The following is a 52,615-nucleotide window of genomic DNA, read 5'->3' as shown; positions in this document are numbered from 1 at the left end:
TTTAAACCTTTTTAAACCTCCCTAGGAGGTTCTAATAAGATCAGGACTGAGAACCGTGACTTAGCATGTAATTCACATTTTCTTGTGAATTATACGAAACATTTAAATAGCTTGCAGGACCTTATTTCCCCCACCAGGGATCGAACCCACACCCCCTGCAGTGGAAGCCAAGGAGTCCCAATCACTGGACTGCCAGGGAAGTCCCAGTAGTTTTTGATCACTGGAGATGTAGCATACTTCCCTTAACTACCTCTCTAGTATTAGGCATGTTTAAATATTTTAAATAACACTTAAGAGGACTTACATGTAAGTAAGTAAGAGGACTTAACATATCTCTGAGCCAACATTTGTTCATATTTCAGACATTTTCTAAGGACAGATTCCAAGAAATGGAATTACTACCAAGTCAAAGGGAATTAATTATTTAAAATAATCTCTGGTTTTACACTGCCCTTCCCCTCAAGAAAGACTGTACCAATTTACAGTCCCAATTTACAGTACTAATATGATAATTACTGTTTTAATTTTTTTCCTAATTTGGTAGGTGAAAAATGTTATGTTTTAAGTTGCATTTCTTTGGTTTTCCTAAAATTTACCCTGATTTACTGAGATTGAGCACATCCTTGATGGCCTAAGTGGACTCTTTACGTATTAAAGGATATTTATTTGTAGCATATTGTCTGTCGTAAATGATGGAAATTTGCTATAATCCCAACTTGCTATTAACCTTTCAATTTTGTTCATATTCCTAAACTCTTAATGTTTAAATAACTACTGACATTTTCTGTTCGGATTTCTTCCATGCCTTCCCTGCTGTTCAGAAATTAGTTAGATATCCATTTATATTCTCTTATACTTTATGTTCTGTTTTGTTATACACAGTGCTTTAATCCACTTGGACTGTATTTTGATATACAAAAAGAAGTTTAGTTGCTACTTTAATTATTTTTCCCAAACGGCCAATTAAACTCTCCTAGCTTGATTTATGTAAATAACCTTTCCTTTCCCGTCTGAACTCCTGACTGCTCTATCTCGGAGCAGTAAAACGCCGTGGTTAAGTGTGTGGTTAAGTAAGCCCCGACAGCTTATTTCGCATCCTGCCCCCTCGGGTTCCTCCGCTGTGCCCCTGGGGTAGCAATCACAGCCCCTCTCGGAGGGTTGTGGACGTCCTCACCGCTCGGGAGGCACTCGTGATGATCTCTTATTACGTGGGTACATATACTATGGTGTTTTCCCGGGTCTGGCTGCCTTGCGCTGTTTTAGTAGATGTTCTAATATTTACAATGGAAAAGTCCTCCAGTGTCGCTTCTGTTACTTTCGCAGTTTTCTTAGCTACCGTCACCTATTTCATTTTTGGAAATAAATGGTTCACCTTTTATTTACTAGGCCTGGTCTTCCGTTTACCTCTCAAGGAAGGAGCTTGAAAAGGACACTGCTTGATGCAGCTGGCGGACTAGCCAAGGTCTGCGCGGTTAGGGGAGGAGAGCCCCGAGAGGCATCAGAGCGGTGGGAGGGGAGGGAGAGGCGGCGAAGACGAGGAGGAGGAGGACGCGACCAAAGGCCGGAAAAGGGCAGATAGAGCAGAAGCAACGAGTTGGCCCGGGCTCAGACAGAAGCTTGGCGCGCTGAGAGGCCTCCGTCCGGCGGCCTGGGTTTTCTCCAGGCAACAAGAGGGGTCCTGAACCTCTGCCACCTCCGGCTGTGGGCAGGAGACTGTGACCAAATCAATCGTCCCACCGAACCTGGGGAGGAAAACCGGTTGGAGTTCTGAGCAGCAAGGCCCGTCTGGAGCGGCCTTAGGCAGCGAAACCCAAAGCAGAGGCTACGACAGTCGGCAGGGCCTGGGTGTGGCTGCACGGCTATAAAGGTGTGAGTTGAGAGCATTCACACGTGTCAGGGGGTATAGCTCAGGGGTAGAGCATTTGACTGCAGATCAAGAGGTCCCCGGTTCGAATCCGGGTGCCCCCTGCTCACGTAGTGTTTTGGAATTTCCAGGCTTCAGCAAGCCTGAGGCCCATGGTCTTCCTTTCTTGGGTCCCTGTAGCTCCAGCACCCCTCCACACTGAGAACAACACCCACTGACTCTCTCCCATCTGGAGAGAGATTCCTTCCTGTCTTGGCATTGTTATTTCATCCTCAAAGGAGGCCTGCAAGATCAGGATTTTCATTGATTGTCCCCACTCTGGGGACACAGGCAACCTCTCTGCCCCACCAGCCAGGTTGGCCTTGCTAAGGTCAAGGCCTACACCAGCACTCCCCCCAGAAACAGAATGCAAGCTACAAGTCTGAATTTACACTTGCTAGTAGCCACATTAAATATTTAAAGTAAAAAGGGGTAGATGGGTGAAGGGGGTCAAAAGGTACAAACTTCCAGTTATAAGATAAATAAGTCCTGGGATGTGATGTACACCACGGTGACTCTAGTTAACAATATTTTATTGTATATTTGAAAGTTGCTGAGAGAGTAGATCTTAAAAGGGGGAAAATGTAACTATGTGAGGTGATGGATGTTAACTAGACTTCCTGCAGTGATCATTTCTCCAAACACATATATATCAAATCATTATGTTGTACACATTTAATACAGTATTATGTCAATTATATCTCATTAAAACTGGAAAAATGTTTTAATAAAAATAAAGTAAAAAGATATCAGTGAAACCAATTTCCATATTTTTAAACCCAGTGTATCCAAAACATTTTCATTTCAACATGTGATCGATATAAAAATTTATAAATGAGATATTTACATTTTGTGGGGTTTGGGGGCTAAGCCTTTGAATCTGGTTGCAGTTTCCTCTTAAGGCACCTGCCCACCCGGAACAGCCACCTATGGATTGTGGAGAGGTCCACAGTGTGGGAAGTCTCACTGGCTTCTTGCAGTTTTCAAGGAAATGGGGGGAGCGGGATGCTGTCAGGGCCCCAGGAGGGTCCTGCTGCTCGTCAGGGTGTGGTAGATGGAAGGAGCCCCAGGGAGGAGTAAGAAGTCGGGGTTCTGGTCCCAGCACCGCCATCACCCCACCTTTCTCATCAGCACAAGGGGTGTCAGCCAGGAGCAATGAGGGCTGCTCTGCATAGGAAAGAAGCAAGACTGGGGTCTGCGGACGGCTCTGGGGAGGCGTAGGAGACCCACAGATTTCCAGTCCCTGGGCAACCACTTTCAAGTGACTTTTTTCTGTAGACCAAAATATGTTTAATGAAAATACCTCTGATCCAGGTGCTAAAGTAACTGGTAAGCTTAAAGTGTGCTAATTGAAGGGCACCTTGTGGGATTTCCCTGGTGGCCTAGTGGTTGGGACACTGTAGTTCCCCTGCAGGGGGCATGGGTTTGATCCCTGATGAAGGGACTAAGATGCTGCATATTGTGTGGTGTGGCCATGAAACAAAAGAAAAAGTTTTAAACAACCAAAAAGCATTTTAAAAAAGTATTCTCAGTTGTAATTTTTTTGTATTGCAATATGTAAACATTTTAGGCACAAAATTTTCACATTCTCTTTTTGCTTCCGTTCAAAGTACGTTTCTTCCACAAAAATATTTATAAGACAAAGCTCTTGAAATGAGTATGATTCTTTTGAATATTTCACCAAATTTAGATGCTGCAAAATCATAACCTTTGAAAATTTCATTCCCTTCAGGTACAGAATGTAAATTATCCAATTTAAATGAGGAGCTTCAGCCAAAGACTCCTTAGAGATTTCGCAAATTCAATTTTAGAAATTCAGAATTAAATCTTGTATACCACGTGAAATGTCATTGTTTAATTTGTTCAGTTTCTCTCTTGCTTTTGCAAGAATACATTTCAATATCTTCCTGTTTGCAAATTTTGTTTTCATTTATTGCAACTCTAAAGTTTTCAAAAGCTGAAGTTTTGGGGCACACCATTTGTTGAAAACTCTGATTAAAGATTTCCAACAGGGGCTTCCCTGGTGGCGCAGTGGTTGAGAGTCTGCCGGCAGATGTAGGGGACGTGGGTTCGTGCCCCGGTGTGGGAAGATCCCACATACTGCGGAGCGGCTGGGCCCGTGAGCCATGGCTACTGAGCCTGTGCATGTCCGGAGTGTGTGCTCCGCAACGGGAGAGACCACAACAGTGACAGGTTAGCGTACCGCAAAAAAAAAAAAAAAAAAAAAAAAAAGATTTCCAACAGGTTTATGCAAAACACAACAACAATTTTTTTTTTTTTTTTTTTTTTTTGCTGTACGTGGGCCTCTCACTGTTGTGGCCTCTCCCGTTGCGGAGCACAGGCTCCAGACACGCAGGCTCAGCGGCCATGGCCCACGGGCCCAGCCGCTCCACGGCATGTGGGATCCTCCCGGACCAGGGCACGAACCCGTGTCCCCTGCATCGGCAGGCGGACTCTCAACCACTGCGCCACCAGGGAAGCCTACAACAACAATTTTTGGTGCACATTTTTACAAAAAGAAAAGTTTAATACCAATGCCATTGCAGGACACTTAGGTTAATTCACAAAGTAGTTCTTCAAAGGTTTAAACATTTCTAAAATCTTAGTGGTATTGGGGACAGATGTGTTTAAGAGACTGATTACATTGGTGGACCTACAAAATAATTCTATTCAGTAGCTATTTGTACTTTCTTATACATACTGCCATCATGAAATATTTTCTTGTATTAAATCAGCTGTGTCACAGAAGTAATTTAGTTTTTTAAAAACTTAAAAAAAATACCAATTCAGCTTTTATAGGAATTGGTAGAATACCACAGCCTGTTTGGATGCACTTGTGAATTATGTGTGCACCACAGTGCCAGTGACATTTCCGCTTAATTTGCTTAGAACTTACTGATGGCTTCCTTGCTAAGAACACTGTTTATATTACAATGCTGTGCTCCAAAAATTTCATTCTTGTATTATTACTGCAAAAACAAAGAGTTCTATCTTCTATTGAAGTCTTAAATGGAGTTTATAACAGCCTTTGCAATAAGTCAGGTGTTTCATCTTGGACAAAATGAACTTCCAGGGCCTCCCTGGTGGCGCAGTGGTTGAGAGTCTGCCTGCTAATGCAGGGGACACGGGTTCGAGCCCTGGTCTGGGAGGATCCCACGTGCTGCGGAGCAACTGGGCCCGTGAGCCACAACTGCTGAGCCTGCGCGTCTGGAGCCTGTGCTCCGCAACAAGAGAGGCCGCGATAGTGAGAGGCCCGCGCACCGCGATGAAGAGTGGCCCCCGCTTGCCGCAACTGGAGAAAGCCCTCGCACAGAAACGAAGACCCAACGCAGCAAAAATAAATAAGTTAATTAATAAACTCCTACCCCCAACATCTTCTAAAAAAAAAAAAAATGAACTTCCAAAGCTTCACTTTGATTCCATGAACTGGATGCTGGGACTACAGACCTGAAAGCAGGACCATCCCCAGGGACAGACTTAGGTGACCCTACCTAACAAGACTTTGTAGTTACTCAGCTTACCAATAACATGTGTTCCCCGGGATGGGGGTGCTTCCTCAGAAAGGCTCCTCTCGCTGGCTGGTGGAGAGGTTGGGCAGAGGGGAGGAGAAAATGAAGGGAGGGTGGCTGTGCTCCTGGGGAGGCCTGAGATTTAGATTCTGGAGCAGAAATCAAAACCTTTGAGGCCTGCTCCTGACCCTTGTGGGCAGCCCGAATGTGCCCAGGCATGAAAGGGACAGCAGATCAGTGCTTCTCAGTGGTTCTTGAGTTTGCCTAGGAATCTATTCATACTTTAATAACAATCTTAACCATTTCGATATAGGGACACTGTGGCTGGTTTGCAGGGCCATCTTATAACCTAGAGCCCAGTGCTGGCGTGTGCCCGGGTTTATGACACATTGTCACCACACCGTGCTGTAACACTGTGATGACAGAAGAACAGAGGCAGACTTTGCAAGCAGCTCTTTTGCCCCTTTCCTGTTTGTCCATTTCTGTGCCCCTCCAACCTTGAAAGAACCTAATTATAGGAACGAGATGACTAGGCAATTTAACCTAACTCCTGACTTGAGCTCTCCTGAGTGCACACCACACCTTGTGTAACCTGTTGAGTCTTTTCCTAGATTAAAAGAAGTAAGAAGGAAGAATTAAGTAGTAAAGGAATGACCAGCTCTCTACCCGCAACAGCCCCCTTAGCAATCCTGCAGGCAGATCACACGAGCAAGATAACGTCTGGAGAGAGAGGCAGCCAGCCTGCAAGCAATGGAGAAGGATGCAGAACCCAACCTCCTGCCTCGATGGTTCAATGAAATTCTTCCCCATTTTTCCCTTTAAAAACTGTCATGGCTGAGCAGAATCTTTGGAGTTGGTCTTGGGACATGAGTTCACCTTCTCCCCAGATTGCCGGCTTTTCTGATTAAAGCGTTTTTCGTTTCTACAGACACTTGCCTCTTGATTATTGGCTTTTGAGCAGCGAGTAGCCAACCCTGAGTTTGGTGACAACTTCAGCCTATGAGAGATGGATCTGGGCTGAGAGAGGCCGTCACTGGGTGTGTTAGCAGAGACAGTTAGCAGAGGAGTTGGGGGACAGCTGGGTCTCCAGGCATGAGCAGCTTCACAAGCACATTGCAAAGAGCCTCTTCCAGCAAAATGATTTCATCTGAATTGCTATTAAGTTGAATGTTATTGGGTATGTGATTTTGTTTGCATTGATTTCTAAAATTGTTTTGTCTTAATAGTGTATAAAACTGTGAGTGTGAAGCATTTACATCTAATTTTGTGTACACATTTGTATACAGTACAGTATAAGCAGTACAATAAACTAAAATTAAGTTAGCCCTGGGGCACTAAGAAAAAAATGTTCCCTTTCAAAGGCGTACACACAAGAAACCAGTAAAGTCGTTATGTGGTGGCTGAGAGACAGAGATGGAATGGAGTCTTGATTTTTCTCTGGTTGCTGTTTCGTACATTTTCAATTGTGCCATATGAAAGCATTACTCGCAAAATACCTAATTCATTCAGAAATTTAGGAAATTTCAGTTCAAGCAATCTGACTCCCAGAAGCCTCTGGCGGGTCCTCTCAAGGCACTGGGTTAGGTCCCCTCCCTAACAAACCCATTAGAAAAGGGGGAGAGTTTGCAGGGAGGTGGGGGAGAAGGACTGCTGGGGTCACAGGGCGGGGTGAAGGCTTGGCCCTGAGGCAGCAAAGCCCTGAGACCCACCCTCAAGGGAAGCTGGGTCGAGGCAAGATAAAGTGGTGGTCCTTTAACTCTTGATTCTGTCACTTTGGCTCTGTGATTTAGGGCAATTTGCTTCAATCCCCTGTGTCATTGTCACCCATGATGAGGGTGATGGTGGACATAGCACTACCACAATAATTTTTTAAATTATATACAGTATATGAAAGTCTTAGAACAGTTTATCTAGCACATCATAAGTGCTCAATAAACATCAGGTCTTAAAATTATCACAGGTGTCTTTGGTGTGACTACCAAAGTGAGAAGTTCTGAGGAGACATGATATTCCAGTAGTGGGTGTAGCTCAGGGCTAGAGCATTTGACTACAAATCAAGAGGTTGCTGGTTCAAATCTGGGTGCCCCTTGTAACTATCCCAAGCTTCCCTTTACTGGGAATTATCTCAAATTTCTCTTTGCTGGGCCTCCTGGTATTGCACCCCCTTCTGTGTAACCAGCAAGGATGAGGATGTGGAAACTTTCCCTCATTATTGCCAGGGAATGATCTAACCCCCTTATTTTGGGGGCTGCATTCCTCATAGGACTGGGGGCTGGTTTAAATCCTATAAAGAGAAATGCTTCCAGGTAAGCAATGCCATTATTTATACAAAATTAAATTAGATGAAAAAAGCAACATGCAGTAGCATAGGTATGTTATGTTACCATTTGTGTTTATAAATAAAGTCAGGGAGAGATTGTGTATTCCTTACTGACACGTGCAAACTATCTGTGGAAGAGAACATGAGAAACTGGTAACACGGGTTCCCCAGGGATGCTAACAGAGAGTCTTGTTAGATGAGAGAGGGAGAATTTTCACTGCATTTTTTTTTTTTTTTTTTTTTTTTTTTTTGTGGTACGCGGGCCTCTCACTGTTGTGGCCTCCCCCGTTGCGGAGCACAGGCTCCGGAAGCGCAGGCTCAGCGGCCATGGCTCACGGGCCCAGCCGCTCCGCGGCATGTGGGATCTTCCCAGACCGGGGCACGAACCCATTTCCCCTGCATCGGCAGGCGGACTCCCAACCACTGCGCCACCAGGGAAGCCCTTCACTGCATATTTTTTTCTTCATTTTATTCTTCAAATGTATGTATTTATTCTTAAGATTTTATTTTTTTAGAGTTTCAGGTTCTCAGCAAAATTGAGAGGAAGGTACAGAGATTTCCCACACACACCCTGCCCCACCTAGGCATAACCTCCCCCACCAGAGTGGTACATGGGCTACAATGGATGAACATACAGTGACACATCATAATCACCAAAGTCCGCTGTTTACATTAGGGTTCACTCTTGGTGTTCTACATTCTGTGGGTTTGGACAAATGTATCCATCATTACAGCATCATACAGAGTATTTTCACTGCCCTAAAAATCCTCTGTGCTCTGCCTATATATCTCCCTCTGTCCCCCAAACCTCTGGCAACCGCTGATCTTTTTACTCTCTCCATAGTTTGGCCTTTTCCAGAATGTCATACAGTATGTGGCCTTTCACACTGGCGTCTTTTACTTAGTCATATGCATTTAAGGTTCCTCCATGTCTTTTCTTGGCTTGATAGTTCATTTCTTTTTAGTGTTGAATAATATTCTATTGTCTGATGTACCATGATTCATTTATCCATTCACCTTCTGAAGGACTTCTTGGTTGCTTCCAACTGCATACTTTTTTGTACCTTTTGAACATTGTATCATCTGACTTCTGTGGGTTCCGTATCTATCTTTTTAAAATGCAATTTAGGGCTTCCCTGGTGGCACAGTGGTTGGGAGTCCGCCTGCCGATGCAGGGGACACGGGTTCGTGCCCCGGTCTGGGAGGATCCCACATGCCGTGGAGCGGCTGGGCCCGTGAGCCATGGCCGCTGAGCCTGCGCGTCTGGAGCCTGTGCTCCGCAACGGGAGAGGCCACGGCAGTGAGAAGCCCGCGTACCTCAAAAATAAAAAAAATTAAAAAAAAATTAAAAAAAAATAAAATGCAATTTAAAATTTAAAAATAATCAGATTAAATGAGGTCTCACCCACCAAGGCTGGTGGGGAATCCAGCATGGGTAGTTTGAATGTCCTCCCCCTTCTGCTGTGCTTTGCCAGCATCCAGCGTCTCGGCAGTCTGCTGCTGGGCACGGAGGCCCACTCCTAGCCCAGGTCTGCTCAGGCCATTTTGAGCAAGCAGCTCCCCCAGGGCCCCACTCTCTCAGGGCCGAGCCCAGAACCTTTGCCAGGGCCCTTCCTGTTTCTGCAGGAGTCCTCCCCAAAGACTCTGTGTGCTGTTGCGAGTCAGCCTCCTCCGACTGTCCCTCCCCATCCTGGGAGGCTCCAACCAACCATCCTCCGGCAAGGCCCACCTCCCTGCACTATGTATCAAGCCTTTGACCCCATCCACCCTGCACACAATTACAAGTCACTCTCCACAACTGGACTTGACGTCTATTTAAAGGCGCCTCCTGGGCAGCCCATTCAGCCTGGCAATTTCATTTTGCCTGTGCGTGCGCGTGCACACACACACACACACACACACAGGTTCACACTCACACCATAAAGAAAACGAGGAAATCCTCAAAGACTACTGGAGCCCTCACTGTCAAATTTAGAGGTTGCTAAGGCATCAATTCATTATTCTGAAAACTTGTAAATAAAAGGAAAAAATCAAGCATTTTTTCTACATCTTCTATATGAACTATATTCCAAACAGAATCAAATAGTGGATAAAGAAAAGTCTTCCTTGTAAAAGAAGCTCAAGCTAATAAAGGTGGAGAATTTGAATAAAACCATTTGCAACTCCTAACGAGGAAATGGGCATAAGCCAGTATCACCAATGCCTGCCAAAACGATGAGATGAGTGTTTGACAGGGGCATTTATAATGAGGTTAATAACACCTCAACACACTAGTTAACCTTAATTTCACAAAAAGAGAGCCAAGCAGACATGATGAGCAAGCATCCTTCTATACAAAGGAGGAACACAGTACTTCTGGTGATGTCTTCTTGCCAAAAAAACGGAATGTGAATCTGATCAAGCCTCTAGATCTAACAAGATCGGGCATGTTGAAGTGTTAAATGTGATGGTTAATTTCACATGTCAACTTACTGGGTCATAGGACGTACAGATACTTGGTTAAACATGATTTTGGGGCGTGTTTGTGAGGGTACTTCCAGATGAGATTAGCATCTGAGTCAGTAAAAATCTAAGTAAAGCAGATCCCCCTCCCCAGTGCAGGTGGGCATCATACAACCCACGGAGGGCTGAAGACAGCAAAAAGCTGAGGGAGGGAGGATTGGCTCTGCCCGCCGCTGAGCTGGAACATCGGTCTTCTCCTGCCTCAGACTAGAACTTGTACCATCAGCTCTCCACTTGCAGGACTGGACCTACAGCACCAGCTTTCCTGGGTCTGTAGCTTGCAGGTGGCAGATCACGGGACTTCTCAGCCTCCGTAATTATGGAAACCAATGACTTAAATTAAATCTCTCTCTCTCTTTCTCTCAGATATAGATATATTATAGATATAATTATATATATTATATATAATATATATGTATATATATATATTTGGTTCTGTTTCTCTGGAGAACCCTGACCAATACACTGGATGATAAATTGATAAATACCACTACTATTGTATATATTTAAGATTTACCATAATGAAAGTTTTTAAAAATTCCTTTTTCATAGACACATTTTAAAATCTACAACAGAAGGAAACGATGCCCCCCAAATAAAAAACACAGTTTTCATTTTCTGGTTCTGACTTGGTTGTATATCTTACATTAATAAACGGTGTATTGGTGTGTGCAGGGGAAAACTTCCTTTCCTCTTTCCTCTTAGCACCATGGAGACAGGCTGACGCTTTTAAAGGGAACTTGGCTAAAAAGCAAGGTGAAATGAAGAAGCGCGCTCCCAGAACCGGTCACTATGGTTTCTGGCTCCTTAGCGGCCTCAATGGCATCACCAGCAGCACAGATGAGGTGACAGATGTATGACACCTGGGAGAGCATCCAGCTCCTCTGCTGTTAGGCCAGGTGGGCCCCTGCCTCAGGGGTGGGCTTCATGGCTCATCTTGCCCAGAGATTAGTGGGGGAAATGCTTACCTCCAGCTTCTAGAACGCCCCACTTTTATTTATATTCAGGATGGTGATACCCCTGAAACTTGAAGATAATATCACCCCAGGAAGGGGAAACTAGAGTCAGCAGGCAGTGCGTGGGACCAGCCATCAGCAGGACTGCCCATGAGAGGCGTGTCTATGAGAAAGGGTTCCAGAGTGACTTCTTCAGACTGGGGTATCACTAAAAGTGAGCTCTGACCTAATCAGCCCAAAGCAGTGGTTGATGAGCTCCTACCTCCTGAATAGTCTAGAAGGAAATCAAACAGTAAGGGACGACTGATGTCTTATCTAGCGCTGCCAGGCAGAGACCCAATTCAATCTGTGTTTTAGAAAGAACTCTTGCAATATGGTCACCAGTTTTAGTTCTGGAGTTAGACTATCTGGGTTACTGAATTTCTCTAAGCTTTCGTTTCTTTATTTGTAAATCGGGGATAATAATTATATCTATCTCATAGGGTTGATGTGAAGATGAAACACGATGATTCACAGAAAGCGTTTAGTACCTTGTCTTAGGAAGACCCCTGCAAGAGCCGTCTTGGAAGGATGGAGAGTAATGGGGTCATTGAGGGGAGACGGAGAGACCAGTTAGGAAGCTGGGCCTTAACACACAGCTGGTAACCAGGGTTTCCTGCCCTTGAAGGATGCTCTCCCCCCTCCCCCATCCAGCCGGGGAGGTTTTGTGCCTTTAACAACACAGGGAAGGGATGACCCTGTAGAACGCATGTTGTCAGTACTCAGCTTTCCAATTCCAACAGTGTGGGTGCTGGGGGATTCGGGGAATAAAGATCAGCACCCACTCTGTGCCAGCAGGGGGGCGCGGCATGGGTGTGGCCGGGAGAGCCAGGGAACCCAGGAGGAGACACAGCGGGGACCAGTGTGGGATCAGAAGGTCACAATGTTGTCAAGACGACATGGAGGACCAGATGTGCACCGCACCCCCCAGCACTGTGGTACTCGGAAAGCCCTTTCAGGACTCAGGTGTGACAAGGGTGTGGGGGCGTCGGGGGAGTCCTGAGGTTGACTCATTACATTTCTGTCACTCAGTAGGATGGGACACAAAATAGAGATCCAGTTCTTTTGTAGAGTTATCTTCTATCCCTCAATCTGTGGATTAAGATCCATCCACACTGAGCAGACCGCAGGGCTGAGAGGCTAGATGGAGGAGGGGGACGGGCATGTTCAGGAAGCGGGATGGCAGGGGGGGCAGTGATCTAGGAAGGATGCCTGAGGACACACTGCGCTTCCCAGTTCGGTGTGACTGTGAGTATTCTGGCCTCTAAAGAAGGAACGGGACTTTGGAACAGGAATAATGCATAATAATCTTCTGGGGCCTGAGAAACCCTCAAGAGCATTCAGTTCCCCTTTGCTCTGATTGCAGCCTAAGGAAGCAACCTTCTGATAGCTAATTTGGTTTCCCAGGTAATCTCGAGGGCATTCTGGCTTATTATGCATCCATCTCTCAGAGCCTGATTAGGGAGGTCCTGAGAGCCTGGTCTAACCGGGTTGCATCACAAAGTCAGGGGTCTGGTGCTGCAGGGCTGGGAGCCAGGCTCCATACCTGATGGCCTCACTGAGGTGCTGCCAGGTAAGGGCTCTAGGGCAGGACCATGGGGGTTGGGAAGTGAAGGACAGAGCGCAGGACCCCAGGGGACTGATGACTGCTGATGGCGGCTGTGAGCCGCAGCACCCAGCCAGGCCCTCGGAGCCTTACGTCTTCACTCTTGGGAAACAATCCTAGAGAAGTGGGCCAAGAAGTATGTTCGTGTTCATCCAGTGTTGTTCTATAATCCTGGAAAAAATCATCCACTTGCCAACACTCTTAACTCTTCTTTTCCCAAGAAAGGCAGACTGTCACATTCAGTGCCTCACTGGATGTGCCTGGAGTCTTGGAAGCTTGATGGGCCTACGTTCTCCTACAAGTGGAGAGCTTGTTTGGAGCATCTAGCAGGGGCACAGCTACTCCCATACCCTTGACCAAAGAGCCACCCTCCTCTATCGGGGAAGGGCAATCTCACTTCAGAATAATCTGAATGAAATAGTAGAAAATCGTATCCAATTGTATGGTACAACATAGCCAAGAAAGACTCAGACAGAAATGCAATGATGGCTCAATACTACAAAATGTATGACTGTACAGCAGGGGCTGATTGAGTTCCAGAAGAAGTAAGCCCAAGCCCCATGCCAGGCCCTGTGGCTATGCCAACTTCTGGGCTCACCCCTCCCCACTCTTCCCCTGGAAAGCTGGGGCTGCAGCTTTCTTGGCCACGTGCCTCTCCTGGGGTAAGCCAAGACGCTGACAGCCTCCCATAGGTCCCAGGCCTTGGTTCCCGGGAAAGGAAACCAAAACAGAGAGTGGGAGATGAAGAAAAAGAAAAAAGAAATGAAGCATCTTAGATATTAAGGGGCTGGGTAGAGTTCCTCCTGTATCCAGCAATAATAATAATAATAATAATGAGGGAGGGGGGTGAGACGTGCTCTGGGAAGAGGGATGTTTGGGTGGGCACAGGTACGCAGGCTCTGAGGAAGGGAGCAGTTCTGACAGGTGTGCAGGTGGGTGCCCAGAGAAGCTGCTCAGGAAGCTCCCCAGGGAGACACAGGATGGTGAGAGCACAGCTTAGGAAAGACTGCAACTATGCAAGTGTCTTGTGAAAAAGATGTAGGCAGCTGGGGGTATAGCTCAGGGGTAGAGCATTTGACTGCAGATCAAGAGGTCCCTGGTTCAAATCCAGGTGCCCCCTCTGTCATGATTGTTTTTCACTCCAGTGGAAGTGATACCTCCTTCTTCTGTGGAGGCCCAGCCTCATGGAATCTAAATTTCCAATAAGGGAGAAAGACTTCAGTATTCCTCCTGTGACATTTCTCATGAGCTACATTTTCACCTCCTCAGCCATACTCATTTCCTGGAGGGGCAGAGGAAGTCTGCCCTAAGCTTTCTGTGTGTTTCCCTTGTGCCTAATTATTACCATCCTGATTTTATTTGTTTATACCAAGCTAGCTTCAAAAAAATAGGATCTGAGGCACCTTGCAGTAAAAGATGCAATAAAAGTCCACCAATAGAGCAAGTATTAAAAGGTAAGGGCAGGGCTTCCCTTGTAGCACAGAGGTTCAGAATCTGCCTGCCAAAGCAGGGGACATGGGTTCGAGCCCCAGTCCGGGAAAATCCCACATGCCGTGGAGCAACTAAGCCTGTGCGCCACAACTACTGAGCCTGCACTCTAGAGCCTGTGAGCCGTAACTACTGAAGCCCATGCGCCTAGAGCCCGCAACTGGAGAGAGCCTGCATGCAGCAACAAAGACCCAACGCAGCCAAAAATAAATAAAAATAAAATAAATTTATTATTTTTTTTAAAAAAAGGCAAGGGCTGACTTACATGAGGTAGTCAAAATCATAGAGACAGAAAGAAGGCTGGTGGGTACCAGGGGCTGGTGGAGGGGGGAATGGGGAGTTATTGATTAGTGGGGACAGAGTTTCAGTTTGGCAAATGAAAAAGTTCTGGAGATGGATAGTGGTGACCGTTGTACAACATTATGAATGTGCTTAATACCACTGAACCGTATACTTAAACATGGGTAAGATGATAAGTTGTTGTGGGGTTTTTTTGTTTGTTTGTTTGTTTTGCGGTACGCGGGCCTCTCACTGTTGTGGCCTCTCCCGTTGCGGAGCACAGGCTCCGGACACGCAGGCTCAGCGGCCATGGCTCACGGGCCCAGCCGCTCCGCGGCATGTGGGATCTTCCCGGACTGGGGCACGAACCCGTGTCCCCTGCATCGCAGGCGGACTCTCAACCACTGTGCCACCAGGGAAGCCCAGATGATAAATTTTATGCTATGTGTATTTCACCACAATTTTAAAAATTCAAGGGAAAAAATAAGGCAAGAACTGAACATTTGAGAGAGGATGTAAATTTATTATTCCCGAGAGCCCAGGTTAGGAGAAGCTACTGCTGCTGAATACAAAACTTATCTCTGAGTTTCCTGGTAATCAAACAGAAGTGAAAACACACCAATTCATCAACTGAGCAAAATATTGTACTAGCTCTGAAAAACAGCAGGTTTTATCATATGATAGGTCTTTATAGATGGAAGGTTGGGAAGATGATGGTTATTGCCAGGGCAGCCAAGTACAGTCACAGAGGTTGTATATTACACAACTCCACCAATCACATTGTCCCTGGAATTATGTAACATACAGACCCTAGATATTGTCCATATTTTATCTCCTTTACAAAAGTAAGCATAAACTGTGCTCCACACACATATGTGCATAAATATGTGTGTGTGTGTGTGTGTGTGTGTGTGTGTGTGTGTGTAGGGGGCAGAGCTCACTAGTTAACTACCCAAAATACATTCTTCCCTCTTGCTTAGTAATAGAACTCTGATTTTATACTGAGCATTTATGTTCCCAACTAAAAGACCACATTTCCTGACTTCTCGTTGGCTAGGGGAGGTAAATGAGTGATAAGAAGCAGTCATCAGACAAAAGTTCTGGGAAAACTTAAAAGAAGGACAAACATGGCATGTCCCCTAATTCATGCTTCCTACTTGGAGCATAGATGTGATAGCTGGAGTGCCAGCTGCCAACTTGGACCATGAGTCAACCTTGAGAATGGGACCCACATTTAAGGGAAGGCTGATCAGAGAGATAAAAAGAGCCTGTGTCCCTAAAGACACTCTGGAGTGACCATGCCAGCCCTGGTCTGCTCACCTCCACATACTCTTTTTCAAAAGAAAGATAGACATTTCTAGCTTGTTTATACCTCAGAGAAGACACAAATCCAGATGATTCTGAGACTCATGCCCTTTCCCCATCAACAACTTTTCAAGCACTCGCTCAGTAAATCCTAGTTACTCATTTAAAAAAGGCTCCTCTAACAAGGCCATTTCCTACACCAGGAACCTCCCATTGTTACAGTCAGTGGGAGGTCCTCTCACCTCCCCTGTAACAAGGTAAAGCAGTGCAGGAGAAAAGTCTACGGATGCAAGTTCCATGGTGCACCCAGCTCTGCCTGGTTCAAGCCCACCTCTCTGCAGGTTAAAGAGAGCCCAGGGGACCGTGTGCATTTGGATTCTTCCTTGCCTGGAAGTTCCCCCAAGAACTTCCTTTCTTTCACATCAGAAATGCATGGTACAAGACAACATATAGACTGGGAGAAAATATTTGCAAGTGATGCAACCAACAAGGGCTTAATTCCCAAAATATACAAACAGCTCATACAATTCAATTTTTTTTAAAAAACCCAGTCCAATCGAAAAATAAGCAGAAGACCTAAATAGACATTTCTCCAAAGAAAATATACAGATGGCCAATAGGCACACAGAAAGATGCTCATCCTTGCCAATTATTAGAGAAATGCAAATCAGCACTGCAATGAGGTACCACCTCACACCATCATTAAAAAGTCTACAAATAATGAATGCTGAGAGGGTGTGGGGAAAAGGGAACCCTCTACACTGTTGGTGGGAATGTTAATTGGTGCAGCCACTATGGAAAACACTATGGCCTTTTCTCAAAAAACTAAAAATAGAGTTGCCATTTGATCCAGCAATCCCACTCCTGGGCATATACCCAGACAAAACTATAATTTGAAAAGATACATGCACCCCTATGTTCATAGCAGCACTGTTCACAACAGCCAAGGCATGGAAACAACTTAAATGTCCATCGACAGGTGAATGGATAAAGAAGATGTAGTATATATATATATACATATATATATATATATGTATATGTATGTATATATATTATGGAATATTACTCAGCCATTAAAAAGAATGAAATAATGCCATTTGCAGCAACATGGATGGACCTAGAGATTATCATACTAAGCAAAGTAAGTTCGAAAGAGAAAGACAAATACCATATGATATCACTTATATGTGGAATCTAAAATATGACACAAATGAACATATCTATGAAACAGGACAGACTCACAACATAGAGAACAGACCTGTGGTTGCCCGGGGGTGGGGGGAGGGAGGTAGGGAATGATTGAGAGTTTGGGATTAGCAGATGCAAACTATTACATACAGGATGGATAAACAATGAGATCTTACTGCATAGCACAGGGAACTATATTCAATATCCTCTGATAAACCATAATGGAAAAGAATATATATATGTATAACCGAGTCATTTTTCTGTACAGCAGAAATTAGCACAACACTGCAAATCAACTATGCTTCAATAAAATTAAAAAATAAATTAAAAAAAAGAAATGCATGGTACTATGGTGAATGAGTCTGTACTGAGGAGCACAATAGCCACTCTCATTTCTAATTGGTTATCAGCAGCTGAATGCAGTTCCTAACTGGTGGAGTATGATTCTTCTAGCAGCTGGAAAAGGCAGTTCTACAGAGGTCTTGCATAACTAACTTAGCAGAGTGATAAAGTCATCCCTAGATTTCAGAGGAATTCGTGGTCACCATGGCCCTTAGACTGGTGCTGCTCAAAGTGTGGTCCAGGAACCAGCCCAAGACCTCTTTGTCGATGCTTAGAAATTCTACAATCTGACACTGGCCAACTCTGGCTGTAGTGGGTCTCAAAGTCCGCAAGTCTGATGTACTAGTATTGAGCTGTGACAGCTTTTTTTTTTTTTTTTTTTTTTTTTTCTTTTTGCGGTATGCGGGCCTCTCACTGTTGTGGCCTCTCCCGTTGCGGAGCACAGGCTCCGGATGCGCAGGCCCAGCGGCCATGGCTCACGGGCCCAGCCGCTCCGCGGCATATGGGATCCTCCCAGATCGGGGCACGAACCCGTATCCCCTGCATCGGCAGGCGGACTCTCAACCACTGCGCCACCAGGGAGGCCCTGTGACAGCTTTTTAAGAAACTAAAAATAAAGCTAGTCTTTGACAAAAGATAGTTGGAAACTCACTGCTTGAATTCATGCCCTTGGAGATATGTTTCTCAGCATCCTTGGGCTGGAGCAGTAAAGAACTTTAGGTTTTAGTCTACTGTGGTCATCAGGGCCCTTGGGTGCCTGCCACAGAAGGTAGACTAAGCTGTAAACATTTATTAAAAATATATATCTCAGGGGCTTCCCTGGTGGCGCAGTGGTTGAGAATCTGCCTGCCGATGCAGGGGACATGGGTTCGTGCCCCGGTCTGGGAAGATCCCACATGCCACGGAGTGGCTGGGCCCGTGAGCCATGGCCGCTGAGCCTGCGCGTCCAGAGCCTGTGCTCCGCAACGAGAGAGGCCACAGCAGTGAGAGGCCTGCGTACCACAAAAAAATTAAAAAATAAATAATATGTATCTCAAAAAATATATATATATATATATGTATCTCACTAGGTAGGAGTGCTGGAAAAAGAGTCTGCAGACTAGCCTTCCAGGAACAATGCCCCAAGCTAAGCTGCAGAACTGGCCTGATGAAAAACCACCACCACTGCATTGGTGCTGCCCAGCTGGAGGTACCAGTTTCCTTCCCAGAAACCAGCACGTGCACTACATCTGTACCAAACAAGCCCTGAACACTGGACAACTGGACAATGACACCATCCTTGCGAGCAAAACGGACTCTATACCTCCCTCTTCTCTCTTCAAACCTTACACGAGTACCTCTCATTATCGGAGCCTGGACCTATTCCAGAAACTCAAAGGATCCTGGAGAACAGAGTTTTCTAACTTCTCTTTTGAGGGCCTTGCAAGGAAAGAAATTCCCCATACACAACAAGGGCATTTGAAATGCTCTGCACAGTCAGAAAACATGAAAGCATCCTTTGCAATCACAGCAGATTTTTGAATACTTAGCACCAAAAATAAGAATGCAAATAATTTCATTATTAATTTTGTGTGTTATTTACATGTTGCAGTGATAATATTTTAGATACTTTCGGTTAAATAAATAGATCTTTAAAATTAACTTTAATAATTATTTTTGCTTTTTAATGTGGCTACTAGAAAATATATAATTACATTTGGGGCTTGCATTATATTTATATTGGACAGTGTTGCTCTGGATGAAGCATGACCTCAGAATATAAGACCTAGATAATGTTACCAATGTGGAAAGGGTGGACTATATAATAAATGATGCTGGGATAACTGGCTCCTAAAAAAATCACGTAAGATCCCTACTTCACTGCATTAAAAACAAATTCCAGATGGATTAAAGACCTAAATATAAACTCAAACTTTTAGAAGAATATACAAAATAAAATTGTCTTAGTCCATTGGGGTGCTATAACCAAATACCATAGACCCAGAAATTAGCACCCAGGGCACTAATCCCATTCATGAAGGCTCCACCCTCATGACCTGATCACCCCCCAAAGGCCCCACCTCCAAATATCATGACATTGGGGATTAGGTTTCAATGTATGAATTTGGGTGGGGGCACAAACATTGTTTATAAAATATGTATAACTCAGGGAAGGCTTTCTTAAACACAACTCCAGAATCACAAACTGTAAAAGATAAATTTGATTGTATCAAAATTTAAAGTTTTATATGACAAAGATTCCTTAGCAAGGAATTCTGCAACACATATGGTGGAGAACAGATTTGCACCAGAATATAAGCAAGATGAAAAGTTTCTGGAGATTTGTTGCAAAACATCGTGAATATACTTAACACTATTGAACTGTCCACTTAAAAATGGCTAAGATGGTAAATTTTATGTTATGTGTTTTTTACCACAATTAAACATTTTAATTATTTAAAAATATAAGGGGACTTCCCTGGTGGTGCAGTGGTTAAGAATCCGCCTGCCAATGCAGGGGACACGGGTTCAAGCCCTGGTCCAAGAAGATCCCACATGCCGCGGAGCAGCTAAGCCCGTGTGCCACAACTACTGAAGCCTGCGCGCCTAGAGCCGGTGCTCCGCAACAAGAGAAGCCACCGCATTGAGAAGCCCGTGCGCCCCAATGAAGGCCACAACTAGAGAAAGCCCGTGCGCAGCAACGAAGACCCAATGCAGCCAAAAATAAATAAATAATTAAATAATTAAAAAAAAAAAAAAACATAAGAATTCCTATAGAGCAATCAGAAGAAAAAAAAAAGTTAACCCAACAGAAAAAATGGACAAAGACAGAAAAAGCAATTTACAGAAGAGGTTCTTTTTATGACAAATAAACATATGAAGAGATGCTCAGCTTTGCTAGAAATCAAATACATGAAAATTAATTAAAATAATAGAGGCACCATTTTCACCCCCCTGTCAAAAGTCAAGTTGAGGTTTAACTAGATCGAAAGTTGGTGAGGGAGGAAATATTATTTTCATTTGCTAACAATGAGAGTATAATTGGTACACTCACTGTGGAGAAAATCTTGGCAATCAAAATAGTAAAATAAATATTAAAATTATTTAAAACCGTAATTTTAAAATTAAAAGTGTGCATACAATCCAGATATTTCATTTCTGGGTATATTCCCCTGAGAAATCCTAGCATAAATGCATCAGGAGATGCTCATCGCAGCACCGCTGTTAATTTGCAAAAAACAGGAAACATTCTTAGCATGTCCATTAATAGTGGAATAGATAAATAAAACTTCCTGGAGTCTTATCATGTATAAAATAAAGCAATTAAAAGGAAGTTTTAGCTGAGTGTCCAAGATAAAATAGGTATCAGGTACCAAAGGCAGGAGTGAAATTTGAAAGTCAGGTCTGATAACCAGATGAGTCACCCACCTCGAGGGTATAAGAGGGTCAGGTTGTTGGAGATCAGAGTATGGGTGAGGAATACTTTTCTGGAGAGATGTGCTGTGAGCATCACTCTTAAGTCTAGCAAAGGGGTTTCACGCAGTCCACCGAAGGCCCTGGTCCACGTGCCCTGGGGTTGGGGTTTGCAGTGAGCTGTGTCCAGCACAAAGCTCTGCAGGTGGAGAGGAGCCGGCTGCTCTTTGGAATTGGCCTGTGCTGCCAGAGTGGGTGGGAACAAAGGGCACATGAGTATTTCCCGCAGGCCACACAGCCATTCTGGAGCAAATCAAACTCTGTGCAAGAGGATGGGTCGTGAACCCCAACAGAGAGAGTCTGTGTGACACAGATCCCGGAAAGCCAGGAGAAAAATGCTTTGCCAGGTCATGGGAGCAGTCGAATGCTCCTGATGGAGACCTCGGAGGAAACCCGAGGAAATGCCTGAGGAGTAATTTCCAGCACTTGCCAGGCCCAGGGAAAGCAAACCTACCTCATGACAGTACTGATCAAGGAGGCGCTTTCTTATTTTCCTCATCCTCTCCTCCCTCCCTTCCTCCTCCCCACCCTAAGTGCTGGGAATGAATGCCCGTGGAGGAGAGAAAGGAAGGACCATGTTCCAACTCTCCAACTTCTAGGGGTGGAGAGAAGTTGAAGTCGATTTCACAGGACTTCCCTGGTGGTCCAGTGGTTAGGGCTCTGCGCTTTCACTGCTGAAGGCCTAGGTCCAATCCCTGGTCGGGGAACTAAGGTTCGGTATGGTGTGGCCCCCCCCCAAAAAAAGTGAAGTCAATTTCAGAGTATTGATTATTACATGAGACTGGACATTTTAATTACAAATTCAGACTGTTACCTAAGTCTTATTATTAAAGTCACTTGGGCAAGAGAAACATCTCACTGAGAAAATTTAAAGGGACAGTGAAAGGCAAAAATGAAGTTGCTTTGATTATCATCTCTTGGGTCCCACAAGTTCAATGTGCCAGATATAAGAGCAACATAGATAACTGTTAAAAATACGATGTCATGTGCAGAAGAATTTAAGATGCAAAATTATACATTTGCATTATGCCGTCTGGGTTTTTAAAAGATACACAGAACAATACTAAATACTGTTACTGAATGTGAAAGTATTAAAAATGGGACTTGTATCTAAAATACATAAACTTGTCAAAATTCAACCAAAAAAACCAGTTAGAAAATGGGCACAAAGTATGAACAGACATTTCACAGAAAAGGATATACAGTTGGTAGATAAGCACTTGAAAAGATGTCAGCATCATTAACCATTAGGGAAATGCACATTAAAACCACAACAGAATGTCACTACACACCTATCAGCACAACTGAAATGAAAAAGGTGATAACACCAGACGCTGGTGAGGATACAGGAAAAATGGATCACTTGTATATTGCAGCTAGGAATGTAAAATGGTACAACCACTCTGCAAAACAGTTTGGTAAGATCTTACAAAACTAATTATATGCTTATATATGTGGTGGTTAATTTTGTGTGTCAACTCGACTGGGCCATGGGGTGCCCAGATACTTGGTCAAACAATACTCTGGGTGGGTCTGTGAGGGTGCTTTGGGATGAGATTGACACTGGGGGAAGCCAGTTGCCATGTCATGAGGATACATCAAGCAGGGGATAGAGGCCTCCTGCCAACATCTGTGTGAGTGAGCCAGCTTGGAGGGGCTCCTCCCACCCCAGTGAAACCTTCAGATGATGCAGCCCCCACTGACATCTTACCCACAACCTCATGAGAGATCCTGAACCAGAGCCACCCAGTTAAGCCACCCCCAGATTCCAGAATCTCTGGAACTGCACGATATGAGACTTACTGTTCTAAGCTGCTGAGTTTGGGGGTATGTTGTTATGCACCAACATCTAACTAATGCCGAGCCCTTCTGCCATCAACCCGACACCTGCCCTAGAATCAACCAAGCCTCTGGACCACTTTGGGGAATGACACAAAAGACAGGGATTGGGCGATGAGAGAGAAATCCAAAGAAACAAAAAATTTAGAGAATTGATGTCGTCGCGGATGGCAGGGGATGGCTAAAGGAAAGACAGGAAGAAGTGAGCAGTGTGGGGAAGGATACACGTGAGGCAGAAGGCTAAAGTAACAATGTGAAAGTTCAAGTGCCTTAAACAGACAGGGAATTGGGATGTGAGCTGGGAGAGATGCTTATCTCCATCCCACTTTATAGGTTATTTGAAAGTGGGCTCAACTGAAAAGCTGCCGATGAGTCTCTGAGCTTCATCTTCTGCCTGTATATCAAGCCAGGTACAGACTTTGTTGCCCCAAACAGAACCTTCAGTGACCTTCCAAGCTGGTGCCAAGAAATGATGGTGTTTTTTGGAAAAGGAGGATATTTATGGCATAAAGGGGTACAGGTACAATTGAGCTCTCTGCTGAGTCAGAACGGGCAGGCTGTGTGTCAGTGGAAGTGTAAAGCTTGTTAATTACAGGTTTCCTCTGCCAGCTGGGGGTATAGCTCAGTAGTAGAGCATCTGACTGTAGCTCAAGAGGTCCCTGGTTCAAGGCTGGGTGCCCCCTTTGAAAGTTCCCTTTTCCTCCTTGAGCTAAATTGACAATATTGCACCTCATAGAGACCACCCTCAAAAGGAGAGCCTGGCTGGAGCTTACAGCACCTTAGATGGCCACCCCTTATGATTCAGGGTCCTGTCAGACACTCGGCCCTGCCTTGACGATGAAGAACAAGACCAAATGCATCCCCAGTACCCTCTTTGAGGGTCTGTTTCCTGGGATCCCAATGGTACCAATTTCTGCATTATTCAGGGTCCAGTCCAGAGACAAAAATTGCACTGGTCGTTTTAACAGAAAGCCCTTAATATAAATAATTGTTAATCTGTGTGTCAGTTTCTCAGGGCTGCTGTGATAATGTGCCACAAAATAGATGGCTTAAAGCAACAGACATATATTGTCTCACAGTTCTGGAGGCTAGAAGTCTGAAATCCAGGTATGGGCAGGGCCAGGCTCCCTCTGAAGGCTCTTGGGGAGGGTCCTTCCTGGCCTCTCCCTAGCTTCTGGTGGTTGCTGGCAATCCTCAGCATTCCTTGGCTTGTAGATGCATCACTCCAATCTCTGCCTCCAAGTTCACATGGCTGCATTCTCCCTGTGTGTCTCTCCTCTTCTTATAAGGACTCCATCATATTGGATTAAGGGTCCACCTGACTCCATTGTGATCTCATCTTAACTAATTATATCTTTGATGCCCCTCTCCAAGTAAGGTCACATTCTGAGGTACTGGGGGCCAGGATTCAACACATCTTTTTTTGGGGGGTGGGGACACAATTTAACCCATAACAATTGGAAATCACAGGACTGAAAGGGTGAAAGGGAAGATTAAGTATCATGGAGGGAGTACCTGCAAGAAACCACTGTGACTCCCGGGCTATGGACACAGCTGGAGGAGGATGAACTTACTCAACCTTACAAACCTGGGGTGGGTCTCTGTGGATCCGGGACCCCAACCCCTAAAGCGGTGCGCTAGTGTCCCTGAGGTGACATGACAAAGCGGGCCCTATGAGCACCAAACTGCAGGCGGCAATCCCCTGGGATGGACTGTCACGGTTGGGGACACGGACAGGAACCCAGTAGGCAGGAAGGACAGTGCTCCTTCCTGCCCCTGCCCAACAGTGTCCCCCCAGAGCCCTGCTGGCAGGACCAACCAGGAAGCCACCTGGCAAAGGACCAGAGAGGTTTACAGAGTCCCAGACCCAGCAGCACAGAGCAGAGCACAGAAAGGCGAACTGGGAGCCTAGAGACAATCATTTCTTCAGACGGTTCATCTCACCCAACAGTGAAAGGGTTGACTACATGGAGATCTGGGGCAACGGGAGAGAGGCCAGCCTGCGTCCTAGGGTGTGGCATTGTATGCTCTGACCCATATCCGGTCCATGTGTGTCCTATCTTCGAGGTGTTGCATGCTTGGCCAGGCCAGTGGGGACTTTGAGTCTCAGGTGCTCAGCACAAAAACCACAATGGAGATGTCACTATAGACCCTTCCAGCTTTCAGGGAATGCTCCCCAGGTTATACCTCCTCCAGCACTGACAGTAGAGAGGCTGTGAGCTGTGGGAGAAAAGAGCCCGTTGCTTCTACTAAGGCAGGGGGATGAGTCAGCAGTAAAGCAGGTCTGGCAACTCAGCCAACCCATTCTGAAGGGGCAACTGGGGCAGCACATGGAATGGTGTTAATTGGACCTTGCTGACGTGGCAGGGGGTATAGCTCAGGGGTAGAGCATTTGACTGCAGATCAAGTGGTCCCCAGTTCAAATCTGGGTGCCCCCCACCCTTTTAGTCACTAAAGGTGGTAAGGGAGTTCCAATTTCCTCTCTGCTTGCTGAATCTGGCTTCTGCAGCAGGTAAAGAGTCAAGAGAAGACCCTTTGGACCCAAGCAAGGCAGCTCTGCTCGGACGATGTGTCTGTCCCACTCCTCTGATCTTCCCACTCTCCCCTCCCCTGGTCTACCATGCAATCCAGCTTGTACGTTGATCTCCTGGCTGAGGATGAGGACTTTGTCCTTTGAAGGTAGCCAGAGAGAATCTGAGATCACCTACAGAGGAAGAATAGTTGAACTGCTGGCTGACTTCTCAACAGTTGCAAAGGAAGCCAGAAGCTAGTGCAGTAACACAAGCAATATGTTGAGAGGAGATATCAGCCAACTTAGAATTCTACTCCCAGCCAAACCATTCTTCGAGAACAGACACAAGCTGTCGGAGAGTTTATGGCCAACAGATGCTCACTAAAGAAAAATCTAAAATATATACTTTAGAGAAAAGTAAAATGATTCCATATAGGAGGTCTGAGATGCAAGAAGGAATGTTGAACAAAGAAATTGGTAGATATGCAAGTAGATCTAAAAGTCGTTGTCCATATAACACAGTGTTAATGTCTAATTTATAAGGTTTTTTTTTAAAAAAAGATAGAACTAAAATATTAGCTAACAATAATATTTTAGGCAAGGGCTCATAAGAATTAAAATGTCTTTATGTAGTTGGGAAAGAAGATGAAGATATTGATTAACTTTAGAGTTTTAAAATTTGCATGCAGAAATTTCTAGTGTATCATTTAAAAAGTTGTAGTTTTGCTGAGAAAAAGGAGGTATGGGAATGGAGGGTATATGCTGATAGTCTTGCTAAACACTCATTAATTCTAATAATTTATTTGTTGATTCTTTTAGATTTCCTACATAGATGACCATGTCATCTAAGAAATTTGAAATTTTTATTTCTTCTTTCCAATCCTTATTTTATCTCTTTTTCTTACCTTATCGTAATGGCTAGAACCACCAGGATCATGTTGAAAAAAGGTGTTGATGGTAGATATCTTGTTTTACTCTGATTTCAAATGAAAAGCTTTCAACATTTCACCATTAAGAACATGCTGTGTGGACTTCCCTGGTGGCGCAGTGGTTAAGAATCCGCCTGCCAATGCTAGGGGACATGGGTTCGAGCCCTGGTCCAGGAAGATCCCACATGCTGCGAAGAAACTAAGCCTGTGCATGACAACTAAGCCTGCGCTCCAGAGCTCGTGGGCCACAACTACTGAGCCCGCGTGCTATAACTACTGAAGCACACGTGCCTAGAACCTGTGCTCCGCAACAAGAGAAACCACCGCAATGAGAAGCCCACACACTGCAACAAACAGTAGCCCCCGCTGGTTGCAACTAGAGAAAGCCTGCGCATGCAGCAAGGAAGACCCAACGCAGCCAAAAATAAATAAATAAAATAAATTAATTTTTTTAAAAAATGTTGTGGGCTACACTTTTTGTAAATGGTCTTTATCAGATTAAGGAATTTTCCTTCTATTTCTAGTTTGCAAAAAAATTTTTTTTATCATGGATCAATGTAGAATGTTTTCAAAACCACCCCCTTTTTTGCAGCTATTGAGATAATAATATAATTTTTCTCCTTTAGTCTATTAACATGGTGAATTACACTTAATTGCTTTTTGTAAAATTAAACACACTTTGCATTCCAGATATAAAACTAGCTTGGTCATGAAGCGCTATCAGTTTCATATATTTGTGGATTCAGTTATATAATAATTTATTTAATTTTTTGTACCTATATTTATGAGTGAGATTGGCCTATACATTTTTATATACTATCCTTGTTGGGTTTTGGTATCAAGGTTGTGCTAGCTTCACAAACGAAGTTGTACAATGTATACATCTTTTCTATTCTTAGAAAGGTTTTTATGCAAAAATAGAGTTATTTTGCATTAAGTATGTGATAAAACTCACCAGTGAAAGCACCTTATCTGAATTTTGGGGGGAAACTTTCAAATAACTGTTTTAATAAAATTACTATTTAAAACTAGAGGACTATTCATCTTTTCTGTTTCTTCTTGTGTCAGCTTTGGTAAGTTGTAGTGTTTTTAAAGTTCTTGCTAAATTTCCACATAACAAAGTTGTAAAGTCCTTGGACTCTTAAAACATGATGCATGGATTCAGATTCTAGATCATAACTGAGTGACCTTGGCAAAGTTGCTTAACTCTCTCAGCCTTAGTTTTGCCATATATAAAATGGGCATGATAATAGAAATGAGCGAAATAAGTACCTAGTTTGTGGAGTTGTTGTGAGGATAAATAAATTAGTATTTTAAAAGTATATAGAATAGTGCCTGCCACATGGTAAGTTCTTTGTACAGGTTTGTTAAATAGATTTAAATTTTTGTACATTATTTTTCGTAATGTTCTATGATTATTATTTTAAAGTCTAAAGACTGAAGCTTTTCATTTTCTTTTAATTTTTTAATTAAAAAAAAAAGTTTTCTGGCCACGCCATGCAGCATGTGGGACCTTAGTTCCCCGACCAGGGATTGAACCTGCACCCTTTGCATTGGAAGCGTGGAATCTTAACCACTGGACCACCAGGAAAGTCTCAATGCAGCTATTTTTTTTTTGAATTTTATTTTTTATACAGCAGGTTCTTATTAGTTATCTATTTTATACATATTAGTGTATATATGTCAATCCCAATCTCCCAAGCAGCTTTTCTTTTTAATTCATGCTTTTGATTATTTTTGTCTGCTTTCTTATTTTTCTTATCATTTTCACCAAAAGTTAATCAAACTTATTTTGATTTTCAAAGGCCAACTTTTGGCTTTGTTAGTCATCTCTGTTGTGTGTTTGTTTTCCATTTCATTGATTTCTGTTCTTCCTTGTATTTCCTTTGTTTCTCGTAGTGTTCTTTTTTTAAAAAATAAATTTATTTATTTATTTATTTTTGGCTGCATTGGGTCTTTGATGCTGCATGTGGGCTTTCTCTAGTTGCAGTGAGGGGGGGCTACTCTTCATTGCAGTGTGAGGGCTTCTCATTGCAGTGACTTCTCTTGTTCTGGAGCATGGGCTCTAGGTGCGCAGGCTTCAGTAGTTGTGGCTCACAGGCTCTAGAGCGCAGGCTCAGTAGTTGTGGCGCACGGGCTTAGTTGCTCTGCAGCATGTGGGATCTTCCTGGACCAGGGCTCAAACCCATGGCCCCTGCACTGGCAGGCAGATTCTTAATGAGTGCACCACCAGGGAAGCCCTCGTAATGTTCTTTTATCCAGTTTTTTTCCCCTAACTTTTGAGATGGATCCTTCATTTATTTATATTTATTCTTCTTTTCTAGTATATTGCTCAAAGCTATAAGTATTCCTTTAAATGCTGATTTAGTATCTGTCAATGGATGAGTGGATAAAGAAAATGTGGTATATATATATATATATATATATATATATATATATATATATATATATATGGAATACTATTCAGCCAGAAAGAAGAAAATCCTACCATCTGTGACAACATGGATGGAACTGGAAAAAAAAAAGTCAAACTCATAGAAACAGAGAGAGTAGAATGGTGGTTGCCAGGGGCTGGAGGGAGGGAGAAACGGGAGATATTGGTCAAAGGATGCAAACTTTCAGTTATAATGAAGAAGTTCTGAGAATCTGCTGCACAGCATGCTAACTACAGTTAATAATATTGTATTGTATACTTGAAAGCTGCTATGATAGTATATCTTAAACACTCTCACCCGTCCCTGAAGAGAAAAGGTAACTATGTGAGGTGATTGCTGTGTTAATTAACTTGATCGCAGTAAACATTTCACAATGTATTTATATCATATCATCACATTGTACACTTCAAATACATTACAGTTTTATTTGTCAATTATACTTCAATAAAGCTGAGGGGAAAAAGAAACTAAACAAAAAATTCTAAATTATTCTTGATGCTTTTGTCTGATTCTATTAGTTAGTGAGAAAAGTATGTAAAAATTTCCCACTCTAATTCTAGATTTGTTCTCTTTGTTATTCTGTCAAGTTTTTGCCTGACGTACTTTGAAGCTATATTATTAGAAACATAAAAAATAGGAATTCTTATATCTACCTGGTAAATTCAGCCTTTTAGCATAAATTCGTGATCTTCTCATCTCTAATAATATCTCAGATCTTCAAGTCTATTTTGTCTGATAATAATATACACCCACTTTCTTTTTGTTAATGTTCTACAAGTCATATTTTTTCATTCTTTTACTTTCAATCTTTCTGTATGCCTAAGTTTTAGATGTATCTTTTGTAAATAAAACATAGTTGGTTGTTTTAACTCAATGTGATAATCATTGTCTTTTAATCTGGGGCATTTAATTTCTTTACTTTTAATGTAATTGCTGATGTTTTTTGTATTCAAATCTACCACCTTATTTTGTGCTTCAATATGTGTCGCTTATTTATGTTTTTCTCTCCTTCTTCCTTTTTTTGTTTGATTGAGATTTTTGTAATGCCATTATTTCCCCATTAGTTTGAAAAATATAAATGCTATTTGTTCTATTTTAGTGATTATGCTAGAAACTCAATATGCATAGTTATTTTTCAAAGTCTCAAAGTCTGTGGTTAACCAATAGCATACCCTCCTCTTAGGTAATACAAACATCTTAGAACACTTTAACTCCACTTTCTTTCCTCCCATCTTACATTATTCCACATGTTGTTTTAGCCTCATTATTGTTACTGTTTTATACAGTCAATGTTCACTTAGATTTATTCATGTACTCACTATTTCTTTGCCTCTTTCTTCCTTCCTACATCTCTATCTTTCCATCCAGATAGGTTCTGAGCTGCTTAGAATATCCCCTTACGAATTTCCTTTAGTGCATGCCTGTTGTTGATGAATTTTTTCAGTTTTGGTTTGTCTGAAATTGTCTTTTATTTTACCTTCACTCACGAAGGATATTTTACCTGAGTACAGAATTTTATGTTAACAGTTACAGTGTTTCAGTACAGTTCCTCAGTATCCACAGGGGACTGGTTCCAGGATCTCCCACCCCAGATACTAAAATCCATGTATGTTCAAGTCCCTTATATAAAATGGCATAGTATTTGCATGTAACATATGCATATCCTCCCATATACTTTAAATCATCTCTAGATTACTTATAACACCTAATACAATGTAAATGCTACATAAATAGTTGTCAGTGTGAGGCAAATTCAAGTTTTGCTGTGTGGAACTATTTGGAATTTTTTTCCAGATATTTTAATTCTGCACTTGGTTAAATCTGTAGATGCAGAACCCATGGATACTGAGGGCCAACTGTATACACAATTCCACTGCCTTCTGGCTTTCATTGTTGCTCTTGAGTACTCAGTTGTTAATTTAACTGGCACTCCACTGAAAGTAATATGTCTTCTTTTTTATTACATTTTTAAGAGTTTCCTGTTATCTCCGATTTTCTGCAATTTTACTACAGTAACTCTAGGTATGGATTTCATCTTGCTTATTATGTTTGAGATTCATTAGGGTTCTTGAATGTAAGAACTGATGTCTTTCATTAGTTGTGAAATAATCTCAATGGCTGTCTCCTCAAATATTGCATCCACTTCATTCTCACTCATTTCTTCCAGGACTCCATTTAAATGGACATTAGACCACCTCATTGTAGCCTCTGTATTTACTACTCTCTATTCTGTGTTTGTCATACTTTTGTCTCTCCATGCTTTATTAAGGATAGTTTTTCTTCCCAATGTTCCAATTCATTGATTTTCTCTTTACCTGAATCTGTTCACTGGGTAGAACATAGACATATTCATTGAGTGTTTAATTTTAGTTATTGATTTTTAGATACAAAATTTCTAAAAACTCAAAAAAATTTTTCTAGGTTGTTCTCTTTTCAAATCTTCTTAGTCACTTTTTATGCTTTCCAGTTTCCTACTGAAATATTCAAGCTTGGCCTTTCTCTCCTTGAACACAGCAAGCACTGTCATTTTACAGTGTGTTTCTGACAGTTCTAATAAAAAAGTCCCCGTGTTTAGTTATATGATCTGTTGTTTCTGTTGATTTTCACTGATGGCATTTTGCTTCCCCATGCACATAGTTATCCTTGATTGTGTGTTGAGCACTGTATTCAAAATTTTATTTGTAGAACTAACTCGAGGCTGGGGATAATAATATCTTCCTTCATTTGCTTTTTCCAGGGACCTGAGCAGCTCTAGCAGTCAAAGGACCTCAACATAATATCAAGGCTTGAGTTTTCTGGGCCTTTCGGATGTCACAAAGACCAGTCACAAATTCTTGCAGTGGCTGTTTTCTTTCAGTTCACCCTTACTCCTCAGGATTCCAGCCCAAAGCCAGAGATAGTTTTACAAGTGTCCCTATTCAGGTGGGCCCAGAATTCTGACTTTTATCCCCTTAGTCCTGGGAGGCTTCCAAAAGTTCCACTTAGCCTCTCAGCTGCCTCTTTTGGACTGAAAAACACACTCAGGGCCAAAACAGCCTGTAGTATGGAGCATTCACTTTCTGTTTCCCATCCTTCTCAAATCTCCCCCTAGTATTTTCTGTCTAAGGTTAGTTCTTTGATTCTTTTAATGAGATGCTTTTAATAGTTTTCCAGCTTTTTAATTTGTCTTCATAGGAAAGAGTGTTTCAAATCACCTTGTCCATTAAGGAACGTGGGGATTCTTTTGCAGGTTTCTTTTTACCATTTATATCTCTTAACTATTTTATCTGGATTTATAGATCTTATTATATAAAGTAGGGTCTACTTTTAGGCATTCTCACTAAGGAAATACCGACTGAGGTTCAAAAAAGAAAAAGTGGTAGGAGAGAAAGGAGGGAGTAGGGAGAATCAAGTGGTCCGAATCTGTGGTAGAGGCAACACCCTGAGAAATTCCCAGGCGGGGGAAAGGGGTTTTACTTTTGACGTGGTTTTCAAGTCTTTACAGTCACTTCTGGAAATTAGGAAGGAAGATGTATATACACCCTCCATGCTTCTCGAGCGGTAGCAGCAAGAGCACAGAGATGGCCTTCTTTCTGGAGATCACGGCAAGGCTGAGGAAATGCGAAACTGAAGTCTCCACACCAGCCATGAAGGACGAGTCCCCAGGGGGAGTGGGGGGGGGGCTGGGTTAACGTCATCAGCCTCTTCAGAGAAATGTGACCTCAGCACCTCTTGTCTGTGTGACAGTCAAGGGAGGAAACTTGGAGCTGGTCCTAGTCTGGACCCTTAATTTTTATAACAAGACATAGCACATTAATTTAAATTTCAAAGGTGGAAGGAAGGGCCTGAAATTACAGCCCCTGCTTCAGTCATTGAAAATGTGAGCAAAGCAGGGGGCATGTGGATTTGAACCAGGGACCTCTTGAAATGCAGTCAAATGCTCTACCCCTAAGCCATACCCCCCACTTTAGGCTTGAGGCCAGGAACTGTGTGGTTGTTAGGGTCGGGCACACAGTAGCCACCTACGAAGTACTTGTTGGATACTTCCCCCGGGCGCCCCCCACTTTTCATTAGCACCTTTTCACCCATGGTGCTGCTTTCTCCCTGCCTATTCTTCCACATGTCCCAGGAAGTGGCAGGTCTTCTCCACTGTAGTCCGCTCTCCCGTCTTCCCCTCTCCAGGCCTCCTCTTGCTCAGGTCGTGGTAATGGCACCATCCTTTACACCTGGTCATCTGAGTCTATACTGCCGCTTCTACTTCAGCCGGCACAGAGTTATCAGGAAAAGGCCGTTGGTTCCGGGTCTTTAGTGAACCTCAGACTCAGCGCAGGGAGAGCCTCCTCCACACGCCGAGGCCTCAAGGAGGTGCTCACTGTTTCACTCGTTCATTCATTCACTCAACAAACACTCACGGAACATGTTAGGTGCCAGGCCCTATCATCCATGTTGAGGACACAGAGACAAACAAAACATTGTCCCTGTTCTTCAGAGTCTTAGTCCAAATAGGAGACGAGCCCATGAACTAAAGGATTTCCAAAGGGTGGCAGAAGCCCAAGCAGAGAGCTCTGGGAGCAGGGAGTCGGAGCTACCCCGCCTGCGAAGTCAGGAGGGGCTTCTGGAGGTGATGGGCAAGGAGTTTGCTGGAAGCAGCAGCTGGAGAGGTTTTCCAGCCAAGGCAGGAACAAAATCACAGATAAATAAGTGGGTCAGGTGTGTCTGGAACTCAGTGAGGCTTGAGACTGATGTCACATATAAAGTGTGCTCATCAACCCAGGAGACACTTTGGAAGTCTGGATTCCTGCTGATGAGTAGGACTCAGCCACCACGACTGTCACTGGAGGAAGGCTTGTGACACACGGCACGACTAGCCATAACTTCAATTAATTAAAACCCCAGCTGTCTAACTGTAGACACGAGGAGGTACACAGGTTTGCCCAGGTAACCTCAAGAACACCGTGTGTACTAGAACATGGTAATGGGGTGCCCCAGGGCTGTGGGTGACAACTGCCTCCTTCCCATTTGATTTCTTATTTATTTATATTTACTTCTTATCACAGTTAAAAGTGACCTTAGCAAGGGGGCACCCAGATTTGAACCAGGGACCTCTTGATCTGCCGTCAAATGCTCTACCCCTGAGCTACAGCCACAAGCCTGCCTCTGCTGTTAACTGCACCTCTTGATCTGGGCACCTGACTGCCGTTTCTGGCCTCTTACAGCCCAGCTCCGGGAGCAGGCGGCCTGCCCCGCGACAGCCTGCTCGCACTACCCTCACTCACTCACTCGCCCACCTCCAAACACCTACTGAGCAGTTTCTATGTGCCAGACACATCCTTCCTTCTCCTTCCATTTTCCCTGGCTCCGCCTACCTCTGCCACCCCAGTTCCGTCTGCCCTGCAGTGGGCCATCACTGGCTTTCCCCACCTCACAGGGCCGTGGTCCCCGCCTCCTCTCCTGCACTAAGGCGCTGGGGAGCAGAGAGGGCCCTGCACAGGCTGGGGAGCGGGGACGAGAGCCTGGCCAGGACACCACCCCCTGAGACACAGATGACCCCCCCCTTCTCCCCTCTCCACGCGCTTCCTTCATTCAACCCCCTTCATCCACTCAACCTGCAAATATTGTGGAGAAATAAGTTGAACCAGCTCCGAATTTCATCTCGAGGAGAAAACTGATATGGGGAGGGGGTGGAACACCATGATGACTTGCTTGTGAGCCCCCGGGGAATGGAAGGCGGCGGGCGGCAAGCGCCATAGCCGTAGCCGAGGGTGGGCAGCCCCGCTTGGGCAGCGGGAAGGGCGAGGCAGGCAGGGCGGAGGCTGTCCTCTCACGAGAAAGGCTGGGCGCGGGTGTGGAACGGAGCCGGGGCGCCCCCTGCCGGCCACTGAGGGAGAAGCTAAAGCAGGCTTCCACTCCCCCAGCCACCCTTCCTCTCCCCACGGAAGCGGTCTCCAGAAACGTCTACGAGGCTCATGGACTTTGGGGAAGTAGCTATTTCGTCCAGAAATACTGAGAAGAGACCTAGTCCCCAAGGGCTGGTTGGTGGCCAGTTTTCCTGGCACCCGAAGTGACCGCACACTTACTGGGCCCTCCTCTTCTCTCGAGGCCGCTGTGACCTGCCTCCTTTCATTGACCCAAGGGGGTGACATTTTCAGTTTCAGCTACCTTGGGGGAAGAGGGTGGCAACCAGCCCCCCAGCACAGATGATGGAGCTGGAACTGGTCCCTGACCAGGTAGGTGTCCTGGGGCACAACACCTGCCTATATGGACCCTCTCCCTCACCAGGCGAGCCCAGGTCGGCCCAGCCTGGTGGGCACCTTCCCTGGCAGAGACCCGGCAGGATTTCACCGGCCGGATCCTGCTTCATATCGGACCCCCGGCCCGCAGTCTCCACCCCCGTGACACCGGCTGCCACTCCGGGCCCCCCTGGGAAGTGGACTTGTTTGAACAGCTGTGCTAGGAAACAGGCCTGAGGGGCTGAAGTAGCCAAGGGCCTGCGCTCCGGGCTCGCAGGGACAGGCCCTTGGGTGGTGGGGTGGAAAGGAAGACCCCGAGAGAAGACACGCTGAGGACAGTCTGTGGGAGGGACCCGCCCACGGAGACACTGGGGATGGGGAAGGCACAGCTCTTCCACGTTGTTTTAGTTCATTGTCGTTACCAAGAAAGAAGCCGTAACTAAGCATAGTCAAATTTTTCAGTTACCCACGAAAGCAAGAAACCAGGGCTTTTCAGCCGGGTGAAGAGTGCTGCCGCTGAGCAGCGATCACAGGAACTGCTCCAGTGGCGGGAGAGGCAGGAGAGAGGACCGGCCGAGGGTCCTCAACCCATTTGTTGCACAAAATGTCCAAAGGATGTTGTTAGTGCTGCTTTAGGTTGAGGAAACACTGGCGATTTTTACACTGTCATACCATAAAACAGAAATATTTTGACTTTTATGGCTTCCCTGGTGGCATAGTGGTTGGGAGTCTGCCTGCCAATGCAGGGGACACGGGTTCGAGCCCTGGTCTGGGAAGATCACACATGCCGCGGAGCAACTAGGCCCGTGAGCCACAACTACTGAGCCTGCGCGTCCGGAGCTTGTGCTCCGCAACGAGAGAGGCCGCAACAGTGAGAGGCCCGCGCACCGCGATGAAGAGTGGCCCCCGCTCGCCGCAACTAGAGAAAGCCCTCGCACAGCAACGAAGACCCAACACAGCCAAAAATAAATAAATTAATTAATTAATTAAAAAAAAAAAAGAGCATAGAAGGGGTGAAGTAGCCGTCTCAGAAAGTGAGAAAGCAAAGGTATACAAGACTGCCTAGCTACGTTCAATGCTGACTTGAGATTTTGGTCACAGGTGAAGTTCGTCAGCACAGTTGTATGATTTTCCCCAGTAATGTTAGGTTGCTCGGATGTGGGCACGGAATAAGCGAATAGCTGCGTTGTGATTTTGCCAGGTGGGTACAATACAGGGAGAGAGGGCCAAACAGGTAAGAGATTTGCAAGAGAGTGGTTGATGCGCTGGGTCATGGAATCCAAGCTGTGTGGGCAGGAGGAGAGAACACGCGGGGGAGGTGGGTGATGAAAAGCCAAACGGGAACAGGAAAGAGGACCTGACAAGGTCAGAAGACAGAGGTGATGGTCAGATGCTGTGCTTGAAGTCAAGACCCCAAAGGTGGAAGCATCACTGATGACCACAAGATGTGCATCTCACATGCCTACTCTCTGCACTACAGTGCTGAGCTGCGGGCCACCCACCACCCACTGGTCTATGTGTCCCTTGAGAACAGGGATCCTGCCTCACTTTTCTTAATGATGCTCAGCCCTGAGCCTGAATCTAGTACATAGTGTTTAATAGATATTTGTTGAATGAAAGAAAGGGAAGTAAATCCTATATGAACAGCTGTGCTGAGTGTCCCTACCTCCTCAAAGAGGGAAATGAGTTCCTCTGAGTTTAGGGCTGAACAAAGGACAGAACTCAGGCCAGGTGGCTGAACCACAGGTAAAAAATTCCAGGTACCTCCTTAAAAGTTAAATGTTTTTCTACAAGCTTTTATTCCTTAGAGCTTAGTGTTGACACACAGGACTGTCTCCATGTGCCCACCCTCTCCCTGAGCTGCTTCAACAAGGGCTTCCTTCTCACATCTGCACCTGGGGAAGGTTGGGGCAGGGGGCCGTAGGGAGAAGAGAGAGGACGTGTAAGGGCCTGTGGAGGTCAGACACACAGGAGGGGAGAGTGGGGGAGGAGCCCAGGGCTAGTTCATGCCTTCAACAGACATTTCCTGAGCCCCTACTGTGTTCCCATCTGTGCCAGGTGCTGGGGACCCCTGGCTGATTAAGACCTCAATCTTGGGACTTCCCTGGCGGTCCAGTGGGTGGGACTTCCGCACTCCAAATGCAGGGGGCGTGGGTTCGATCCCTGGTTGGGGAACTAGGATCCCTCGTGCCACACGGTGCAGCCAAAGAAAAAGACTTCATCTTGACGCCAAGGAGCTCATGGTCCAGAGAACTGTGCCCACTGCAGATATATCTGCCAAGGGACAACGTGGTCATCGTCCTGGTTTCAGGCCGCCAGGGTTAGTCTCTGCACCCAAGGCCAAGGGGCCTCTGTGGCTTGAGCTGCATGTGCAGACCAACAAAGAGAAATGATTGTCTTGTAAACGCCCTTGTGCACAGCAAGAGGGAGGGAGAGAGAAGGCAGCAAGGGCTGGGGGACTAGGAGAGGGAGCGACGCTCAGCCCAGCTCATCACGCCATCGGGCAACAGTCTAGTGTCTCTCCTCCAACCCAAAGAGTGCAGGGCCAGACAAGGTTTTGTTGTTTCAAGTTTCAATCTGATCACTCCCTCTAGCGATATCTGTTGAGTCTGTTTACCCAGCATCCATCTCTCCAGCTCTTTATTAATCCCCCATTTCTCACCTTTTCCCCCAAATACTCTCTCCTGAGAGATGAGCTCTAAGGTTGGTCATGTGAGTGAAGAAAACAAGGGGGCACCCGGACTTGAACCAGGGACCTCTTGATCTGCAGTCAAATGCTCTACCCCTGAGCTATACCCCCGGTTACAACTGTCCTGCTAATATCATTTCATGTCCAGAATCACGGTGCATTAACACTGACAGTCAGTGGCAGAGATTAAATTTCAACTGATAAAACAAATTTTTAAGCAATTTAGATCAGAGAAGGAACTGACCTCCAGAAATTCAAAAGTTATCAGGACTCTCCCTTTTCTTTGCTTCCTTCTCAAATCAGCTTTAATGTCTCAAACCAATCTCTCCACGCAGCTGAGACCCCACCTCCAGCACCTCTAGGCTCACATCTCCACACCGTGGTTGCCAGAGAGAAAAGGGCTTAACTCTGAAAAATCCTAGAGAAGGCCTGGCCTGGCTGGGCTCTACTGCAACCAGGGGACAGGGTACTTAAGTGGTATAACCATTTCAGGAGTGATGTCACATAAGAATGTATCTGCTCCCACCCAGAATACACGTCTATAGTACAGAGAGGGAGGGTGAGCACCCAAAAGAAGTCAGGGGGAGCCAAGACATGGCCCCAGGGGGCCACCTCTGCAGCTCTGGGCCTCGCCGGTCGAGTCTACCATACTAAGCAGGAGGGCAGCCTATTGCTTCTGCTGCCCGGAGTCCTCAGAAGCCCTCCACAGCCTCAGATTCCTTGATGGTTTTCACTCGTTTATCCAACAAGTACTTCGTAGGTAGCTACTGTGTGCCTGACCCTAACAACCGCACAGTTCCTGGCCTCAAGCCTAAAGGAGATGCCTGACACGGCAACAAGTGATACTAATGTGGTGAGAACCGGATGCTATGGGAACACAGAGGGAGAGAGAGCATTCATGAGAAGCCTGACCAGAGGCGGGGGTCATGACATGCTCCCCATTTGAAATGGGTTGTGCACTCTGAGGGGCTTATTTAAGAAACAGGGGAGGTAGGGAAGGAATTCAGGGTGAAAATGGAACTAAGGAGTAAGGAATCAGGTGAAGCTCTTGACAAGGTTCAGGAACGGCTGGTGCACACGGCTGGCGTTGGGTGAGGTGGGAGGGGTCCTGGAGAGGAGATGGCACAGTCTGTAGGCAGCAGGACCCCCACGGGGACTGATGAGCCACGTGGGCCCTGGGTGTAACTCCAGGGAGAGAGAAGGGATAGTCAGACCCACCAATGTGTTGAGGCTGGAGTTTAGAGCACTGACGGCAGGTCCAGAAGTTGGGGTTCAAGTCCTGATGCCGTCCCCATGTTCTGAACGTCCTCTCTTATTCACATCATAGCCCACTTGGCAGACAAGATCTGTGACCTTTCTATGCCTCTGTTTCCTCATCTGTTAAGTGGGGATTATAAAAGCCCCTACAATTGTGTGGATTAAATGAGATCCTTTAGAGCAGGGGTCAGCAAACTATAGCCCGCGGCCAGGGTACAGCCCCAGGAGCGTAGAATGGTTTTGATATTTTCAAAGGGCTGGAGGGTGGAAAGGGTACAGAGTAAGTGCTTAATAAACATTAGCTGTTATTTCTAATAATAATAATATATTGTGACATGTGAAAATTATATGAAATGCAAATTTCAGAGTCCATCAAGTTTTATCAGAGCACAGCCACTCCCACCCATCTGCAGCTGCTTTCCTCTACTAGGGCAGAGTTGAGTGGTTGCAACAGGGACCAAGTGCCCATAAAACTAAAAATATGTACTCTCTGGCCCTTTTCAGAATAAAATGTGCTGACTCCTGACTTTTTGAGTCTTTATAGAGCTCTGCCGGATACATAGCAAATACTTAATAAAAAGTAGCTATTGCCGGTATTATTATAGCCATGGGCAAACACCGTTCACTGGGGAGTCCGGAGTCTCTGATGCCCTCACTTTGGGGCATCGTCAGCTCCAGCTCCCTCCTCTTCCCAGGTCTACTTAGAGCTGACCAACTGCTCCTGGCTGGGGCGGCGTGAATGCGCCAGAACAGGGGTGGGCACGCGTCCTCGAGAAGCACCCACTGATTACACTGGCGGCAGGTATCTGGCCCTGACTCTCGAAATGACGAAAGCACATAACTCTGACCCAGAAACGAGACTTCTAGAAACTTAAAGACATATGCACATATTTGTGGAATGATGTTTGTGCAAGGCTATGCCACTGCACCATTATTTGTCATTCCAAAATGCTGGAAACAACCCAATTGTCCCTCATCCGAGGACTGGTTAAATAAGTCATGGAACATCCTAGAGTCGAATACTAATAAGACAGCCATAAAAAATGGTGATGCTCTTCTCTTTATGCACTGATACGGAAAGATGGACAAAGCAGAAACAAAACAGCAAGCTGCAGAACAATGTATGTACACACCATACAGCGCCACCGTCAGTGAGGAACAAAGGAGGGGAGAAAACATATTTGCTTCCATACACATAAAATCCTCTAGAAAGATATACGGCCAACATTAGATGCCTGCAGGGAGGGGAAGCGGGGGCAGAGGTTAGATGGGATATTCCTGCACACCCTTTCCTACTGTTTGAATGTTGAACCATGCAAATGCATTCTTTATTTCAGTATTTCATTACCCATCTAAAAAAGAAAGTGTAACAAGAACAGAAACACAATGTGGCCCAAGTGTCACCACTTCTGTGACGCTCTCCCTCACCTCCAGCCCCTCCCACTGGGCATCTATCCTCCACATAAACACGTACATCTTTTCGTACAAAAAATAAAGGTATTAAAACATTCACAATAAAGATACTAGGAGTGATACAGTTCCCAAACCCAGCTGTTTGTGTAAATTATAATAAAATGCAAATAAAAAAGGATGCATACTTGCAAGTTCTAGCACCTTAACTTTACAGACCACTGGCTCTAGCACTAGTGTGATAATTTGTTTATTTACAGGTATCCCCAGTAGACTGAGCTGCTTGAGAACAACCACTATGTTACATTTGCCTCTGAAGCCCCATCGTCGAACGCAGTACCTGGTACATAACTCAGGTTGAGAGAATCTTTCTGCGCCGACAAAGGCCAATCCTGACAGAGCACGTTCTCCAGCTCAGCAGCAGGCGGAGGTGAGGCACCTCGGGCACCTGCAGCATGTGCAGATCCTGGTGCCGCATCCACAGAGACAGGAGGTCTGGGGGCCATGCCTGCAGCCTCAGCCTGCCAGCCTCAGCTCATTTCCCCACCCACTAGGCCATCCACCCTCTGCACAGCCACCAGCAATTTACCAGCTGCCTTAGTCTGCTCGGGCTGCCATCACAAAGTACAACGGACCGGGGGCTTAAACAACAGAAGTTGATTTTCACACAGTTCTGAAGGCTGCAAGTCCAAGATCTAGGTGTCAGCAGGGTTGGTTTCTTCTGAGATCCCTCTCCTCGGCTTATGGATGACCACCTTCTCACTATGTCCACACAGGTTGCTTCCTCTGTGCATGTGCCTCACTAGTGTCTCTTCCTCTTATAAGGACACCAGTCCTATTGGATCAGGACCCACCCTAATGGCCTCATTTAACCTAATCACCTCTTTAAAGGCTCTATCTCCAAACGTGACTACATTCTGAGGTATTGGGGGTTGTGACTTGAACCTACGAATTTTGGTGGGGGACACAGTTCAGCCCATAACATCTACAAAATTAATCTGGTCACATCATTGCCTTCCAAAAACGTCTCTTGATCGATAACTTTTGTTGTTGTTGTTGTTTTGTTTGTTAGTTTGTTATCTAGCGCTGACATTCTAAGACAGCAAGGCTGGTGGAATGGGTGACCTCACCAATTGGCGCCAATTTCTAAAACCCATCTTAAGAATAAGGAATAATTATTGCTCCTTTTCCCAGCCTGGGTTTGACACAGGATAGGCACTTTTTTTTTTTAACGTCTTTATTGGAGTATAAATGCTTTACAATGGTGTGTTAGTTTCTGCTTTATATCAAAGTGAATCAGCTATACATACACATATATCCCCATGTCCCTGCACTCTTGTGTCTCCCTCCCACCCTCCCTATTCCACCCCTCTAGGTGGTCACAAAGCACCGAGCCAATCTCCCTGACGCACACTTTTTGTTAAATGAATGAATGTAGGACATTCCAGACCACCAATACCTAATGGCCGCCCACATCTCGCAACACCATGCCAGATTTTGTCCCCAGGACTACAGGGTACAGCTCTTCAACTTTGACACCATCATGCTCGGGGACAGCCAGCCTAGCCACTGGCTCCTGGTTGCCACAGTCTTTTTAAACTTGGAGCAGAGTTGATTTATAATGTTGTGTTAGTGTCTGGTGTACAGCAAAGTGATTCAGTTACACACACACACACACACACACACACATTCTTTTTCAGATTCTTTTCCATTATAGGTTATTACATAATATTGAGTATAGTTCCCTGTGCTATACAGTAGATCCTTATTGGTTATCTATTTTATATATAGTAGTGTGTATATCCCAAACTCCTAATTTATCCCTCCCCACCCCTTTCCCAATTGGTAACCGTAAGTTTGTTTACTATGTCTGTGGGTCTATTTCTATTTTGTAAATAAGTTCATTTGCATCTTTTTAGATTCCATATGTAAGTGATATCATATGATGTCTGGCTTACTTCACTTAGTATGATAATCTCTAGGTCCATCCATGTTGCTGCAAATGACATTACTTCATTCTTTTCTATGGCTAAGTAATATTCCATGGTGTGTGTATATAATATATACATGTATATATGTGTGTGTGTGTGTATATATATACCATTCATCTGTCAATGGACATTTAGGCTGCTTCCATGTCTTGCCTATTGTAAATAGTGCTGCGATGCACACTGGGTGCATGTATCTTTTTTTTTTTTTGCGGTACACGGGCCTCTCACCGTTGTGGCCTCTCCCATTGTGGAGCACAGGCTCTGGACGCGCAGGTTCAGCGGCCATGGCTCACGGGCCCAGCAGCTCCGCGGCATGTGGTATCTTCCCTGACTGGGGCATGAACCCGTGTACCCTGCATTGGCAGGCGGACTCTCAACCACTGCGCCACCAGGGAAGCCCCATGTATCTTTTTGAATTAGAGTTTTCTCAGGATATATGCTCAGGAGTGGGATTGCAGGATCATATGGTAACTCTATTTTTAGTTTTTTAAGGAAACTCCATACCATTTTCTATAGTGGCTGCACCAATTTACATTCCCACCAGCAGTGTAGGAGGGTTCCTTTTTCTCCATTCCCTCTCCAGCATTTATTATTTGTAGACTTTTTTTTTTTTTTTCATTTTTTTTTTTATTTTACAAATTTAATCAGTTATACATATACATATGTTCCCATATCCCCTTATTTGTAGACTTTTTGATGATGGCCATTCTGACCAGTGTGAGGTGATACCTCATTGTAGTTTTGATTTGCATTTCTCTAATAATTAGCAATGTTGAGCACCTTTTCATGTGCCAGTTAGCCATCTGTATGTCTTCTTTAGAGAAATGTCTGTTTAGATCTTCTGCCTATTTTTTGATTGGGTTGTTTGTTTTTTGATATTGAGCTGTATGAGTTGTTAGTATATTTTGGGAATTAATCCCTTGTTGGTTGCATGATTTGCAAATATTTTCTCCCATTCTGTAGGTTGTCTTTTTTGTTTATGGTTTCCTTTGCTGTGAAAAAGCTTTTAAGTTTAATTAGGTTCCATTTATTCACTTTTGTTTTTATTTCCATTACTTTAGGAGACAGATCCAAAAAGGATCTTGCTGTGGTTTACGTCAAGGAGTGTTCTGCCTATGTTTTCCTCTAGGAGTTTTATAGTATCCAGTCTTACATTTAGGTCTTTAATCCATTTTGAGTTTACTTTTGTATATGGTGTTAGAGAATGTTCTAATTTCATTCTTTTAGATGTAGTTGTCGAGTTTTCCCAGCACCATTTATTGAAGAGACTGTCTTTTCTCCATTGTGTATTCTTGCATCCTTTGTCATAGATTAATTGACCATAGGTGCGTGGGTTTATTTCCGGGCTTTCTATCCTGTTCCATTGAGCTATATGTCTGTTTTTGTGCCAGTACCATACTGTTTTGATGACTGTTGCTTTGCAGTATGGTCTCAAGTGAGGGAGCCTGATTCCTCCAGCTCCATTTTTCTTTCTCAAGATTGCTTTGGCTATTCAGGTTCTTTTGTTTCCATAAATTTTAAAATATTTTGTTCTAGTTCTGTGAAAAATGCCATTGGCAATTTGATAGGGATTGCACTGAATCTGTAGATTGCCTTGGGTAGTACAGTCATTTTACCAATATTGATTCTTCCAATCCAAGAGCATGGTATATCTCTCCATCTGTTCATGCCGTCTTCAAATTCTTTCATCACTGTCTTACAGTTTTCAGAATACAGGTCTTCTGCCTTCTTAGGTAGGTATATTCCTAGGTATTTTATTCTTTTCAACACGATGGTAAATGGGATTGTTTCCTTAATTTCTCTTTCTGATCTTTCATTGATAAGTATATAGAAATCATCAGATTTCTGTGTATTAACTTTGTATCCTGCAACTTTACTGAATTCATTGATGAGCTCTAGTAGTTTTCTGTTACTGGCTGCCACGCTTAATCAGGGCTCTGGAAACCAAGTTCCTTTCATGCAGCCGAGTCCAGGCTCTCAGAGTGCAGCTGATCAAAATGTGCCAAGGGGAAAAGGTCCCTACGACATATTCCTAAGTGAAAACAGCAAGCTGCAGAATGATACACACAGTATGGTATGCGTGGTTTTTAACCCCTTTTAAACCTTTTTCCGCACTACCTACATGTATGAAAATGCATAAGGAAGGAGGCTGAAAGGCTACACACCAGAATGACAATAGTGGGGACCCCGGGGAGAGGGCTGGGGATGGAGGGTGGCCAGCACAGAGAGCCCTTCAGCTTCACGTGCATACATTTTCTTGGTGAGAATGTATTCTTGTAAGAACACGTTTGCAGAGTCAAAAAGCAAACACTTTCAAAGGTTAGAGGCTGGTTAGTCTGTTTAGAGGGATCTCCAACCTTGGTCCTCCAATGTGGACCTGCCTCTGAATCCCCTGAGGAACATGTTGGAACTTCAACGCCCAGACCTCCTGACAGAGAACGCAGAATACACCTTCCCTAGAATTCCAGTAAGAGGAGACTGCCCCTGGAAACACGAGTAAATAAAGCAATCTGCACACTCTGTCAGCACGCAGGTTTGAGCCAGAGTGTGTGGAAACAGTTCGCAGGAGCAGGGCTTGTCCTGGGGGTAGGCAGGAAGCAGAGCTCTCTCCTGATGAATCTGGAAAAGCTTACAGAGAGGGTGGAATGCAAGGAAGTAACTGCTGAAACATCAGGAACCTCCCAGACCACAGGATGGAAGCCGAGTCCCCCGAAGACCTCAGTCCTCCACCTCCCGATGCTCACTCGAGCCCCACTCAAGAGCAAACCCCCGTTCCATGGCAGAGCTGAGCCAGGGCTGGGGGCTTCTGAACCCGGGGCACCTCGACCAGGCCCTGTATGCTCTGCATCTCCCTAGGAGCTTCTGAACAGACCAGTCCTGACACGTCTGCTGTAGGGGTCCAGCCCCGGTGGCTACAGGCTGACTGCAGGGCTGGGCCCAGTTCACTCCCTGCCCCACAGAGGAGGAAGCAACTCCCAGGTTCCTGCAGTAACGGCATTCACAGAGACACGTCAGAAACCACAAGAGCAACCCTGCCTGACAGCCTCTCACTCGCTGCTTCTTTTGTCCTGCTGTCGTGCCCCATCCCAGCGGGAGTCTGAAAATGCCACTTTTAGCACCAATCTTACATGCCCGCCACTCAATACCCTGGGCAACACCTACCTTCTTCCCAGCTCTGAGCTCATGGTAACTTAATTTACCTACTCGAAGGACCTGCTTCAAAGGCAAGGCTTTCTTCCCAAATAAAATGTCAGAGTCTAGAAAGCAAGGAACAGGTGTCTTGGCATGATCCCTTATGTCCTGAGAGAACAGGGCTCCTGGGTTCCTGCCCCCTGCTTCAACCAGGGTGGTCCCACTTTGTCCTGTGTTGTTTCTAGCTGTCATTTAAATAAAGGGTTCCTCGCCTTTAAAAAGCCTTGAAAACTGCATATCAGATCCAGTGCTATTATTTGAAAGATAAAGAAAACTGAGCTCTTATTTGGTTCATCATTCATTTAATAATCACTCATTATTTGTTATTTACACACGTGCCAGGCACTGTGTTAGGTGCTGGGGACATTCCAGAAAGACTCAGTGCCTTCCCACGAGGAGACTGAAGCCAAGGAGAAGACAGAAGGAAGCAGGAGCTGGAGCGCAGAGTGAGGGGCACCTGAGAGCAGGTGCTGAGAGACATGGGGGCAGATACTGGTCAGAGAAGGTCTCAGAAGGAGGCCACTCTCCCGCCCATGTCTGCCCTCAGGACTCTGCCTTCTCTACGAAAACCTTCTCAGTCTCAGGACTGGGTGTCTGGTTTGCCCTTGCCGCTCCCCCAAGCTCCCAGGGCCATCTCAGGCCACAGTGATATGTGCGCAGCAAGTGGCACAGGCGCTCCCTGGGCACCAGAACACCTGGGCCTGCCCTAACCGACAGCCGCGTGACATCGAGCAGCTCATCCCACTGTCCTCTCCCTCTCTTTCTCCAGAAACACGGACCCCTGACACCAGGCTGCCCTCAGCAGGCAAAGGTGGGAGGCCAGGCTCCAAAGGCCTCCCCTCCCACCTCCGCAGCTCAGGCTTGGTGGCGGCACAGTCTACGATGGAGGAAAACGGTCCCATGTGCCATAAGCGAGGTGACGGGGCTCAGCTCTGCAAGCCTGGAAGGGAGAGGGCGCCGCAGCCAGGGGTCTGGAGCAGGATCTGCCCCTCTTCCTCATGTGCGGGGGAAAGCGCCGCGTCTCAGGCGGAGCAGAAGTGCTCCCAGGCTCCCCGGGCCGGCAGTGCAGGTAACGGAAGCAGGGAGGCACATCCTGCTGCCCTCACAGGGGAAGAAGTGGAATCCAAGAGAGACAGGAAGGGCCCCAAGTCACAGCCCAGCCACCTCATTCGACAGACGGGGAAACAGGTCCGGGAGGGGGAGTCAGGCATGCCTGGAAGTCAGCTCTCAGCTGGGTGCACCGGCCACTCTGCAGGCCTCCTGCCAGCCTCCCTTCCACATACTCTGCCTCCCCTGAGGCCACATCCTCCCTCTCCCCATGGCCTCACAGCATGCTGGACGCCCTTCTGCAAGAGGAACCTTAGCAGCCAGGTGAAGGCAAGTAAGTCATTGGTTCTGGGCCTCAGCCCCCTTAGGAGGGGAGACTGGACAAAAGCCAGCTGCTTACATGCTCAAAGCAGTGGGAGAATCCAGGTGTGCAAGCTGGGACGGAATGGGGGCGGGGTAGCTTCAAAAACTTAGATCTAATTGTGTCTTACACAAGCACGTGTGCTCATGCACACTTATTCTTTTTTTTTTTTTTTTGCGGTATGTGGGCCTCTCACGGTTGTGGCCTCTCCCGTTGTGGAGCACAGGCTCCGGACGCGCAGGCTCAGCGGCCATGGCTCACGGGCCCAGCCGCCATGGCTCACGGGCCCAGCCGCTCCGCGGCATGTGGGATCTTCCCAGACCAGGGCACGAACCCGTGTCCCCTGCATCGGCAGGCGGACTCTCAACCACTGCACCACCAGGGAAGCCCGCACACTTATTCTTAATCCACAGCCTGAAGAACTTAATATTCCAGGACTGAACCTCCTTTTTTGGGCCTGGGGCCCACAAAGAATCCTTCGTTCAGTAGTTGTTCTGGAGTACTCACAGTGTGCAGAGTACAGCTCGGTGAGCCCCAGGGCTGCAAATACAGATAACGAGAGGCCTAGATCGCCAGCAAGTGAGAAGATGCGTGTGTAAGAGCGGCCTCTGGTGCTACATGAAGGGTGGACAGTGCGGAGCAGAGGCCAGTTCATACTTAGTCTCCGTGAGACCTCGGGCAAGACAGCTAACGTCCCTGCATTTCATTTCATAAAACCTAAAAGCGAGAATCAAGGATACCTTCTACCTGCCTGAAGACACCGGGCCAGTCAAATTATCTCAAAGTGCTTCCAGCTCTCAGATCCTAGAGGCTCATTTGATTCAATAAAGGATTTTATTCCAAGGGCTTCAGGCTTGGAAATCGTCCGAGCTGGCCCCTTACCCGGGCTCACCTTCACGACGTGCTTGCAGAGCTCCTCTGCCTGTCTCCCAGGCTGGCCCACTCCGACTCTTAAGAAGCATGTGGCCCCACCTTCTGCAGTCGCCCACACCTGGAAGCACAGGTCACCTGCGCCAACGTGAGTCACCAGCCATTTCAGAGAACAGCTAAAACCAGCTCCAGTCTCCTCTCTTCTCGCCCCAAACCACAGGGCATCACTGGCCAAACCACTGGGCAAATGCAAAAGCATCTCCATCATGTTTACTTCAGATAAAGGGCAGAGGCCAGTGGTTAAAAGGACTCAAGACCAGGGCTCCTAGGTTCTCCTCCCCTCTCCTAAGTGCACACACACGTCCTGTGAGTCCCCCTACTTGAGTTCACGCTCAGAGGTCTTTCTGGAGTAGCAGGCACAGCACCGCTGCACAGCCATACCCTCCTCAACCAACTCCACACCTTCCTCCTGACGTTTTGCAAGCCCTTTAAAGTCAACTGGCGACTAGCATTAGGCACCAAGAAGTCAGGCTTTGGCAGCCACCGTGCTTCCCTCCACTATGAGTCTGAGGACCCCACTGAGTCCAAGCAGGCCCTCTCCACCCACACCCAATTCCTGTACCTTGCGGGGCTCCCCTTGCTGCCTGTTCCTCAGAGAGCCTCCATGTTCTCCAGCCACCTCGGCAGCGGCCCGTGCTCCTGCAGCAGGGTCCCAACTTGCCCTCCAGCAGACTCTTTATCTCCACAGCCATCTTCTCACAGTCGGCTAGCTTCTTCTCGGCTGTCTCTGTTCACCTCTCCATGCTCTGAAGTCGGATGGCCCAGCGTTCCACCTTCCCCACAGTCTGACTGGCAGCCAAGATGGCCAGAAGGGAAATCTCTGCAGACTGGATCTGGGCCTCTCTTGGAGGTCAGTCCCCATGTGCCATTCCTGCAACTAGACACAGGGAGGTGTGTCAGCCACCAGGAAAGGGGCCCAGAGCCATTCCCAGCTACGGAAAGGTCAGGATCCCCTGGAATAGGGGGAAACTTCTTCCAGGTGCTAGAAGGCCTCACTGGTCAGACCTCCAAACAGACCTCACCCGGCAGACTGTCAAAGATAGCAGACACTGACCCCATAGAGTTCCTGTGGGAAGAATCTTGAACCAAGACCCAGGGGTAATGGTAAATGGTATGACAAAGCATTACCATCATAAATGGACAGTCAGTATAAGGAATTTGAATCCCAGCCCTACCAGACAATAGTGGTATAAACTTAGTCAATTATTTAACCAACCACTTCTTCACCCAAGAACACAGCCCAGCAGGAGGAAGGAAGTGAGTAAGATGCAGAAAATTTCTCAGGGGACCAATGTACACACAGATTGCTATTTCAGTTCCTGGGTGTTCCAGAGCAAACCTACTGCCCGCATTCCTGGGCACAGAGGTGAGCGAGGCCCTGTTGTTCTGGCCTTGGTGCTGTGATTTCTACGGCACTTCCACCCTGACATTTACTAGTACGTGACCCCCTAACCTGCCTGAGATATCAGGTCCCCGTGACCCAGGTGCCTTGTCAACCAGCTTCAGGGTTGTCTCCACACTAGGAGGCCAGGTCCTAGCTGCCAGGAGATGGAGCCAGAGAAAGTCAAAAGCCAGCATTTAAGAGTAGTCAGAAGAAAGAAATATTTCAAAGAATATCCTGCCACGGGAGGTGGAAAATGTACCATGTATTACTAGAAGTAATAAAATAAGAAATTCATGAATGCCTCAGTGGGGACAGCTGACATTTAATGGAAACATTCCTGGAAATGGAACTCTGCAAGAACTTGACTCAACACCTATCCTGCCATTTGAATCCTGTGCATTTTGCGAAGATGAAATGCACTGTAGGTACGGAAAAGCACTCAGGGAGCATTATATTGGCACGTATTACATCACTAAAACAAATATAAAGGCTGTAGACCAATGATCATAATGTTTATAAACCAAAGACTGTGACTAATCCAATTCTGTGCACCTGAGGTCCCCCCAACACCTCCTCCATAAAAGCACTTAGCCAAGTGTCCCACATGTGCTAGGGACTGGTCACCTCACACTTGTCCCTTCCTTCTTTCACAGCATAACTGTTCCACCTCTGAGTCTGGTCTCTGACCGGTATAAGATGTAGCCTAGAGGAGGCAGACCCCACTTCCACAGATTAGGGATAAAACAGCTTATCTCCCCACAGTGCCCTGTCACAAATCTGGCATCCAGGAATGTATCTAAAACCAGCTCAAAGTTATGTCCACAAGGAGATGACTCCTCTGCCTTCAGAGACATAGAAAAATCTCATCTTGATAGTTCTTGTCACACAGGCCAGGGATGGCCTCAAACTTGAGCCTGAGACACTAACCAGAAGTCCTCTATGATGCAGACCCCCTCCTAGCAGCAATAGGAGGGACACCCTGGGGAATTTCAGAAAAGAGTGAGCAGGCACCCAAATACATCCTGATAGGAATCAGAGTTCATACCTAGAAGAGCTTTACACAACCCTCACAGCCAGAGGCAAGACTGCTAACAGGAGGAAGCCAAGGGCCTAGACTGGAGTGGAAATAAGGTCACCAGACAATAGCACTGACCTTAGCTTGGGAAAGGGATGAGAATGGGGTCACGGTCTCCCTGAGATGATCATTTTAGGGGATGGGGGCTGAAAGACAGGTCCAGGAGGGGGGCCCCGTTGTGTCTCTGGAGTGAGGATGGTCACAGTCCATCCGCCCCACACACCCACCCTGAGCCCCTGAGCCCCTGAGCCGGGTCACAGAACGTCAGGGCTGGCGGAAACCTCGAAAACATTGTGGTTAAGTCTATAGGCGAGTAAACCTGGGCCAAGAAAGGATAAGGGATTTTATCGTGAGACCTCAAACAGCTCCCCTCAGGCCCTTCGGCCTCAAGCGTCTTTTTCCTAGACCCTCTACCCAGGCTGAACCTCCCCAATTCCAGGAGGGGCTGGGTGAGGGCAGGACATCCTCTGTGAGTGCCCCCCTCACCGGAGCCGGGCCGCCTCGGCCATGGGCCTGCACTGTCCGGCCGGGCCGGGGAGTCGCCGCCGCCGCCGCCGCCGCCGCCGGGTGGCCCACGCAGGCCAGCCCCCGGCCTCTCTGCAAGCTCTCCCGTGCTCTCGCGGCCGTCGGGCCGGGCTGCTCCGGACGCGCGGGAATGAAAGGAACCTCACGAGCAGCAGCAACGGAAGCACGCGGGCGCGGGGCACGCTGCCCCGGGCCACGAGCTGGGCCCCACCCCGCCGCCCGGAGGCGGCTCCCCATTGGTCAGACCGGGAAGCTCCGCCCCCGCCCCTTGCACGGGCGACCCTGGCAGCCCGGAGCCTGCCCCCCATTGGCCGGCCCGGAGGCCCCGCCCCCGCGGTGTGCGCCAGGGCTCTGTGGGCGCGGGGCAGGGGTGGGCGCCAGTTCCGTGGGAGCGCCCGGCGCGAGGGCCGCTTTCAAGCGTGAATGCGGACCCGAGCTCGGCCGAGCAGCCCACCCGCGTGGCGGGCGGGGACTTTCCGCACCGCCGCGGACTCCCAGAGAGCAGGAACCAGGTCACGTGCACGTATAGAGTCCAACATATTTATTGAGCACTGATGGGGCCAAGGTTCCACCACCGTCACAGTTCTTAAGGGCCTTTAACACCAGAACCCCAACTTTGCTTTACAAATGAGAAACCCGAGACCCAGAACTGGGGGTCTGGGGTCAAACCAGGCTCCAGCCTCCCAGGTGACGCAGCCTCCGTTGACTCATTTTAGTGTAAAGAATGTCCTTTGAACACCTATTGAGTGCCAGGCAAATTCACAGGGCCTAGCTGGGAGCCTGGCACACTGAATGCTTTGGAAGAGGAGCACCACTGCACAGTAACTGCTGCTTCTGTTAGAGTCTGCATATTTACACAGGGCATTAAGCATTAGAAAAGCCTGGAAACTCTGAGGCCTGAGGCCTTCCAAGGAAACACCTGAGACTAGCTCTTGCAGCTGAGGGCTAAGCTCTCAGCAGCTTCACTAGCACTACATCCTGTCTGAGCACTTGCTGACAGCCCAGCCCTGACTGTGGGGCCCTGGCAAGGGCTGGGAGATACCAGAGCAAACAGAATCTATGGCAGGGAAGGGTGGCACCTCTCCCAAGCCCAGAGGAGCTTGGCTGAGCGGTCACTGACGTGTATACTCTTGCCCCAGAGATGACAGCAATGTTTCCATCTGCCCCCAACCCTGTTCAGGACTTTAGGAGAGGTACGAGGGTCAGAGGGGGGCAAGAGGAAGTGGCACAGCCAGGGACCCAGGCACCTGGAAGCAGGCCTGAACACTGGACACTTCACATAGTGCCAGATAAGTAAGACAACAATCAGAAGAGCTGAGGACCCATCACTCCAGCTTCAAAATCACCCAGACCGAGGGCTGGTCTATGGGGAGCACCCAAAGTGGTGTGATTTAAGAGGCACAAGAAACTAGCTGCCATCAAGACTTCTCCACGAGGCCCAATGGCCCGAACCTCCACAGTTTGAACCTCATTGCTTTGGTGAGAATTTGTTCCACTGAGGTACAAAAGGCTCCTGGGGGATACAGCCCAAAGGGAAAGTCTTACCTCACTCTGCACCCGTGGGACCTTCCACTCACTCCAGAAAATAAAGGTCCTTCTTGATTCTGACTGGGAAGAGGGCTGGAGATCAACATGAAAGAGAAAGGGGGCCCTGAACTTGAAAGGAAGGTTGAAATCAGGCTTCCTATTTGTCCTGCTGCCTCTAAATCTATTATGACCCTGACAACTTTAAGGTGAGGTAGGATGCACTGGGGTCATTACCACCTTCGACAGACAAGTAACACGAGCATGGAGGTGGTTAAAAGATTCACCTAGATCTCCTGGCCTAATTCTGCCATGAGCCCCAAGTTCTAGAAGACAACCCCCTCCTTTAATGTGACAAATCAGGCCTGGCAACCCCACAGTCCATGTGGGCTGACCAGCCTCACTCAGACCAGGAT

The 52,615-nt window shown here is 46.3% G+C and overlaps 1 protein-coding gene and 4 non-coding genes across 5 annotated transcripts in view; 3 read left to right on the top strand and 2 right to left on the bottom strand.

The window, feature by feature from the left end:
* Positions 1-1,896: 1,896 nt before the first annotated feature.
* Positions 1,897-1,968, top strand: TRNAC-GCA (transfer RNA cysteine (anticodon GCA)). Its single transcript has one exon. It is a non-coding gene; the product is annotated as a tRNA-Cys (tRNA).
* Positions 1,969-13,883: 11,915 nt separating this feature from the next.
* On the top strand, positions 13,884-13,955 carry TRNAC-GCA (transfer RNA cysteine (anticodon GCA)). The gene has a single exon. It is a non-coding gene; the product is annotated as a tRNA-Cys (tRNA).
* An 11,140-nt stretch (positions 13,956-25,095) lies between these two features.
* On the top strand, positions 25,096-25,167 carry TRNAC-GCA (transfer RNA cysteine (anticodon GCA)). The gene has a single exon. It is a non-coding gene; the product is annotated as a tRNA-Cys (tRNA).
* A 12,375-nt stretch (positions 25,168-37,542) lies between these two features.
* TRNAC-GCA (transfer RNA cysteine (anticodon GCA)) lies at positions 37,543-37,614 on the bottom strand. Its single transcript has one exon. It is a non-coding gene; the product is annotated as a tRNA-Cys (tRNA).
* A 13,600-nt stretch (positions 37,615-51,214) lies between these two features.
* Positions 51,215-52,615, bottom strand: part of ZNF783 (zinc finger protein 783) — a 14,093-nt gene continuing 12,692 nt past the window's right edge. Inside the window, exon 7 of the mRNA XM_060108673.1 lies at positions 51,215-52,615. This exon is cut by the window's right edge and continues 1,764 nt beyond it. The gene's annotated coding sequence lies outside the window, so the exon portion shown is untranslated.

This window comes from Mesoplodon densirostris, chromosome 9 (assembly GCF_025265405.1).
Source record: "Mesoplodon densirostris isolate mMesDen1 chromosome 9, mMesDen1 primary haplotype, whole genome shotgun sequence".
Taxonomy (NCBI): Eukaryota; Metazoa; Chordata; class Mammalia; order Artiodactyla; family Ziphiidae; genus Mesoplodon; species Mesoplodon densirostris.
This window is presented reverse-complemented; position numbering and strand designations above follow the sequence as displayed.